Here is a 72089-nt window from a genome sequence, read left to right on the forward strand (position 1 = left end):
CGACTGGGTGAAGTGTTGGGTGAGGTAGCAGGAGCAGTCCTAGAGTATAAAAGTAACTTTCTGTTTTAATTGTCGTCTCCAATGCTTACAGCCTCTGTTTACTGATATCGGCCTAGTGTTAGGGACTGGGAACCACCACACAAACCTCTCAGACACCAATATCAGACAAATAGGGATGGTTTATTGAACACCACAACTTAAATAGCTCTTCTTCCCAGTCAGCTTACCTTCGAGGGGGAACCCAGAAAGAAGAACAGCCAGGGTATGGCCCCCAGCATCAGTGCTTTCAGAAGTGACTCTCTTTCCCTCAGTGAACACTGTAAAGTCAGCAATGCCTCCCTGTTTTGTACTTTACCAGCCTTGGGCTTTGAAATGGCACAGCAACACCCTTCTTCATGTGCATCCTAATCGACCGCAAGTTTCATCAAGCAGAGTTGCACCAATCACCCCTGTGGAGGAGGTGACTGCAAGCTCTCACACTCCCCTTTTTCATTTCTATCTCTGGCATGAAGACTTGGCTAAGGCACAGGACAGACTTCCACTTCCTTCAGTCAGCAAGTACCCTGTGGGGGGTCCAAGAGGACATACCAATCAAGCCCCGCATATAAGAATGTCCCAGAGAAGAAGGTATGGACCAGGTGAAGCAGAGCATGACATTTACATGCTTGGAGAAAAAGAGATCTAGTTTTAATGCTTGGGTTAAAAAATCAATGAAATTGTCAAATAAGAAATGGTGTCTTGTTTATTCCAGGGTCCTTGTTTGGCTTTATCATCTGTAGATCACTCTGTTCTTTAAAATCTTACTGGCCATTCCAGTAAACAAATGGATGGATGGATGGATGGATGGATGGATGGATGGATGGATGGATGGATGGATACAGATGGCCACAGACTCCCAGGCAAAAGTAAGATTATGCTCTCAGGGACCAGCCAACTGAGAGGGGAACACTGGCAGGTGACCATGTCTAACCAGAGCCAATTGGCCAGTGAGACTTTTAAAATGTAATTGAAAAATATTTTTTTGTTCACTGATGCTTTGCCTGCATGCATGTGTGTCCGTGTGAGAGTGTCAGAACCCCTAAAACTGGAGTTACACACATGTGTGAGCTTCCATGTAGGTGCTGGGAATTGAACCCAGGTCCTTTGGAAGAGCAGCCAGTGCTCTTAACCACTAAGCCATCTCTCCAGTCATGTTGGGCTCTATAGGGGATATTAGCACATAGGCAAGTGCTGGGTTTTCTACACCAAGAAACACTTCAGGCAACAAAGACAGCTCTCATGTGACTGGAAAGACTCTGTTGGTTAAAGAAATGAATGGAAACAGCTTAACATAGTATCAAGCTGAATCTATGCATCTGGAGACCTGGTACTAACTAGTCTATCATTCTCTAGGGAGACAGTTCCACATACACGCTCCAGCAAGAGCCGACTTTCGTGGGGGAATTTTACAATGTTCCTGGCACCCATTGAAGCCAGATGCCACATATGGAAGGGCTTGAGGCCAAGCAATGAGGTCAGGATGAAGCACTGAGATGGAAACTGTGGCTAGGGAAAGAAGCAGCATGCCTCCAGCAACAGTCACAGCTTACAACTAAGTCCCAGCATTTCAACAGCCTCCTAGAGAACTTGCAGTACCTCTGGTCCTACAAGGGTCCAACCTGCTGCTGTCTCTGCCTCTCAGATGAGCCTGCTCACAGCCTCTGGTGCAACCCAAGGAAGACATTTTACCTTCCGTGGACTCTACCAGGGAAAGGCAAAGGGAGAGGCCGGGGGTAGTGAGCAGGGTGGAGAAGCCTAGTGACACAGGTCACTAAACATTAGCACTCCTACATTCATCTACTGCCTAGGGTCAAACCCCTGCCTCTGCTGGAGACCATGTCCATGTCTTTGGCAGCCTTGCCTCCCTCTCCAGACCAGGTGGGACCTGGGTGCAGTAATCTTGGGCCAGCTGGTTTGGGAGCTCTTCAGAGATGAAGGCAGATGAGACCCAGTGAGATGTGAAACCTGAGCCTGGGGAGATGATGGATGGCCAAAGTCCAGTTTCAGGGGTTCTGACACCCTCAGGCAGACATGCATGCATGCAGTCTCTAAGTGCCAATAAACACCAACAGCCAGCAGGTGGCACTGCAGAAGCGTGAGAAATAGTGCTCAGGTCCTCATCAAATTTCTTTCTCTTCCTGCGCAGCTGGAGGCCACTAAGGTTGTCCCTTAATCTTCCTCATAGCTGGAAAATTTGGACTTGGGCCAGGGTCAGAGAAAGGTTTGTGGCCATGGGAGAGTGTCAGAGGATGCTGGAACTTCAGGCACCCTCCATCATCACTTCAATGGTATGCTTTCTCTTCCTTCATGCCTGTGAAGATCGGTGCTTCTCATAGAAAAGGCACTAAACAGCCTGGCCACCCTCTAGCACCTGCTTCATAAAGGCAGATGTGGAGGTAGGAGTTGGTCCAGGGAACTCCAGTTGCTGCTGGAAGCCACATCTGGAGTCAATGTCCACCAGACCTCTGTAAGTGAGGATGTGTGTGATGTGGTATGTCTTTAGTATGTGAGCATGTGCACATGATATGATATGTTTTGTGTATAAACACATGCGCCAGACTTCTTTGCATGTATTTCTTATGTGTCACGTATGATCTGTCTGTGTCCTGTGGTTGGGTGTATTCCATCACTCCTGTATTCTCGAATATTGAAGTTTGTCTTGAGAGACAAACTTCCTCTCATCTGTACAAAGTAGCTGCAAGTGACACTTTATCTTCTCATGAGGAGCAACACTGTCTGCTCACTGAAGTGCCCCAAACCCTGATATGCCTGCAGAGCTTCCCTCGGTGAAGTTTCCATCCAATAGTGCTGGAAAATGATCTAAACAATAGGTCCTGGCTGGCACCTAGCCCTTCTCTGGACGTTTTTCTTTGTTTTTTTTTTTTTTTTTTTTTTTTTAGCATTTATTATGTGTGCATGCATATGCATACTTCATAGTGTGCATGTTGAAGTCAGAGGACAACATGTGGGAATCTGTTCTCCCCTTTTACCATGTGGTCCAGGGATCAAATTCAAGTTGTCAGGCTCGGCATTGAATACATATCTTTACCCACAGAACCACCTCCTAGCACCACCTCCTCCACTATTCTTCTTCATTCCTCAGACACACCCCAGCCTGGCAGGAAGCATAGGTGCCATCAAGAATTCCAATGAGATATTAGGGGGAAATCAACACCTGAAGTGGCTCCTGGAGCCGGTTACTTGCTGACAACTTGGATAAAGTATTCTCATCTCTGATTCAATTGGAAACTATTCTGCCCAAAAGGTCCACTCAAAGCAAGACCAGCCCTTTGGAAGCCTCTTATGAAGAAAAAGGAGCCACCTATTTGTCTCTTGCTTCCTAAGAGTCTTCAAGAGGGTGAAGGAGATGGTCTAGAGCCCGTATCTTAGTGTTTGCAGAGCAGGTGGTGGTATGCACTTCAGAGGCTTTCGGAAGACTATAAGTGAAAATGGACTGGACAAGAAGTTGGCCCAGCATGGGTCAAACAAGGCAGAGAAGAGTCCTAAGCCTGATCAGGGCTGAGGTGGTGCCTCTCTACCTTCACTCCTTGAAGCCCCTCTGTCCTATGACTTTATACCCCAGGACTTCAGCGCCATTCCTAATGACCCAGAAATTCTGACTTCCAAATGTTCCTTTGCTTCCACAACTACAGAGAAGGTCACACTTGGCAAGAAATTCCTCAGTGGAAATCATATGGATGTTTTTCCTGGAGCCCAAAGGTGATTCATCACAAGAAAGACCCCAGCTGCACTCCACCCATCCAGTCCCTCAGAGGTCGGCCATGCTCAGGTCGCATTGTAGTCCCTATGACTGAGACTCATGCTACAAGTGATTTTGTGTTCATATCTAGGGCTTTCTGCTTCTTGGTATCTGATAAGTACTTGGGCTGGCATTGGGAGGCAGGACATTAAGACACTCAATGACCTCATTTAGGAGAATTTTGAGGGCTTTTTGAAGTAGAGGTGATTTATACAAATTATACCACCTGGCTTCAGTGATCAACTCAGTTTTCTTCCCTTCCCAAAGGTGGAGTTGAGACTAACCTTCTAAGGAAGGCTTGGTCTTTTCTGTCAGACCTATCCTAAACTTTCAAGAGCCCAAGACCCAACTGACCATCTAATTAGCATCTAAAAGATACTAGTCACTGTAGAGTTCAAGAACTGTGATTGTGGTGTGCCAAGCACCAGAAACAAAGATCAAATATATGTTTATTTTGTCTCATAGCAAAGGAGTATAGAAAAGGCCAGAGTCCAAGAATATACTGTGGAGGCTCAGGTCAAGAGATGATGCTTAGGCAGGCTTGAAGGAGAGTGGAGTAAGGATCTAGGAGTGGCGGGGAGATCCACAGAGCAGAAGGAAGAAGAGCAGAGAGTGAGGGAGTAGATAGGAGGGGCCATAGAGGGTAGAACCACAGATCGGGAAAAACACACTGGTAGATAAGGCAGTGAGTGGTGGGTGGAGCCACAAAACAAGCTGCAATGGAAAGAAGTGCTGGAGACCTCATCCTAATAAATCTCTTAATATCATCTAAGGAATGGGGACAATAATGCCCATCCCACGCTTTGTTAGGAGAATGTCTAACAAGGACTCTGGCACAAAGAATGGACTTGGGAACCATTACCAAGCCCAAGCTCCACTGAGCCCACACTTCTAGCTCCAGCCATGCTGGTTCAGCCCTCACACTACCAAGTACAGAGCTGGGGCCTGCCCTCGGACTATGCTCTGAATTTACTTAGCCGTGGTCCATGCACACTTCCTGGTGCCTAAAGCCAGGTTAGAGAGATTGGAAGAGAATGAAAAAAACAACCTTCTGGTGTTATCTAGTCGTAGATGGACATGAACATGGATGGGGTCATGCATAGTCAAATGTATGGGACATTCCTGTCTGAGCAGGTATGCACATACAGGTGGATAGAGGGTATATGAGCAAGTGGATGCACGTGGACCTGGAGGCAAGCCTCATGGTGCTCATAGGTGGGGTAAGCAAGCAATTCTCTCTTCTGAAAAATGCCAGCCAACTAGAGGGCCTGACAACTTGAATAAAGTTCTTTTAGGTTCTTTTGACAATCAGAACCTAAAGCTCAGGGTCCATAAGCTTCTAGGAACCTACAGAAATACTGAACCTAGGGAGAAATAACTTCCACTGGCTCAAAATATAAAAGAACATTGATTTTCATCTCTATGACCACACCAAGATTTTGTTTGTGGGATTCACTATAAAAGTATGCATTCCTAAAAGCCCCTCCTCCATTTACTAACTATTCACATCAGCATCTATCCAGCCTAGAGAACCAGGAAAGAAGAGCCAGTCCAGGGTGAGCAATCTCCAGCCCAGCCTACCTCAGCAGGGGCTGGCAGTTTTACATGTCCTCTTAGGAACAGAACTGCAGTTTTTCTAACACTTCACATTCAAGCCAGTTTTCTAGCAAACGGGCTATCTTGGACTATCCTTTCCTGGATTCTTTGCTGACCCTTCTACCCCATCCTAGAAATGGAAACCCAAGATCAGAAAGTTCTAAGGGTTCTCAGTTCCAGGTGGATGAATGAGCTAGCTCTGCCCACAGAACCCAAGCCCAGAGTCACTAGAAGTCACAGGCTCACTTTCCTCAGAACATACAGTAATCTAGTAGTCTGAGCTTCTAAGAGGTACTGAAGTCTCAATACCTGTTCTGCTAAGCTAGCACAAACCAAGCAAGCTCTGACACAGTAAAATGTGGCAGCAGTCTTGGGTGACTGTATGGGACATTGTGAGACATCAGTGACGACACAGGCTTTGCTTCTTCACATGTTAAGCAGAAACCAGATCATCAACTGCCCAAGCTGTACAGGCAATACCCACAACTTCCCAGGTAAGGGTGAACATGGGCCCAGAGGAAGCTTGAAGGCCGTGGAGTATCCACACACACACACAAAAGTGCCCCCCTTCCCAGACCAGCTCTGGTTAGTCTGAATTCAGGAAGTTATCTCAGCCTTCAAAAGTTATGGAAGCCAGGGTGTTAGTTGCTTCCTTGGACCTGGGTATAAGGTAAGGTGAAGAACTTCCAAACAGCCCAGAAAGAGCCCAAAACCCGTGGACTGCCCCCATCTTCCTGTGACTGATTCATGTGCTTCTCGCTGACAGCCACAGCAACATCACATCCGTTCTGAGGACTATTTTTAACTGACTTATGTATTTCGTATATGAGGAAGGTATCAGCTCATTTCTGCAAGACTTTTGCAATGTGTTCGTATCAGCAATATTGACACCATGAGCAGGATGGAGCCAGTCAGGCCTTCAAAAGTCATGCAGAATTTATGAAGTTAGAAGTGTGAGCCAGGCTTGCAGACCACTCATTTTGAAAAAGAAACTCAGTTATCAGGGCCTTCTGACTAATGAACACATTGATTTGGAGAGAGAATGCACTGTTTCTTTCATTCCTTTCAGTGGTGCCGTGGAAGAGAGTTTATGGCTGGATACTGGCTCTGCCCACTAACAGTCGATGACCTTGTATAGGTAGGTAGGCGGGGCTTCTGAACAAGAAAGGAACTAATAGTTATTTTTCTGGGCCTTTCTTTTAGAGAGCCTCCTTGAGGCCAGAATATCTTGAGGGCAGTATCTCCCGTTCAAACAAATGCGCACTCAGGCCTGCATGAACATCTAGGTCCAAGTCTAGCCTGGGGACTTGTAGGGAACATCTGTCAGTACCCTGGGTGGCAGTGGCCCGAGGGCATCAGGACTGTCCCACTGGCCTGTACTCTTATCACCAACTCTAAGCCAGCTCCAGACAGACTCCCCTCTCTTCTCTTGTCTTCATGCATGCTCTCAGCAGGCATACCAGTCTTTGAACAATTAGCAAACAGCTTACAACAGGCTAGGCAAAAAGGAAAAAGGAGATCCAGAGGCTCACAGATGCCTCCTAAGGCTTTTTAAAGTTCGGCTTGAGATTGTGCAAGTTCAGGCAGCCCTGGTAGGCCTGAATGAGGGCAAGAAAAAGTGCTACAGAGCAGCAGTCCAACTAGAGGAGCGTCTCTTTTCAGAAGGGTGCCCCTCAATGCCTAGTCAGCAAGGGAGACCATCAACCATCATGTGCCTCCAGAGCCCAGAGGTAGTCACAGGACTAGAAAGGCCTGTGAAGTAAACACAGATTCCTCTTCATCTGGATGCTATTATATACAGTGGAATAATAAGGAAGATCTTGGGGACTCTGCTTAGCAAATGAGAAAGCTGAGACTCTGGGCTACACATCTCCAAACCTGCTCCTTGAGCCCCCAGCAAACATGGTAGTTTCCATCTTGGAAGTCCCTGGGCTGGCCAAAGTCTGAGTCTCTTAAAACCCTTGGCAGCTTGAGGCTTATGTCTGTCCCAGGACACTAGGATGGGAGGGCCACGGGTGTTACAGGGACCAAATTAAATTCTATGTTGTTCTCACCAAGTTACCTAGAGGCTTTGAGAGATCAGTTTCTTCCCTTGATTTCCTCTCTGCTGAAAGAATTAAGATGGCAAACCTAGTAAATGGTTGGAGGCAGGACCTGAGACACTAAAGCTGAGACACCATCTAAAATATTCACCGGAGGGTACTGTTTTGTTCTGTACAACCATGTACTTGGAGAAGAAGGAACTAGAGGTTCAGCCACCAGCCAGCACCCAGCCTTAATGCAGGCTGGACTCCAGCCCAGGAAGTTGGCCCCAGTCTCTCCAGCCCTCTAGGCTATAATTTGTGTCCTCCAGGGCTCAAGATAGCTAAGGTTTAATGTGGAAAAATGGTTCCACTCTGTCTCACCCCATACCCCAAAATAAACTTAGATTAGGGACAAAAAGCATAATTATAAAAGTTTTGGAAGAAAACACTAAATGAAGTCTTTGCCCTCCCAGGAAAGCAGGCAAGAGGCAAGCTCCGAAGACTGTAGGAAACAACTGGCTAATTTGGCTTTATTAAAAAAAACCCCAAAACTTCTATGTGGAAAAAATGGCACCATTAGAAAGGTAAATTGACAATGTCAGTAATGTAAGCACAAACTCTTGATACTCATTGTACACATAGAGTTCCCACAGATCAACAGAAAGAAAGGAGATTCCTAACAGAAACAGTGAAGGATAAACACGGCAGACATTAGAACGGATAGGAAAAAAATGTAAGACTTCTTTATTCCTCATAACAAAACTTGAAAAATCTTTAAGGACAAAAGGCTAGGATGGATACAAATGGCCCTGGAGAAGCAAACTGGAGCCTTATCAGGGATCTGGAGGTTGCGCCGGTTCTATAGAATGATACCTTTCCAGAGTGTGTGTGACATGAAGACCTGAGAAGACCTTTCCTTTCCCCCTAAACCAGGCCTTGGGGCATGGAGGTGAGAAGGGTAGTGGCAGTACATGATACTGGGGTGGCCATCTTAGACTGCAGGCCGGTCCTTGTCCAGTTGTGCTAGAAGACATGGGCAGAGAGCTTGGTGAGGCAATCTTCCCTAAACTCCAAGGAGCCCTGTCTGCCTGCTGGAGACACAAGCTGATCAGCTCCGAATAGGGGATGGTAGCTGGGCCTGGGGTGTTGTGTGGCCGCTGCACTCTCCAGGAAGCAGCCTCCCACACCCCAGCCAACTCACTTCTACTGTTTCAGGCTCTCCCACCACATCATTCCAGGCTAGACCTCCATACCCAAGACTTTCGCCCCCTTTGGGGGGGGGGGTCAGCCTTCCTGTCCAGCAGTGTCATCTCTCCCTTCCCCTACTGCACCTGGTGAGCTGAGGGTGGTGGCGTATGCAACACATTGGAATGAGTAGGGAGGGGTAGCTTCTGCCTTCCGGAGAGTTCCTGCCTCTAACGTTTTTTCCAACATAATATTTTTATTGTTTCTGTGGGGATTTAGCAAAATACACCCAATCACATTTGTTTCTCAGTCCTTCCTTGACCTCCTCCCACCCTTGTTACTGCCTCCTCTCTCTCTCTCTCTCTCTCTCTCTCTCTCTCTCTATATATATATATATATATATATATATATATATATATATATATACATATATATATTCACTGGGCATGGTCAAACTCTCAGTGGCCTGCCCCTAAATGAAACTGTGTCTTTTCCCTCCCTCATCCCTGCTAAAGTCCTTTGACACCCCAGTATCCTATCATAGTTTTGAAGAGTTCTCTCCAATGGCTTCCTGTTTAGGCTGTTACTATTGGAGCCGAGGGGCTTATAGAGGTAAGGTTCCTCACAGAAATCTTCATTGTTCATCTATCTCAACTGTGTGTCTGAAGTCATCAATATCACTGAGAAAGTAGCTTGTTTCCTCTTTACAGACAGTGGGAGAATAGATTAAGGGCTTCTACATAGTTTCTGGAGTCAGCACAGACTTTGAGCAGAGCTCCCAGGTACAGTAGGACCACAGACTAGATAAGACACCTCCGATGAAGCTGGAATCACAGACATCAAGATGGCTTCTGGCTACAGCATAAACCACAGACATGTGTGGGGCATTCTGTAGCAACACTGGCCACAGACATCAATGCAGACCCAGCTGCAAAGGACCACAAACCCAAACTTGGCTCTCACAAGCCCAAGAATCACCATTGACCCAGGTGGCAGCACAGGCTACCCACATCCATGCCCGCCCCAACACCAATCTGGCTTCAAGCTGTAACACAGACCACCATCACTCCAGTAGCCTTCGGTGGTAGCATGGACCATTGATTTTAACATAGGCCCAGACATGGCCCTCAGCAGCAACCCAGACCTGGTCACCACTATCGTCTCAGGAGGCAACGCAGGCCACTCGCATCAGTATAGGGCAGCATGGCCTATGGACATGAACAGGGATTCAGGCCGCGGCACTAGCCACAAACATCTGCATGTAGCCAGGTGACAACATGATTCTCAGACCTAGGCCACATTAGGGTCACTAACACCCATACATAGCCCTTAGCATCACAGGACACAGTGGTGCTTTGGGAGGTCTAATCTAGACAGTGAACCATACATCTCAGGTGACCCAGCGTGCAGCTTGTTTGGGGGCTGGGACTGCATCTGTTTAAGCCCCAAGCTCACCAGTTTGGCCTCTCCACACAGTGCATGCGTGTGCACCTCTCCACTCCTCCATCACCCATTCTTTCCTCACTGTAATGCAGCCAGGTGGTGTGTACCTAGTCCAGCTGACTTCTGGCTTCTGCCAGGGCAGGCCCCTGCCCCTAATTTATTTGTGACATGAACCAGTAATTTGATACAGATGCCTGTGAATAGCACAGCTGGATGCATTGGGTGGATGGTGGTTGGCCACCAAGGGCTCCTCCCTTTGCTACGGGGACTACATGCTGTCGCCAACATGGCATCGCAATAGGAGAAGGAAGGAGTGGTAGGGGGACAAGTCTCACTCACATTAAAGCTATCTCCCAGCTTGGGGCTACTGCTCTTCCTCACTATACCACCAAATACTGCAAATTTCCACTGCCAAAGAGGACCCTGGGGTCACCTGATTGCTCCATGACATTGGATCATCATCCTCTCCCTCCTCAGTTCCCACCTGAGCTTAGAGCACTCCTGGAAGTCTCCTTCTCACATAGATCTGTACACCTCTACCTGCCATAACTGCCAGCAGTTGCACGCCAAGGCTTGGGCACAGAGGACCAAGGATCACATAAAAGCATTGGCACTGAGCCCACCCAGTGGACGCTGTACCCTCCTGAACCCAGTCTTCACTTACCCTGCTCTGTTTTCTTACAAAGCATTCTTTTCTTTTACACTACTCAAACAAGACATGATTCACTGGCATGTGTTTGCTTGTTCTCTGCAGAGTTCCCAGCAGTGAGCACTAAAGATGTCTAGCTCTCCTGCCTCAGAGCTGAACACCAGAAGGCACTCACTCACTGGAGAAGCTGGCCCTGAATTCCAGAGTGTCCAAAAGCAGATAGGATCCAAGCCTAGCCTCAAATTTAAAGCCTGAAAATTAAAGAACAGAATACTACTTGGCAAATGTCGACTGAGCACATGTCTCACCCCAAACCAAGGCCCAGGGAGACCTCTCTTCCCCAGCTGAGAGTATGTCTACCAAGAACAACCACAAACTGGGGTCATTTCCAAAAGATGCGGTCCCTAGTTCCCTACAGGGGTCAAGGCTGAGGGGATTGACTGAGAAAGCTGGGAAGGGCCCATGAGGTTGGAGAGCACACTAGGCAACACTGCCTGAAAAGGAGGGTTGCTAGGAGAGAGACATGGATGTCAGGCTCCTGGTTCTGTTTCTAGGCATCCACCAGTAAGAGAGCCTTCATTCTGTGCCAGGTAAAGAAGTCATCCTAGGTCCTCCCAGGCCCAGGTCACTGTTCTTCATGAGGAGCTTGCTAGCATACCTACCTCACAGCCATAGTGCTGAAGTCCAACAAACTGCAATTCCCAACTGTTCCCAAATATCTCTACATTTCCACATGGAGAACATCTCAGATTCCCTGTCCCAGGAATACTACTTCCTGCCCCATGGGACAGGGTAAAGCAGCAGTTCCTCTTAGCCATCATACACTGAATGAGGAAAACTCGGCCGGGCTAATAGATAGCCCAATCTGGCTACCTTTTTCTCCCTAACTGGCCTGAATATGCTTCCTGGCTCCTGGGGCTTGGCAAACCTCACTTAAAATACTTGCCGCAATACCCAGCTTACGCTGGGACTGTCTCCATATAGCCATAGCCCTGGCGGCAGGTCCTCTTCTAACTAACCGTCTTTGACCCTTACCAGGAAATGACTCCTGGGAAGACTCTCTATATCTGGACCTTGGTCCAGCCCCTAGCCATAGAACTCCCAGGCCAGTGGTTAAGGGCTCCTGACACACCCAAGCCTCTCCCAAAGGATCTGTTATGCTAACAACTCAGAGCTCAGAGCTATGCAGCTCTGTGTTGGAGGGGGGGAGGGTCAGTAAACAGTAGTGGTCAGTAGACAGTGACACTACAAAAAGAGGACCAAGAGTGTATGGTCCTTATAGGACATTAGAGCCACCCCAGTGAGCTGTTCACCCTCTAACATGGACACATGAAGGAATCTGGCCAGTTATAGGACTTTGCCTCTGTGCATAATGTAAGTCTGTTCGGGACACTATAAGGACATTCACTTACTGTTCTTAGGGGGGCATCTTCTACACACACACACACACACACACAGCAACTCTGCAAGGGCCTGAGAAAAAGTGATTGTTGTTATGATCTAGGTGATGGATGCCATAAAGTCACACCACGAGACAGACTTCACATTAGGTCTATTAGGGAGGGGGTATAGAAAGGCTGCCTCTGGGCCAGGCTGGAGGTAAAAAGAGGGGGAGAGAAGGGACTTTCATAAGGGGATGTGGCAAATGTGCAGGGGGAGGTTAAGTGATTCACAGCAACAGTGGGAATGTGTTCCATCTTGGCGCTAGTAATAATGTATCCTTTCGTAGGCTGGGTCCCTGGGGCAGCCAGTGGAGATGCTTGGTTGCTAACAACTGTAGGCCAAAAGCCTTGCGAGGGACAGACAAGCCTGACCTTTGCTCTAAACTTACTCTAATCAAGGGTCTACCTAGCCTTGAAGAGTTGATAAAACATAAGGTCATCAACTTGTCAGAAGATTATCTGCTGTAACCTAAAGAGACACTGTGAATGTTCAGTATCTTGTTCTGCTTGCTGGGACCAGAACCTGAGTGCCTGGGGCCCCAGACTCCTACCATGTAGAGAAGACAGTCACCGGGAAGGGTTTCATATCTCCCAAAACAGGCAGTGAGGTAGAGTTCTGACCTTAGCCAAAACTGCATGAGAAGTCTTATAGTTTTTATTTCAGGACACCCACAGAAGTTAAAGTAGGAATCTGAGTGAGAAATGGCATCCCCATAGCTGCGTGGGAGGCTCTTCTTCTGGTCTTGTGTCTTATCTGCTCTCATACAGCAATAGAAGGGATCCTCCAGGCAGTGCACTGCATGCCTCTGCCTTCACTTCTGGGCTTTCTCTCTGAAGCTGTTTAAGGAGAACATGTATGCATATGCAAGCATGTACCTGTGTGCTAACAATGTGTGACCTCCAGCTCCTTACTCCATGCTCAGCTGCAGAGCCAGGGCTCTCTCTCTCTCTCTCTCTCTCTCTCTCTCTCTCTCTCTCTGTGTGTGTGTGTGTGTGTATGTGTGTCTATGAGAGAGGCAGAATATATACTAAGAGAGAGAGAGAGAGAGAGAGAGAGAGAGAGAGAGAGAGAGAGAGAGAGAGAGAGAGAGAGAATATGCTGTGAATTAGTCCCACTTTGCGGGCTGATAGAGTGAACACAGAATACTGGCCTTCACTCCCAACAGCAGAGCATGTTAGGCTATATCTAGATACCAAAATGCCAGGATCAGGTCAGGATCTGAGCATCACAGAAGAATCCTAATATAACTTCATCAGTGGGTGGTTAAGGATGGAGACAGATGTATGTGTTTGCAGGGGTATGAGATTACATCACAGAGGCCAGCACTAAGCAAGCTAGGAAACGCTGTTAAAGGAGAGGCGTTTGAATCAAAATCTTCTGACATGGTCCTAGGTATGGATACTAACTACATCTTAGCCATAGCTGCTCAACTATTTATAGATGGGACCAAGGCAGAGAGAGTAGTTAGCTGCCCAGTGCCCTACAGCTAGTGATTCCTTGTCTTTCTACACTCAAACCAAGTACTAGTCTGGCACATTCTTTCTAAGTAAAGCCACTAATTCTGGTATGACTGTAGAATCCACATCTATCATCAGTATTCAGAGGAATATGTCATCATGCCACCAACTCGTCTCTTTTCTTGGAGTCTGTCAATAGAACCAGACTTTCTTTTCTGAGATCAGGTTCTCAGAGTGGACAAGTATGTTTGGCCCTTTGTCCAAAGTCTCCATTGACTCTATGGCACAAAGCCATCCTCCCCAAGTTACCCAGGTAGATGCCTTGAAAGGTCTTTGGTCTCAGCTTCATCCCACTGATCCCACATACCTATCCATTGGTACTGTCCACAGAGAGGCGGGCACTAAATCAGGAATACGAGGACAGACATTGCCCAGGAATGAGGTTGACTCAGGAGTTTATAACCTACAAGTGTCACTCTCACTATGTGGCTGTGTCCTAATCTATCTACTGTTCCCACCAGGGTGACCTTTGGTCTTATGGGTGGGGGCCCCCTTCTAGCATCTTGGTCCTTCCTCTTCTGAGCCTCTAACATTATCCTGGGTGTGGACATTGAAACCAGGGTTTCCTCCTTTGCCTCACAGAGCTCTACTTCACCATCTGCAGAATGGCCTCCATTGAAGGTTGTCGTTTGAGTTTCTTGTGTGGCTCATGGATTGGGGGTGTGATAGGAGAGCAGGAAATGATGAGCTTAGCCTTTGACAGAGGCTGTGGTTATAGAAGACAGATGGTCAGTGGGCAGTACTGTGGGGTTGAGGGTGAACAACTCACTGCATTGTTCATAGATAGGCAGGAGAAAAGGAATCATGCACAACAGGGCTGATAGACTTTAGAAAGACAGGAAGACAGATGAGTGTGTCAATAGTCTGTAAAAACTAGAGAACTGCTGTGTAGTGAATGAAGACATGGGATTTGTCCAACTAATGTTAGCCATGTGACTGTAAACACATATCCAGACCCCAGCTTCCTGATTTTCAGAGTGATCTATTTATACAGTGCTATAGTAATCACAAAAAACCTTTCTTTAGGTGATCTACAGTCACTTAAGGGGCCAAAGCTTACTCTCATTATTCCCCATCCATATACTGCACACTATAGGGTAAAGGCACTGTTCCATAGGGTACCCCAGTCAGCATAGGGGACATATATAGAGAAGGGCAGCTCTTGAAGCTCAGTACCCAGTACCTAGGAGTCCAACAGCAAGTCTGGACAATAGCTTTGGATAGAAGAATACTTGAGGAGGCCAGGGAAAGAGAGGACCCTAACATTAGAAAAGTAGGAGGCCAGGGCAGAGGAGATACAGGGTCTAGATGGTCCTTCTAGATCAGGGTAAGGTGGCCTGCAATGACTGAGTTTAATATTTTCATCATCATAGGGAAAATGGGACTCCAATCTGGTTTCAACTTGACTCAAAATAATAAAGTAAAATGCTATACTTATATGTCTGGCCCATTGGAGATATGAAGTGAGATTTAAGATTGCTTTGATGTGTGCTTAGGACATCAGTAAGATATGAAACAGCTCACTCTAACACTCTACAAAAGTAGACAGAAGAGGAAGCAGGGAAGCACTGAGCATGTAACTGAAGCAGTCTGAGTGCGGAAAGTGTCAGCCAAAAGCCAGTACAAGCTCACCTCGGGGAACCCCATTGATTCCTATATGGTTCAGTCCTTGCATAAGCTTGGGAACAGCTGAATTGGACCAACAAACAGGTGGGACCCTGCTGCCTGCTCAGGGCCAAGCTGCTTAGCTCCAGCCAAAGTGTATAGCATCTATCATCAGCTTTGCAAACAGTTTCCAGGGCTGTGAGCAAAACAATCCCAACCTTATTTTCCACAAGCACCAACAGATGTTTAAAATTGGGGAGGAATCTCTAGACTAAAACATTCTCAAGCAGGGCCTCTGGAAGAGCTCCAGGGAGCTGCACGCCCATGGCTTGTGCTGTTGTTCTAAGCCGCCCTTCACACATCAGGAATGTCAAACAGAGCTGACCTCAGAACCCTGAGAGCCCCACTCCAAACAGAGCCCTGGGCTGTGCTCTCCAGCAGCAAGCAGACTCTGGAGTGTTTGTCTAATTTAAAACAAGCTAGTTGGATGGTGTATTATTTCTCCAACCAAATAATATTGAAACTGCATGCGCAACCATCTCTGTGGCTCCTGTACTGCATACATTCCTCAAGCCTGCTCAGCATAATTACCAAGTGGAAAAGAGATGATTGTTTCTCATTTCACTGAGAAATTAGAAGGAATAAAAAAAAAAAAAAGATTTCCATGTGTTTCCTCCAGGCATCTCCTTACCCCTAGTCAACTTTGTGAACACACCCAGACTAGCACTTCCTTTACTCAGGAGCTTAACAGTAATCCTCTCCCAAGCTGAGTCCCTTACCAGTTGTGACTGGATGGGGGTCACCGTATAAAGCCTGCAGGCTTGGCCACTGCCTGTCCCTGTCCTTTGGAAGTCAAGAAGATAATATTGTCATCTTCACATATTCTACACTTTTCTTGATCCTTTCCCTAAGACTTTATCTCCTCTGTTACACACACACACACACACACACACACACACACACACACACACATTTTTTTTTCTGGGCTCTTAAGTGGCCCACCAGTTGCCAAGTCTGGGTATCAAATCTTAGTGCTCTTTTAGCTTATCAGCAACATCCCGCACAGGGCACCATGCCCTATAGAAAATGAGTTCTTCCTCAGCTTCATTTCCAGGCCCATTCTTTAGCTGTTCTCCTCACCAAGGCCCTGCATTGTTTTCTTACTTCTGCTGAAACAAGTCATCGAAAAGTTAGTGGCTTCAAACGACTTTCAAAAAACTGTAAGTGATCTTATGGTTTTGAATAACAGAACTCCAAAATCAGCTTCTCTGGGTAAAAATCAGGATTTAGCAAGATCATCCTCCTCCTAAAAGGTTCAAGTGAAACCGTAATTCTGGACTTTCCCAGCTGCCCATGCTTCACACTTCGTGGTCCGTCCCTCCCTTTGCAAGCCAACCTCGTCCATCTGACCTCTGCCTCTGTCCTTAGATCTTCTCCGGTGCCGACATTATTGTTCCCTTTTTAAAAGATGTTGTAACTCTTTCAGAACCGTCTTATTGTCTTTTCTCATTTGCATCTGCAAAACCTCTTTCGACATATAACACAGCATAGTGACAGGTTTGGGGATTAGGATGTTGGTTTCTTTGGAGATATTTGTTACGCTGATCACAACCCAACCTCTATAATTTTATACACAAAATTCACTCACATTGTCCCACTGTAATATTAAGTCAAAGTTCGCAAAAAGTCTAAACATAAACCAGTTTTAAACTCCCAAACTTTAACGGTCTGGAGCAAAGGCCTCTAATCCCAGCACTTGGAATGTTGAGATAGGTGACTTTTGAGATCAAGGTCAGCCTGGGCTACATAATCAACCAAAAAACTATGAAGTGTATGCATTAGTACATAAATCTCCTAAGTCTCATCATCTCATTCCGGAGTAATGGAGGTTCTAGGTATAGTCTATCCAGATGTACAATATTCTCCATTCACGAGCCTATGAGGGACAGTTACTGGCTCAAGTATGACAATTTGGCAGACACATGTCAATCTTCCCATCATGAAGCAAGAAAATAAGAGAAAAGACACCCATGAGAGTCCAGATGCAGCAGATGTTTGAGCATTCCTATCTTATTTTCTTTCATGGCTAGACACAGAAATTTGGGCTTTTTACTCCCCAGGCAGGTCCTCTTGTCTCCCTAGTTCCAACAAGTCTCCAATATCCCCACTCGACATGCTCAGGTTCAATTCCCAGTACCTACATGGCAGCTCACAACTGTCTATAACTCCAGTTCCATGTGACCTGACACCTTCACATAGGCACACATGCAGGCAAGACACCAGTGTACATAAAATAAAGATAAACAAACATACACACTCCAGCTGTAAGGAGAGATCAGAACTTTGGAGCTCCTTGACCAGAACAGTAACGATCCCTGTTTCACTGATACTGAATGGTGGGACATTCCAACTGTCTCTGTAAAGAGGGTTAGGGTGGGCCAAGCATGCGGATGCTGGGCTCTGAGGGCCTGCTTCTCTGAGGACAAGCATGCCAAATGAGGCAGATTCTATTTGTTCTAACAGTCGCTTATGTGTTAGTTTGTTCAGGCTCACCACTACTTCTCCAGCTCCCGTTTTTTACTTATGGTCGGTCTCAGAGCAATGCATGTGTGCTGGCAGCAGGCTGGATTTTGCCAGAATCAAATTAACTAGATACTAAACCTGGGTTTGTCCACCTGTAAAATAGGTATCAAACACCTACCACATGGGCTTTCCTAGTAAATATTATAGCATGTTAATTTCCTACAGATACCACACAAATCACCACAAACTGACTGACTTAGAACTACATAAATGAATTCTCTAATAGTCCAGGAGGGCAAAGGGGCAATACCAAGGTAGGAAGACTCTTTCCTGTCCCTTCCAGCTTCTGACGGCTCCAAATGTCCCTTGGCTAGCACACTCACCCAACGTGATGCTAACAGATGAGACAACACATACAAGGAGCCGTGCAGGACTGTCAGTCCTCTACCTTTCCAGATGAAGTATGGGTGATAGCCAAGAGTGGGTGCCTATCAGTCCTACAACTAGCTCTTGTCTGGACAAGATGATCTTCATTTCAGCTGCCACTCAAGGAAAGTTAATGAGTGGCTGTAGATCATAGAGCATGTAAGGAGCAGCCTAGCTGGCCTTGGTTGAAGATCTGTCCTTTCTACAAGAAGGGGCAGGACGCTTATCTTGTTTTGACCTCGCCTTAATCCTTTATTCACTCCCAGAACAGGATATTGTTTTCCTCCCATCCTCAGTACCACAGATGGCCAGGGGACCTGGTGTAAATATTGGAATGTGGTCAGCGGGACAAGGAGTTGTTCTGAGCAGAGGTTTCAGAGGCCAAACATATCCTGCTCACCCTCTCGCAGTTTCTGTCTGGGACTTGCCCTATCATGTTTCTGCTCCTTGCACAGGATCTTAGAGGGATGAAAAGTGACTCTAATATGAGATGTTGGGGCAGAAGCAGAAATGTAGAGAAGTCCTAAACCAGTGGGATCAGCGGGGCAGTTAGTTTATAGCACTGTTGTAGCAATAGCTGACTAGAAAAGAATCTGGTACCAAAAGTAGGGAAACAGCAGTTCGTGTTATGTAATTTTTGTTTTGTTTTGTTTAAAAATCACAAAACTGCCTTCAATAACCTAGAAAACAGGAAATGTACCTAGTGTAGCCCTGGCTTTGCAAAGAGCTTTCCAAGCAAAACATCGCCAGAATGAATTAGTTGTTTCTACTGCGCTCAGTAATATACCTTGAAGGGGAGGAAAGTTAATCCACAAAAGAATAAGCAAATTGGCAGAAGAACTGAGAGAAAATATAGGAGTCCCAGGAGTATAGCTTTTGTAAGACGAAAAACTGTGATTGTTTCTTCAGCTGATAATTGAGGAATATGTGATCAAGGACCAAAAACTAGAAAAGGCTTCCAGAATGTAAGAAGGCATCAGGGATGCTTCCTCAATACTGCCAGAGCCAGTTCAGGGGCAGAGAGAGAGGGGAAGGGAACGCACAGACAGACAAACAAACACAGTTCTCAAAAAGCAAGGTCAGGGAGTGGACACTTTGCAGTCATAGGGATTTCTGCCTTGAGGGGCTTATCTCAGTGTTTTCAGTAGCTGAACAGCCCAGGGCAGCAGCTTTGTCTGCCATCCTGTTATGAAGGAAGGGAGTGTGACTGACACAGACATAACAGAAGTGAGCCAAGAAAGAACAGGACACCCAGGAGGCTAACTCTCGGCTGATGACACCACTACCCTGCCCCGAGCTAACCTTCATGGTATCTGAGCCTCTGCCAGCATGGGTTTGATTTCAGACCAAACCAGACAGGTCACCCCAAAGCAGGGTTGGCTCTAGTCCTGGGCCCAAACCCTTACCCTTGTCAGGAGACTTGCATAGCCTCCGCCCCCAGGACCCTGCCAAAAACCTGCCAGTGAGGATGTTTGTGTGGCTGCTCCAGTGAACCAGGGTTACACTGGGAAGGGAGGTACTTTTTGAAGCTGTAGTCAGTGCGTTTGGTGTACAGAGCGTGACAGCAAGGAGGAGAAGGTCTGGGATTTAGAGCCAGACCCGGTCCAAATCCTGACTCTGTTTTGTCATAATCATGTGGCTATGAGCAAGTTGTTTGTGCTCTTGGAGTCTCAACATCCATTCATTCGTGTGAATCAAAAACACCACCACTACCAACTGTGGGATGTGATAGGAAAGTATCATCCTAAGCGAGGTGACCCAATCACAAAGGAACACACATGGTATGCACTCACTGATAAGTGGATATTAGCCCAGAAGCTCAGAATACCTAAGACACAATTCACATATCAAATGATGCCCAAGAAGAAGGAAGGAGAGGCCCCCAGTCCTGGAAAGGCTCGATGCAGCAGTGTAGGGGAATACCAGGACAGGGAAGCAGGGCGGTGTTGATTGGGGAACATGGGGAGGAGAGAGGGCTTACGGGACTTTTGGGGAGGGGGGAAACCAGGAAAGGGGAAATCATTTGAAATGTAAATAAAGAATATATCTAATAAAAAAAAAAGATGCCTGTAGTCGTCGTCGGGCAGGCTGCCTGTGATGTTCAGTGTTAACTGTCAACTTAGCAGAATCATCCGGGAGATGGGACTCTGGGTGTGCCCGTGGAGGAATTATACTGATTATATTAATTTGTTTGGGAAGACTCAGTGGTGGGTGGGACCATTCCCTGGGGAAGGCATTTGGACTGTATAAAATGGAAAAGGGAAATGGAGTGTGCATTCATTGCTCTCTTATGATTGTGGACAGAACTTGACATCTTCAAGATCCTCTTCATTGACTTCCCTGCCATGATGCCTTGAACTGTGAGCTAAAGTAAGCCCTTTATCTGGTAAGTTGTTCTTGTCAGGGTATCATGGCAACGGAAAAAATTTAAAAGACAACAATAGTATGTTCCTTAAAAACAGCTCATGAATGGAGTCAGTACAAGATAAGGAGGCTGAGGAGGCCTGTGACCCCGACAGCGTTATAAAGAGGCTTCTGAAGCCAGTGCCCACAGAATCTGTGCCCATAAAAATGTGTATTATGCATGGATGAAAAAAATGTCATCAACATTTCTGGTCAGAACCATACAACAAGGTAGGATCCAAATATGGCAATAGCACCTACCATAGGATCCAATTTATCTTCTTAGGAAAATAAAAAGGCAATGAAAGGCCGGCGGTCCCAGGAGTGACTAAAAGAGAAAGCAAAGCCCAGCAACCAAACTGTGAAGTGTACAGAAACAGAGGGGAGCCAATGCCTGGGAATGTAGTGGAGGATACCACTTGTGTTGCCTCCAGAAGAGAAATGGTGGCCATTACACCTGTGAGAGGAAACCCAAATACAGCTTTTCTTGAGCATCAAAAGTTGCATAGCCTCTACCACAGTATGCTTCTGCTTGGAAACAAAATCTAAGGTTGGTTTTGATGTCAGCAACAAAATCTTCTCATGTTTAATCTGTACAGCTTCTCGCAGCTCTGCTTCTCGTAGCTGATACAGAAGACAACTCTGAGCCACTCTTCTTCTGAATTGTAACAAATTCAAAAGAGAGTAAGACTGAGGCCAGAATGACTTGTCCCTCCTTCCTGCCTTCAGTGTCACTATCTCAAACAGTGAAAAGACTTCTTTTTGGACCTCAGACTTTCTTGGAGATCCAGAAACTGAACCCTTCAACACAGAAGTTGGTCTAGCCCTGACTAGAAAATTTCATTATTGCTTTTCTATGGATGGGGCCAGACTTTAAAGACACCACCTGTCAAGATGCTCCCTGCTCCAAGATCATTTCACCTGAGGACCCAAGACATCCTCCAAAGCTTTCTAGCATGCTCCATAAATTTGCTTAGGGTGAACTTATCCCTTCCAAACTGACTAGAACCTACAGGCTCTGTGAATTCCGGCTGGATGTCTTTTTTGCCATCAGCAATAATATGGGCCAGGTCAATCACCCTCCCTTGGAAACCTTAAACTCTTATACAGTGCTGTTCCAAGCGGCCATGTCCTGTCTAGCTCTTTGTACCCAAGCTGTCTCTAGCAGGTTCTCACCAGCCATCACAGCTCCTCTGGCAGGGACAATGGTCTTACTGTTATTTTAATTTGAATTTCACTGATAAAACCATGGATGAGGAACCACATGCATACTTCCTGTTTGTCTCAGTTACACATCTTTCCCTTGAAGATGGTCCTTTTTTATATATAGAAGGAATAACTTGTATATCCTAAACATTAAACTGCTGAGATTTAGAGGTTGGAAATATTCTGCCCTACATGCCATGTATAGTAATACAAGCCCATGTATTATGAAAGGGCTTCCACACCACCTTCTTAGTCACGGTGAATAAACAAAGTAATTGCCTTCACTAAGCCCAATTTTCAGAAAAATAAACTTGAGTTCAGGATGCTGCCTCTCTGGACACTCTCGGACAGAGGTGAGAATCAAACTCAGGTCACACACTCTGACTTGTGGAATTTGTGCTATGATGGTACTCGTCAATACTAAACTATGTGAAGCCTTGATAAATGGTGGTGACCTGAGTCCAAGGCCATACAGTCATTCTTGATCTGGTCCCAGCAATATTAAATCTGAATTTAGGATTGTGAAAGGAAGGAGACTCATTAAACTTGGCCTTATAAGGTCAAATTCAGAAGGAAAAAAATGTCAAGGTTTTGCTCAATCTCATGTAATCATCTGTACAAGAGTCTCTCTTTTTTCCATCCTGTTACTACAGCCTGAATTGCTTGCCCAGAACACCTGAGGTCACCTTGTGGCCTATGCCACAGTACACACCCCTTCTATATCTTCCTGGAAAGTTTGGAAACATGTGGCATCAAGGAGACCCAGGCCCTGCTTTGCTTGTCTTGCAGAAACTATATGAAAAAAAAAAAAACCACTGGGAGGGCTTGGAGAGAGATCTCAGCTAGTAAAGTACTTAATTTGCAAGCATGAGAACCTGAGTTCAATTCCCAACACCCAAGGGCTGTGGAAATCCAGTTATGGACGTATACACCTATAAATCCTACCATAGGGATCTCTGTCATTTTCTGGCTAGTCAATTTACTAGGGTCTAGGTTCAATGAGACCCTGTCTTAAAAAATAATAAGGTGTAGAGCAATTGAAAACATGTCCTTGGCCTCTGGTTTCCATGTATATACATGTACACATATGTATACACATGAACACATACGTGAACATACGTGGGGAACCTAGAGCTCAAATCCAGTCTTTACTAGCAGTGACTAACTGGGGATGAAGAAACATAGGATATCTAACCCATCACCCAGCTCAAAGCTACCATACACATGGTAAGGCCCTACTGGACAGCTGCCGACTTCCTGAGAATCCTCTGGAAAGGACAGTTGGTTTTCCCTATCTGACCTGCATAAGTGAGTAAAATCTCACAACCAAAGCCAGCTACCGTAGTTTCCCCAAATCATGGATCTTAAAGGCACAGTCACCCTCACCACCCACCATGACCATCCCTTGGGCCCAACCATGAGCACACAGAGATTATGTGAGACACTTATCAGATTGCTCTTAAAATATTTAGAATGACAACAAAAGTAACAAGCCTTCAAAGATAGAAAAGAACCTCTCTAAAAGGGTGTGGGGAGACCATCAACCTCTCCTAGCATGTGATATTATTTGAAGAACTAAATAAAAAATGAGGATGATACTTGAGAGACACAGATCTCTTTCAGCATTTTTACTTATGTTATTTTGTCAAACCACAGTGCGCACCCTTGCAGCTGGCCGCTTAGAAGGCCTACTCAGGGTACCCTAAAACAGCACAAAGATTTCAACTCTTGAGCTTCCTACCAAACGGGAGAGAGGTCTTCAAACGATAGTACTTCTGCACAATGGATTTCTCTTTCTACCACATCTGTAGGAAGCATGATCCACGGCAGAGAAGGCAAGGACAGGAGTCTAGGAATCTCACTTCCCTCATCGTGTATAAACAGGCTGCAGCCAGCATCTGTAATACATGCACCCAAACCACACTCTCAGCCTCGTTATGAGAGAGCCCCTAGCATGCTGCTGGGGTGAAGGTCACAAATATCTGTCTTGAGCTGCAGTCAGTGTTGCCTTCTGTACTCTCTCTATTTCCTGCTAGAGAAACATCTCCTTTTATCTGTAGGCCTGTCCCAGAACATAGACTATAATCACCACAGAAATAAAAAACAACCTAAAAAGCACCAACCAAAAGCCCCTCCCAAATCTCCACTGAGCATGAACAGGTACAAGACCGCCTAAAATCTGCTCCCTACTCAGTCCCCAGGCCTGTTGACAGAGTTATGCCTACCCTGTCTCTAGCTGTAACTATAACTATGAAATCTGCACTTTAAAAGATAGTTACCAAGACCAAGTTTGCCACAGAAGATTGGCTTATTGTGAAATAAATGAATGGTATCTTCCAGACAGTGAAGGCATACCCTTGTTGTCTGTTGCAGCTTTGTTCCTGTATGCACAATCTGGTTCTGGGAGCCCAACCCCATCCCACACATAAAGTATTTCACTCTGCACAGTGTACATTACACAAAGAGTATAGGACACACAAACCTACCCAGAACACACAACCTGTACAGTGTTTGCCACCCCATGTAAGGCTCTAGTAGGTCCTGGTGCAAAGAAGATATGGGCTGGAGCCACTCAAAAGAACACTGGTATAGCATGCTAGGAGTTCTCTCATACTCTCTACTCAACTCTAGCCCACTAATAAAGTGGAGTGTGGATATGTACAACATGGCAATTTTCAAGAGTCCAAATATGCCTCAAGCACCCCAGATGCAGCTCTGAAACTAGCTATGTCAGGAACTTCCACTTCTGTGCATAAGCCTTGCCCTGGTCATGTCATAAAGGGCCAGGAAAGAGGATGGAAGAGACTTCCTATCTTAGCAAACACATGTCCAGTCATAACAAAACATTATCAACTGAACCACTGATAAATGATCATAATTTATTTATCAAGCTCTGCAAGGTGGATGTCTGGAGCTATGAACCAATGTGTGTGGGTTCTGGAGTGGTCTGCCTTCCTAGATTATAGGCACTGCCATTTCACAGTATCCTAACTTGGTCAAGGAAGCAAAGGAATTCTCTGGAGCTTCCTCACAAGGACACTATTCCACTCGTAAGGCCCTACTACCTATCAAAAGCTCTGGGATTCAACATGCTTTGCATTGCTACTGGGCATGCCCTGCAAATGACAACTGTAGAGGACAAGCATCTGCTTCTGTAGTTAATTTCTGATGTCCACATGCCCCATGAAACCCATTTTCCTGAAGCTATACCCTTATAATTGGCTTCTGGAGCCCCACCTGTCTCTGCAGTCTTACAATGTCTCTGACATAGATCTTGCTGCTTCCTTCCTGCATCATAAACATCACATCCAGACAGGGCCTGACCTGCATGATTCATAGAAAGAAAATGGTTTTCTGGAGCTGAGGAGCACCACAACACTGCTGGACACAAGCACCTGAGAGCCTATAGAGAATATAAAGGGTAGAAAGTTAACTGAAGAAGGCCTCAACCTATGCAGCCATAGAGATGATGCCATCAATGCTGGGGTTAAACATTTTGGTAATGTAGCTATTACTCCTGTAAATACACCCTTACCCATGCTTCTGTAAAAACAAAGAGATGCACTGATTCACTAAGATAGATTCAGTTTGGATTGTAGATGGCCTATAATTGTTATTCTATATAGGTTGAAGAGCCATGTGTTCACATGTATTCAGGAAAAAATAACACAACAGAAAGCAAGCCAGAAACCACGACTTAAAACTGCCCTATTAGTGTAGAATTCTATCTTCAAAGAAGACCTAATAACAATGCTTCTCAAACTATCTCACAAAATAGAAACAGAAGGAATGCTACCTAAATCATTCTATGAAGCCACAGTTATGCTGATACCTAAGCCACACAAAGACTCAACAGAGAAAGAGAACTTCAGACCAATTTTCCTTATGAATATCAATGCAAAAATACTCAATAAAATTCTTGCCAACTGAATCCAAGAACACATCAAAACCATCATTCACCACAATCAAGTAGGCTTCATCACAAAGATGAGGGATATTTCAATATAAAGAAATCCATCAATGTAATCCACTATATAAACAAACTAAATGTGTATGTGTTGGGGCCTCATATCAACTGGTGTATGCTGCCCGGTTGGTGGCTCAGTGTCTGAGAGATTCCAAGGGTCCAGGTTAGTTGAGACTGCTGGTCTTCCTATAGGGTCACCCTCCTCCTCAGCTTCTTCCAGCTTTTCCCTAATTCAACCACCGGGGTCACCAAAAATGAAAGTCATACTATGTACAACAGGCAGCAATCCCTTCCAATCACCGTAAATGAGACTCCACTGATGTGCCAGTCATCTCTGTAGATTAGCTGCATACAAACCTAAAAGGTCTTGGAAGGTTGTCCCAATTTAGCTCACCTATTCCTGACTCCAGTCAAATCTAGATCATGTGTGCTGAAACCTCTTTAAAAACACAAAACTCACATGACTCTGAGTCATTTCCCATGACTCTCCTGGAGCTGCCATCAAGTTTCCTCACCCATGTAGCTTAGCCCCTCTCTGAACCGTAGAAGTTCCTGTTTGTTCCATGCACTGAACTCCAGGCTTGAGATGTTCAAGTAGGGTCAGAAGTATACTAGGTCCTAAATGTACGATCACGGATTTGGGCATCAAGAACCCTGAGACCTGCTGGACTAGCACGGTGATTGGGATCAGGGCCCACACTGGATCACAGGGAAGCTGCTCCTTCCTTGAGCACAGTAATCACAGGGTTACCTCTGCTGCCAGGCACAAGGTGAATCATCTCCCTTCTAGACTCCACCAATCTCACTGAGCATTCTGGGAACACTTTTTGCTCAAGATGGTCCACACCCTGGCTCCAAGTACCCACCCAGCTCTCTGTAGATCAGGCCTCACAATGGGTTTCAAAGATGGGGAGCTCTAAGGCTTCTGGAAAAACAGGAGGTCTCTGGCTTACTGCAGTAGGCAAGGTGAGACCCATAGGGGAGTGGAGAGGACACAGATGGCTCAGGCCCAGGCATAAGTGTATACAACTCAGCATGTGCTGGGGTTGAATAGCTATAAAAAGATCACTTGAAGATGGTTGGATGTGTGACCTAGTCTTAGGGGAACATTTTTGTCTAACATCCCAGCAGCTCGGTGGCTCAGAACACAGCCTGGTTACCCCAGTCCTCACTTCTCTACAAACTACTTTCTCTTTAAAACAAACAAACAAACAAAACCTATTCTAGCTTCATTTTACAAAGAATCTATAGGCTGTGTCAACCCATTTGGAATGATGAAAATTAATCTTATGAATAAATATCATACACTGAGGCAAGTTTTGGTGTGTAGCCCTTAGAGCTAGAACGGAATCCCACCTGGAATTATCTATGCTCTCATCTCGGGTGGGCACCTTCCAAGTGGGTCATGGAAGGGCAGATGAACTCAGCCTCTAGATCAAGAAGTAGAAAGGTGGAGGAAAAAAAACAATGGAAAGGGCCTTCATTAAGTAATTTCTTCTTTTGCCAGCTTGCAGTGGGTCACTAGTATTTCCTATTCTGTAAAGGTGTCTGGATGAGGAGCACACCACTGTATTGTCAAGCACGAGTCACTTTGTTTGGGCAATAACATACCTTGGAGAAGGAGCCAAGTGCTGTGACAGCAGTGTCCTATCAAGTGAGAGGTTGTCCAACATTAAATACAACAGCTGGGAAGATGGTAAAAGCAGACATCGATAAGTTAGTGATGGGGACATTCCCAGATAGTAAGGTACCAGAGAGGGGCCTGAGCCAACTATAGTCTGCCCAGGCAGGAGAGATGGACTGACTTAGTCTTTCTTCTGACAGTGTGATCAATGCAACTTAGAGAAGAAAGGGCTTATTTGATATCATGATTCCAGAGAAATAAGAGTCCCTCATGGAATGTGGGCATGGCAGAAGGAGCAAGGAGCTGAGAACCTTCATCTCAACCACAGGCACAGAGGGGGGTAAGGAGGGGGAAGAGGGGGAGGGAGAGGGAGAGGGAGGAAAAGGGGGAGAGGAAGAGGGAGAGGTGGGGAGGGGGAGAGGAAGAGGAAGAGGGGGGGAGAGGGAAAGGGAGGGGAGGGGGAGGGGGAGAGGGAGGGGGAGGGGGAGGGGAGGGGGAGAAGGAGGACTGGAAGTGGTGCTGAGTTTTTAATTTTAAAACCTGCTACCACTGACATACTCCTCCCTCCAGCAAAGCTGCACTGCCTAACCCTCCCCAACAGTGCCACCAACTGAAGAACAACGTGCTCAAATGTCTGAGATTAGGAGGAACATTTCCCATCTAAACTGCAACCTTGCCTTTACCTTTACAGGCTCACGTCCATATCTTAATGTAAAATTTCCCATTTCCTTTTATACTCTCAACAAGAAGTTGACAATTCCAAAATCCAAAGTCTTTTCTGAAACTCAAGGAAATCTCTTAATTATAACCCTTGTAAAATCAAATCGGCAAATTATACATTTTCAACGTTTAATGGTACAGAATATACATAACCACTCCAGAAGGGAGGGAGCATAGAGAGGAAATACTGCGTCAAGGTTAAACCAGAACCCAGCAGGGAAGACAAATGTATTTATTCGTTCACTTTACATCCCAATATTGGCCCCCTCCTCCTTCCAGTACTTCCCTTTCAAAGTTCCTTCCCCCATTCCTCCCACCCCTTCTCCTCTGAGAAGGGGGAACACCCCATCACATCTTACCCCTCCCCCCCACATTAGTCACTGAAGGGCTAGGTGCTTCCTCTCTCTCTAAGACCTGACAAGGAAGTCCAGTTAGGGGAACCGGATCCACAGGCAGATTACAAATTCAGGGACAGCCCCACTCAAGTTGTTGGGGGATCCAAATGAAGACCAAGCTGCACATCTGCTACATATATAGAGGGAGTGGCTAGGTCCAGTCCATGCTCTTTGTTGGTAGTTCAGTCTTTGGAAACCCGCAAAAGTCCAGGTTAGTTGGCCATGTTGATTTTTCTGTGGAGTTCTTATTCCTTTTAGGTCCCTCAGTCTATCCAACACCTTCAACAAGACTCTCTGAGCTCCGTCTAATGTTTGGCTATGCGTCTCTGTATTTGTCTCAGTCAGCTGTTGGGTGGAGCCTCTCAGAGGACAGTTATGCTAGGGTCCTGTCTGCATGCTTAACAGAGTTATCATTAATAGTGTCAGGGATTGGTTCTTACCCAAGAGATGGGTCTCAATTTGGGGCATCCCCTCTGTCTCTGTTCTGTCTTTGTCCCTGCACATCTTGTAGGCAGGACACATCTTTAGGTCAAAGATTTTGTGGGTGAGTTGCTATCCTTCTTTCTCCACTAGGAGTCCTGTCTGACTACAGGAAGTGGTCACTTCAGGATTCATAACTTCACTGCTAAGATTTTACAGAGATCTGGGACAGGGCTGGGACAGGGAGCTCCAGAGTGGCTGTGGGGTCACTTTAACTGACATCAAATCTTATAGCTCCATGTCCAGTATCAAAAGGCTTATTTGGCTCTGTTCCTCCCCAACTTGTTGCTGCAACAGATGCCTCTCTCCTTGCAAATAGGAGTTCTATTCCCTATACGCAGACTTTCTTTGTCAGATGTTTCATAGTTCTGGCATCTTAAGACCTCTATAGCTTCATGTAATGACTTTTTCTGGCCTCTAACCCCCCACAACATATAAGAGAGATCCCAGCCCAGAATTGGTTATACCATTTGCATCTCAATCCAACATTCAAAGGAAGTCTTTCTGATCAAGGGGACATTGTCCAACTGAGTATCAGAGTTCAGGGTGGGAGTCCTTTATACAGTCGCACCCCATGGAGCCCAATTTGGCCTTGAAGCCAGAGTGGGTTCCCCAATATATATCTGACACTGACCTAGACCATGAGTAACACACTCATAGACTCCTTGTCAGCACTGTTGCTCCACAAGAAACAGTACATATCCAGCATCATTCTAAACTCTGAAGTTGGTCTGTTTCAAACCACACATGATTGTTTGTTCATCCAACAGTAAAAGACTCTACCTAGCTCCAGGCATAAGGAAAGGGGAGCATGGTATCTCATCACCCTCACTCCATGCCTGACCTCATAGAGACTGCAGTCAGCAAATGTTTTGGAGTCCTTATCCAAGCCCACCTGTGAGGTAGTGGCTTGGGGCACACAGGCCTATCTCATTCCACTCCAACCACGATTTCTTCCATCCTCTCTGCTGCTCTACTCTGGACACCACCAAGACAAACATCTGCCTCAGGACACCACTGGATATACCATTTTAGAAAATGTAATGCAACACACTTTAGTATTAAAACACACAAAGCAAAATCTTTGCTCTATGCTACTGCCTGCTGTCCATGAATAATGAGGGACTTTGGGTACAGCTGATGGCTCAACTCATCTTTACACAATGCCTGAGTGTGAGTTTATCTGCATTCTGAATTGGGTGTGACAGTGAAATGACTTAAGCTAGTTCCCCAGACAAAAGAAGAAACCAAATAGCACCTTCTCTCCTTCTGAGTCAGAGCCACAAGCTGCAGTTGTGCCAGTCTGACCTGGAGGAGTAATGCTTCCATGTGAACTGGTGTGACAGTATCTGACCACCTTGTATTGCACAGCTGGGGAATCTGAGTCAGTACCATGCCCGAGGACATTCTGAGCTGTAATAGCCTCTGCCTGAACGAACAGGCCTGACAGGACCTCAGGTATCTTTCTCAATGGGTGCTGAAGTTCTGGCTAGAACAGATATTGCCCTCCTTTCTCTCTACATTATCCAGACCCTTTAGAACCTCCATTTTGAAAAAAGACAGAATATCTCTTCCCCTCGGGCTTTCCAAACATTCATTTAGAAGTTTGTATTGTTCCCATCAATGTCAAATAATAGCATCTATTTAACAAACATTAAATCTTCGGGGCTTTCCTATCTCACCTTACCATAACCTTATTATTAAAGGCAACTCACTGCAGCTCCTTTGTCTGATACTATCAATTCTTGTCTCTCACCAGAAGATCATCAAGCAGACATAAAGGCAAATGGATCCAACAAATTGAAACTGCTTCAGAGCCAGAACTGATCTTGACATGTGGTTTGAAACAATCAGAACAGGAGCTAAAAGAACAGATCTAAGCAACCAGATAACAGAAAAGTTCAGAAGTAATCAAAATGATCCCAAAGGTCAGAGCAGACCCTACTCTGGTATCTCCCAAAGGCCCTCCCCTTCATGTAGACAGCAAACATGTGGCTGGTGAATATCTTAAGAGGGCATCCTTAGTTTTCCATACCTGGCTTCCCTCAGTGGTTCATAACATCAAACTAGTCCACTGATTGCTCAGTCACTCCTACTATCACTTTCCCATCCTAGCGGGAGGTTTGAGGGATGGTCATGCTGCTTTTTGAGATCTCAGGCAGACATCTGCTGGTGGGTGGCCCAGTTCACAGGAGAAATGTGCAGCTCCGAGGCCATAGTGCCAATAGACAGTAATCTGCTTTAACACTGTATCACAAACCACCACAACATGGTAACACGTGTGATCAAACTACTGAGATCAAAATACTATAAGGGAAATGAAGACTTACTTCCTTCAGTGACTTCATTAGTCCGTAAGACAACACCGATAGAAGAATACTTGGATTTATGTATATGACATTAGAAACTATCAAAATTGAAAAGCAAAGAGGAAAAAGACTGAAACAAAAAAAATAATAGGGCTGAATACCCAAGATTTGTGAGACATCTGCAGAAGGTAACTCACCCAGTGAAGTCACAGTTGCTGAGACTGAGTGTCGACATCAAATTAGCATCTTTGCATTCTAAGAGAATGAAGTCCAAGAGCAAACTGAAACAATTTTAAAGATGTTGCCTAGGCCTACCATGTTCAAACTTAAGAAAGAAAGACAGGCAGAAAGAAAGAAAGAAAGAAAGAGAGAGAGAGAGAGAGAGAGAGAGAGAGAGAGAGAGAGAGAGAGAGAGAGAGAGAGAGAGAGAGAGGAAGGAAGGAAGGAAGGAAGGAAGGAAGGAAGGAAGGAAGGAAGGAAGGAAGGAAGGAAGGAAGGAAGGTTTCTTTGATTTTGTTTTTTCGATACAGGGTTTCTCTGTGTAGCCCTGGCTGTCCTGGAACTCACTCTGTAGACCAGGCTGGCCTCGAACTCAGAAATCTGCCGCCCAGAGTGCTGGGATTACAGGCGTGCGCCACCACTGCCCGGCAGGAAGGAAGGAAGAAAGAGAGAGAGAGAGAGAGAGAGAGAGAGAGAGATAAGGAGGGAAAACTATGAAAGAATCTGGAAGAAAAGAACTGATCTTCAGAAGATGACCGTATACGTTACTCTCTTTCTGAGATGAATGCTTTTCAAAATCATCACAGCCAATGAACCAGAATCTTACCCTCACCTAATGTCTGGGCCACACTCCAAGCAGAATCATTGTTCATTGAAACAGTTGATGAATGACTTCATGGATAGACCATCTTAATACACACACCATTTTTTAAATGAATGTAACCTGTTCCCTGTGGGCTGAGAATGATGAGAATCACTCAAGCTTTGACCATAGCAGGAAATCTGTATTCAAATAACTGTGCCTACAATTCATTCCTTGGTGCAGCAGAACTGTCAACTCTTAGCTTACTTACCTTGGAGATAAAATCCACTGGTGATGTGAGGAACATTGAAGTACAGCCTTATTACAATGAACTTATTGTTCTTATTTTGGGTTTGTACCACAGTAAGAGCCAAGATTGTAAGCTCTACTAAAAACAAAACAAAACAAACAAACAAATAAAAAGATTTTATCTTTTTATGCTCATTTAATAACATGTCCATCATTTTATAATTGGTATAAAAATACATATTGTGTTGAATATAATAAAAAATAAAAATAAAAATAATAAACTTATAATGAACTTATGGAACTAATAACAGATGTTTAGTCAGATACTAGTCTTAATGGAAAGACATGCAAACAATTCGGCTGTAACTCCTTATCAATCTATGACATGAACTATTGCCTTAAACTTACAATGAACTTGTGAAATGTAAAAGTGCTTAGAAAACCATATGATCAATTATCCCGAGAAAGTATAAATACTAAGAACAACAATAAAGAGATAATTTAGCCTTAAAAATTCAACAATAAAATATGAAAATAAAACTGTAAAAAATAAAAAAGAATTGCTCTTCAGAGGAGCAAGAAAAAGAACTGCATCCCATATCCCAGAGATTATGCAGAGCAAAGGGTAGTGGTTAAATGTACTAGAAGAGGAATTGCCATGGGCTGCAGAGATGGCCTGGCAGTCAGGAGCTTGCTGCTCTCCCAGAGGACGCAACTTCAATTCCCAGAGCCCATCTCACTACCACCTGTAACTCCAGTACCCACACAAACAGGCTCACACAAAAATGCACAACTACTAATAAAAATAAGTAAATACATTTTGAAGAAATAGCCAACCTTGAGTCTGTACCCTGTAATATTGTCCTTTGGAGGTAAAGCAAGATCTGTCTTTCATGTAATGTTAAAACTCTTCAGAAAGAAAGGATTCAAAAACTCAGGTACAAAAGGAAAAAAAAAACACTAAAGAGATTAAAGTAAAACAAAAAGTGTCTTTCCTTTTTATCCTTATTTATTTACTTTTAAATAGGTCTCTCTACATAGCCCTGGCTATGTAAACCAGACTGGCCTTGAACTCAAAGAGCTCCACCTGCCTCTGCCTCCCTCGTTTTGAGATTAAAGGCATGCATCACATCTATTTTTGGACCATAAAGGTATGTGCTCTACTACTGAGCTATACCTCCAGTTCTCTTTCTTTCTTATTATTGATTTATCCAGTAAATATGTCTGTCTAAAGTAATGGCAGCTATGGTATGCTTGCTCATGCATACATTAAACATATACAGATCTATATATGACACCTATATACATGATGTAATGCGCAGCAGCAGCGGCCCAGGATTGAGAGATGGAGAGGAGGAAACCTGTTGTGTTGACAGCTTGTTGAAAGATACTTTATAGACAGTGAGGAACAATCACCAAAATCTAAAAAAATAAATACAACTGATACAGTATGAATGAAGTGTAACTGTAATGGTACTAAAAAAATCACAAAAGGGAGAAAATATTAAGAGAAAAGTTGGGAACAAAGAACAAGGATATCAAACAGAAGCAGTCACAAGCATCACTAGCTATATTAATTATCCTGTGAGAACCAATGATCTAAAAATCAATTAAAAAACAGAGATAGTGAGAAAATATTTTTTTAATAAAGAAGGCAACTACATATTTTATGCATCCTTCCTTAAATATAGACATGCATAAATTAAAATAATTGGGCAGAAGAATATATGCCATACAACAAAAACTAACAAAAAGGGCGTGCCCACTAATTCCAAATAGAGCCAATTTCAAATATAGAAAAGACGTAAGCATATAATGTAAACTACAAACTCCTAGCAAGTAGCATAGAAAACCCACATGACCTTGGTTGGGGTTTTTAGTGATATTTTTAGATCCAACACCAATGACACAACCCATAAAAGAAATAATTAAGAAGCTGATTCACTGGAAATCACTACTCTGTAACAGACATTTTCAAGAAAATAATAGAGTAAGTCACAGGCATATCCGATGAAAGGTCCCTCACCAAAACATACAAAAACATTTTGACACTTAAAAATAAGAACATATACAGCAGATTTTAAAATGGGAAAAAGATCCAAGTACACATGTATCCCATCAGAAAAGATACTCAGATGGCAAGCAGGCAAACATATAATCATATCTTCAGCATCGTATATCATTAAGGAATTGAGAATTAAAATGAAATACCACTACATACCTTTCTAAATGGCCTCAACCCAAACCTCTGAGAATGCCAAATATGACATACCTTAAACTCTCCTTCACTTCTCTTAGGGATGAGATGGTACAGCTATGTTAGAAAATAGCTTGGTGGCTTCTTGTAAGGCATGACACGCTTCTTACCAATATAACGCAGCAATCTATCTCCTTGGTATATTTCTAAATAAATCCAAAATACATTGCACACGTGAAAACCAGAATAGATTTTATAGCAGCTTTTTATTCGTGACTGCTAAAAACTGAAAGTAGCCAAGACACCCTTTAGTAGGTAACTGGATACATTTTGGTTCAGATGTTTTAGACTCTAAAGAGAAATGAGACAGACTGTGAAAAAATAAAGGGAAATCTCTGGTGCTTATCACTTAAAAAAAAAAAAAAAAGAAACCAATCTGGAAAGGCTGCATGTTGTACAATTCCAATCTATAACATTCTGGAAAAGGCAACAAACAAAGAACCACACATGGTAAAAGATCCATGATTGTTAGGGATAAGAGAAAAGAAGTACCAAGCAGAGCCAGAGACACGAAGGTACTGACACTGCAGTGGATCCCTATCACTGCGAATTTATCCAATGGAATATCCAGGATGAGAAAACTCTGTTATAACCACAGACTCCCGAAGGATAACACTGAAAAGCTGTGGATGTATGAACTGCAACATTGGTTGTTCTGACAAGAAATTGATAAGGAGAAAGGAGAGAAAGCAAGGGAAGGTGAAAGTAGATGAGAATCTGTGATCAGCTTCTTACTCTGCAAGATACTGGTCTCATGACTTCAAGGGTGTTTGCAATAATAGGTCATGGTAACTATGGATTAACACTATCATCAGAATTTAACTTTTTGTTTGTTTTGTTTTTAGAGACAGAGTTTCTCTGTGTAGCCCTGGCTGTCTTAGAACTCACTGGGTAGACCAGTCTCTTAGAGATCCACCTGCCTCTGCCTCCTAAGTTCTGGGATTAAAGGCATGCGCCACTACTGCCCAGCCAGAATTTAACTTTTAAACTGTAGCATGTGCTGGATTTGTGATTTATATGCTTATCAAATTAAAAAGGATGGCTAAACAAAATGCTTTATGGCCTTATTAACAAATTCTGCCTACTCCCTTGATTGGAGTTCCTATTCCTGTGATAAATCACCACGGCCAAAGTAAGGTAGGGAGGAAAGAGTTTATTTCACCTTACAATTCTCAGATTGTCAGGGCAGGAACTCAAGGCAGGAACCTGGAGATAGGAAGCAGAAGCCATGGAGAAATGTTGCTTATTGGTGGGCTCCCTCTGCCATGTTCAGTTTGCTTTCTTATACACCCCAAAACCACCTTCCTTGGGGTAACACCTCTCATAGAAATCTGGGTCCTCCCATGTCAATCATTAATAAAGAAAATATCCCTACAGAGTTACCTACAGATTATTCTGATGGAGGCATATCTTCAATTGAGATTCCTTCTTCTTGGATATGTCTAGATTTAGATCAAACAGACAAAAGAACTAACCAGCACATCCACTATAAAAATAGAATTCCTAGGTAGCATTTTTAACACAAGGCAACACCGGGTCCCAACTCTTACCTGTTTGCTGTATATACTCTCCATAGACAAAATACCAGGAACACGCATGTGAAGGACAAGTCTCATGTAGGCACACATTTTTTTTTGCATCCTACATTTAATAAGGGTTCAACCTCTCCTCTAGCCCACCACCCAGCAGACGTAGTGGAAGAGAAAAGTTATTAGGATACAGGGGATGTAGACCTGTTTAGCAAAAGCTTGTTGGGGGTGAGCTCAATCTTTGGCAGCAGTTCAGTCCAGTAGCAAACACCAATTACAACTCAGTAGCTGTAGCTCAATCCTGAAGGAACCCATTAGGCTCGCCAGCTGGCCTGAGATGAGGCTTTGGAAATAGATGGCAAGCTGCCACAAGAACCTCACAAACAGTTCTTGGGAGCGCTTCTCTCAATGGCAGCACTACTGCGAGTTGAACTCAACAACACTATGTAAGGCGAACCAATACATGTGTGTCGTTAGTGAAGAACAGTGAGGAGCAAACCAAACCAGCGCTCAGTGCTCATCTCCTACTGTCTGTGGGGTCATATTTACATTCCTTCATCAAGTGTCCTTTCACGTGTTTGCTGTATCAAAATATCCTTTGACCTGTGTATGCCTCAGGAAGACATTCTCTCATGTGTCTGCTTTAGCAAGACATCATCTGACATACTGACTTTCCAAAGACACTAGAAGTTTCCATTTCATATTCCCCTTTCTGTTTAAGAATTGTCCTTGTCTCTATCATTAGCAATCTACACACAATAGAAATAATTGTAAAAACCGTCACATTTTCAATAAATGGCATATGTACTACATAGTCAAATAATCTAATGAAACAACCTTAAATTTCTATCAATATACAATACTTCAAACAAAACAATTTTAAATTTCTATAAATATACAATAATTAAGCAAAAAACTTAAATTCCTCTCAATATTCAATACTTAAATGAAAAACCTTAAATTTCCATCAATATACAATAAAGACAACTTTGTATTTCTATTAATATACAATAATTCAAACAAAAACCTTAAAGTTCTATCAATATATAATAATTAAACAAAAAACTTAAATTTCAATTAATATACAATAATTCTAACAAAAAGACTTTAAATTTTTATCACTACCTGATCATAACCAATAACAACCTTCCATTCTAAATGATAACAACTATAACATTGAATGACCGAACCTATCCACCCCAACTTAAGGAACGAGGGCAATGATTTTTGTAAAATTGCTTCCTGCTGAATTGGGGTGAAGAATTCCTGCATGGGCCTCCAAGGAGGAAAAAGGTGAGATTGAGGGGGGAAAAGCTGAAGCATTTGTTGCCCAATCTCTGTGGTTTTCTATCCTCTGTATGATGCACCAGTAGGGCTAGCCCTTTTGAAGCTGATTCGCAAGCATATTTTGGAGAAATCAGTATCTGAGACAGTCTGTGAATCACCTGGGCTATTTACTTTGTGAAGACTTTCATGTATCAGCTAACAGAGTTTTTCCCTGGTCAGACCTAACCTTTATACATTTTGTTGGTAGTCATAATTTTTTTTTAATTCCCAGTAGACACATACACATAACCACGTCCCCATTTTAATACGACTGCAGGACCAGGAACATGAATATGAAGAACAGGTGAGAAACAAGCCCACATCAAAAATGGCTACAAGCATTCCTGAAGAGCCCACCAGAACCTTCAAGAGCCCTGCTGAGAGAGCTGGCCCTAAGGAATTGGTCCCACCAGGGGAATTTGCCTTGCAGACTTACACACATTGTTCCTTAATCCCTCAAAACTCAGAATAAAAATGCCAAAAAGATAGATTGTAGCTTGGTGCAACAAGGCTAGGGCCCTAGCTACCCTTGTTGACGTCTGATGGGCCAACCTTTGTCTTCCCAGGGAATTTGTGGCTTGCTCTTCCAAACTACACACAGAGCCTTGTCTTCTGGCACCCATTCAGCAGCTCCAGTCAGTTCCTCCTAGCTTTCAGTCGCCATTGCCCACTACACTACATTCACTGTCTGCTATGGAGGGCCAGATTGCCCCAGAGCCTTGCGTGGTGTATCTAAGACCTGACTCTCATATATTGCAATAGTAGCTCTGGGTGTCTCAGTGGTCTAAGAAGCTCCAGGAGACACATAAAGCAACTCATCCTATGCAAGGCAGGATGATACCAATGTGTGCATGAGCTATCACCATGGCAATACTCTGGAGGAAAAATGAATAAACAGCTCTACCTTTGAGTATGACCCCTGCCCCACCATGCTCTGCTTCAGTTTTGGTATAACTCATGACCTTGAGATGCACTTGTGACTGAGTATATAATCTCTCCCTAGGAGTGCCACAAGTGTGGAGACTGTCATTAGCTGAGCAAATGTTGGGGACAAGAGACCCACAACCAAGCCTTCTCCTGCTATGGAGCAATTCCTGAGAATGGCTAAGAACACAATTGGCAGTCAGCTAGAGTGCAGAAGAACAGAAAATGACAAGAAGATCACTTGACCCACATGTAAAACAGGAGAGGCTTAGAGAAATGGCTCGTTGTGTAAGAGTGGTTGCAACACAAGCATGAAGACTTGAGCCTGAATCCCCAATGCCCAGGTAAAAGGTGAGCATAGCCATGCTTGTATCTATAGCCCCAGCACTGAATCCCCAGTGCCCAGGTAAAAGGTGAGGGTAGCCATGCTTGTATCTATATAGCCCCAGCACTACTGGGGAAAAATGGGTGAGATGGGAGGACTACTAGGACTTGCACACTGTCAGTCTAGCTTCAGGTTCATTGAGAGACTCTGTCTTAAGGAAGTAAGGTGGAGAGTGATAGGTCAGGACATAATATTCTCCATAGGCACAAGAAAATACATACTTGTACACGTGAGGGCATATACCACACACATATACAGTATACACACACACACACACAAGAAGTAATACTAGAAGTAGGCTCAACCCTGTGCTTGCCATGTTTCAATGAACATAAACATGAGATCCCAGAGAGAAAACACCACTGTGACAATGATCAGACTTAGGACCCATTTGGGGATAGTAAATAACCCAGGGGAAACATTCAAGGAGGAATACAGCAGGGGCTGGGTGTGTGTTGATTAGCGCTGTCTGTCTGCACAGGTCTTAGAGAGAAAGGCCACTGAGGGAAGGACGAAGGCAAAGCAGGAGGTGCTGAGATTTTGCTTAAGTTGCCCATTATGGAGCTTGGAGAATTTGGGGGAAAGTTGATGGGTAGTTGGCTGAAGTCATCAAGATGTAGGAGCCGCTTCACTTATTCAGGTTAAGAGACAACTTCAGGTCTCTGCAAATCTTTGCACAGGGTGACTGTCACACTGCTCAGGCAAGGCCAGGGCTGAATGAGGCTGACAGGTGAGGATGAGACAGAGGGCAGGGTCATCCCAGACGTGTGTCTTGGGCTAAGCCACAGTCTCAGCAAACTGAGAAGGGAATGTATTGGATTTTCAGAGGAAGATGGTCCCCTTACTACTTAGGCCACAGAAACTGGGGCTCAAATGAAAGCACTAGGAACATTCCAGGTTTCCGGGGATTCCGGGGCCCACTCTGGAGTGTTGTGGGCAGGTACAAAAGTTGAGCCAAAGCTGTCACCATTTCCATAGCAAGGGGATGATGTGCCTGGGACTGTCTGGAATATATTCAGAGTATGGAGGACAGATAAGTTCTTACACTTCATGTAGGTGAGAAGTCAAACATTATTTGGGAGTTAGGTGTGGGCTGTGGAAACTCACGTAATAGGATAAAGGCTAAGCATTGGAGATAGCTGAATAGATTGCTGCCTGAAAGGAAGTTGCTCAAGACAGGCTTTTGACTAGACAGATGTCCGGTAAGGAGGCTGATAAGAGGTGAAGGTGCTAGTGAGTGGGAGGCACCCAGCACAGCCTGGGGAAAAGCAGGTCACAGACTGACAGCAGTGAAGAAAAGGGATATGTCAAAGCAATTAAAACCGAGGCAAGGAAGGTAAATCCGATTCACTAGGGATTAAGTACATTTAAATCTACAAGTTTAGTTTTTAGTTTGTTTAGATTTTTATTGGCTACATTTATTCATAAGAGTTTTTTACCAATTAAAGCTATTGTAAGTGGAATTGCATTTTTTATTTCCCTTTTAGATAGTTCATCATGAACACGTGGACTATCTTAATTATAATAGTGACTTTGTAAAGCAAATCGAGTAGGGAGAATGTGTAGATTTCCATCATTGTGGAGATGTGAATGCTGAGGATGTAGCCTCTTTTGAACTGGAAGACCCATGTCTGGGCACTGCAGTTCTTATTCTCAGAGCAAACGGCGTGACCAGTACACAGAGGCTACGCTGGACAGTAGGTTGTAAACAGCTGGTGACAACAGGCCCACACAGCCCCCAAAGTGCAAATCAAAAATTCACATGTTTAATAAACAGATGAATCAGAACATGGAGGTTGCCCCTGTGTGGTGTTGCGTTGGCAGGATGCAGCAGGCATGGGCCTCTCCCCTGGGAGAAACACAGACAGAGCACTCTACCTTACAAGGCTATTATATTACTCCTGGTTCAGTGCACAGCACATGCCCAGTGGGGCCTAGTGGTCACAAGTCCAAACTCAACAACATGAATCTGGTGTATGGCCCTCCATGGAGGCAACAATCTTGGAGGGCTGGGTTTTAAAGACACAATATGGTGGTCCCTGAGGGGTGTTAAAAGCAGCACTAGCATACTAGTTTAAATAAGAGGGGTTTAATAAGCACTCATCCTTTGAAGGGAAGCTTGTCATCTTAGAATCAGGATGAAGATGGCTTAGAGGAGACAGGAGTTCCCGAATGACTGTGCTAATGGAGGCCATGCCCTGAATGTGAAATCCACCAAAGTTCATCTGGATCAACGACTTAAGCTGAGTCTGAGTCCTTGCCAGCTGAGAGCCACAGCCTTGTAAGCTGTGCCCTAGTGGCATAAGCTGCCTCAGATGCTCTGACTGCAGCTGGTTTGAGCCTGTAGAGAGGCACACCCACCACCACATCATGGATGGCCAGTGTTCCCATTTAGGAGTCTCTATTTCTTCCATAATGCCCTCTGCCCTCTGTACCACCCTCCCCAACCCAACACTATGTAGCCTCCTCCTCAAACCCTACATCTTTACCTACAGATCCTGCCATTCCAGGAACTGTACATCTGTCTTCCTTAGAGGGAAACCATCTCTTCCCTCCAAGCCAACACTTCACCTGCCTAGGCAGTATCTCCACGACTTAGAAACTTCAAAGCACATTGAGGTGGGAAAGGTCTCAGCAAAGGCCACTGGGAGCTGAGAGTCAACCAGTGTAAGGGGTAGGGAAAGATGACAGACATCATCGGTAAGAAACCACAGAGAGTAACTGGGGAGATCCCAGCTTCGAGGGCTGAACAGCTGAAGGACTGACTGGAGTGATGCTGAGCGCACAAAGCAAGACCATAACCACATCAGAGACTAAGGCACTGAGGACAGTGAGGGCATGGAGGCTCTGAGTACAGGCACATGGATGGAAGCTGTCAGAGGGTAGTAGAGAAAAGTCCAATGATAGGCCACAGCTTTCTAGGATGTCAAAAGTCTGGGAGGTTCTTGTTCAGGGAGATGGACAGATGAGATGCAAAAGACTCAAGGATTTAAAAATTCACTACCAGGGCCAGACAATGGCCAATGACTCAAGAGTAATTGAGTTTTGGCGAGCCGCACAAAACCAGACTCTTAGGTAAGACAAGCAGCAAATTAGACAAAGCTGAAAAGAGAATTAATGACCTTGAAGATAGATCTGAAGACATTGGCCAGGATATAGAACAAAGAAACAGAGAAAGGAAAAATATAAAATGAGGTTAAGAAATACGAAGAGACACTTGCAGCAGGGATGAGTATATATGTCCTATCTCCATCTGAAAAATTGAAACATAAAAAACATTTATTTTCCTTCCTTCCTTCCTTCCTTCCTTCCTTCCTTCCTTCCTTCCTTCCTTCCTTTTTCTCTCTCTCTCTCTGAAAAAGGACCTTGCCTTGTTGATCATGCTCACATCAAATTCTTGAGCTCAACTGATTCTAAGCTTTCTGGTTAGTGTCATGCCACTGTACCAGGTCAGAAACACAATTTTTTAAGACAACAGATGGCAGACACTGCAAAACAGTAGTCTGAGACCAGGGTAACCCACCAGGAAACCACAGACCTTAGCTTTCTCCCAGACACGTTTTCTGTATCTACATAGGTAGAGAAGTACCACAGGTCAGTTGAGCCAAGCAGACTATGGAGATGCCAAGGCAGCATAGCCGAAACATGAGAACTCTGCAGACAAAGAGTTCAGCGTCTCCAGGCCTCTGCTGACACTAACTTCACACATATGTAACTGAGAGACCAGGAGAAGGTCAGCTGGAAGGAACTTGGTCTGGACTCCACTGCGCACGAGCCTAAGCATTTTGTCTATGCTACATCACACGATTTCAGTTCAGCTTCAGTTCTGAGCATGCGTGTCCACACTCAATCACGGAGAATGCTGTCAAGCTACTCAAAGGCCAGCAAACACTGCCCAACGTTTAGATTAGAGACTTGTGTGTTGAGAGTGAGAGGTTTTTGTTTTTTTAACCTACATGCAAAGTTTTCTACTTTTCCATAAGCATATGAATTAATTATAGAAAGCAAACACTTTCAATATTTCTGCACCCTCTTCTCTTAGCATTTAGATGTCAGAGTGGTCTATTTCTGGATTGTATTATGCTAGATGTTTGTTCCTAAGTATTGAGTTGTCGGCTTTACTTTCATTTAAAAATTATTGAGCAAATTTGTCTTGAAATCAGAACAGTTTATGAAGTCATCCTAAACATCCTTCTGTTATTTTGTGTTATATGTTTATGTGACACAGCACTCTTAGTATTTATAGTAATAAAATAAAAATATTGATTAAACTGAAAAATATTGAAGATGTTCTAAATATTCAGACAAGATTTAATTTTTTCTTTTCTTTCTCCGCTTTTTTTTCCTACTGGGTACTGTGCTGATCTTTATTATGTCCATTTTCTAGTCCAGTCTTTTATTTTTATTCGATATATTTTTTATTCACATTTCAAATGATTTCCCCTTTTCTAGCCCCCCACTCCCTGAAAGTCCCGTAAGCCCCCTTCTCTCCCCCTGTCCTCCCACCCACCCCTTCCCACTTCCCCGTTCTGGTTTTGCCCTATACTGCTTCACTGAGTCTTTCCAGAACAAGGGGCCACTCCTCCTTTCTTCTTGTACCTCATTTGATGTGTGGATTATGTTTTGGGTATTCCAGTTTTCTAGGTTAATATCCACTTATTAGTGAGTGCATACCATGATTCACCTTTTGAGTCTGGGTTACCTCACTTAGTATGATGTTCTCTAGCTCCATCCATTTGCCTAAGAATTTCATGAATTCATTGTTTCTAATGGCTGAATAGTACTCCATTGTGTAGATATACCACATTTTTTGCATCCACTCTTCTGTTGAGGGATACCTGGGTTCTTTCCAGCATCTGGCAATTATAAATAGGGCTGCTATGAACATAGTAGAGCATGTATCCTTATTACATGCTGGGGAATCCTCTGGGTATATGCCCAGGAGTGGTATAGCAGGAGCTTCTGGAAGTGAGGTGCCCAGTTTTCGGAGGAACCGCCAGACTGATTTCCAGAGTGGTTGTACCAATTTGCAACCCCACCAGCAGTGGAGGAGTGTTCCTCTTTCTCCACACCCTCTCCAACACCTGCTGTCTCCTGAATTTATAAATTTAGCCACTCTGACTGGTGTAAGGTGAAATCTCAGGGTTGTTTTGATTTGCATTTCCCTAATGACTAATGAAGTTGAGCTTTCTCCGCCTTTTAAAGGGGGTTTCACTATGTAGTTCTTCAGGGGCCTGGAACTTGTTATATAAACAAGGTGGCCTTGAACCCATACAGAGCTACCTGCTTCTGCCTCTGCCTCCTGAGTGCTGGGAATAAAGATGTATTCCACCATACCTGGCTGAAAATTAATTCTTTATGCAAAGTTAAACAGGCACATCCATCTCGTTAATATTGAGATTTGCTTTGTCTTTAATAAATAGTAAACTTTTATGTATACCAAAAAATTGCAAAATAATTTTCTTTATGACATTTTTATTGGTTATTTTATTTATTTACATTTCAAATGTTATCCCCCTTCCTGGTTTCCTCTCTGCAATCCCTCTATCCCACCCCTCCCCCCTGCTTCTATGAGGGTGCTCCCCCACCCACCCACCCACTCCTGCCTCACCGCCCTAGCATTCCTCTACACTGGGGTATCAAGCCTCCACAGAACCAAGGGCCTCCCCTTCCATTGATGCCAGATAAGGTCATCCTCTGCTACATATGCAGCTGGAGTCATGGGTCCCTCCATGTGTACTCTTTGGTTGGTGGTTTAGTCCCTGGGAGCTCAGGAGGTGGGGTCTGGTTGGTTGATATTGTTGTTCTTCCTATGGTGTTGCAAACCCCTTCTGCTCTTCAGTCCTTCCCCTAACTCCTCTATTGGGGTCCCTATGCTCAGTCCAATGGTTGGCTGCAAGCATTTGCATCTGTATTGGTCAGGCTCTGGCAGAACTTCACATGAGACAGCTATATCAGGTTCCTGTCAGCAAGAGCTTCTTGGCATCAGCAATAGTGTTCAGGTTTGGTGTCTGTAGATGGGATGAATCTCTAGGTGGGGCAGTCTCTGGATGGCTTTTCCTTCAGTCTCTGCTCTGCTCTTTGTCCCTGCCTTTCCTTTAGACAGGAACAATTCTGGGTTAATATTTTTGAGATGGGTAGGTGGTCCCGTTCCTCAACTGGATGGCCATGCCTAACCTTTGGATATGGTCTCTACAAGTTCTCTCTCCCCTGTTTTGGGTATTTCAGATAATGTCATCCCTGTTATATCCTGGGAGCCTCTTGCTTTCCTGGCATCTGGGACTTTCTGTTGGCTACCCCCATTTCCCCATCCCCCTCTGCCCAATTTCCTGACCCTCTGTACATCTCCCCTGTCTCCTCCCACACCTGATTGTTTCCCGCTTTTTCTCCCCACTCCATCCCAGGTTCTTCCCTCTCTCTATTTCCCATGATTATTTTGTTCCCCCTTCTAAGTAGGACTGAAGCACCCATACTTTGGTCTTCCTTCTTCTTGAGCTTCATAAGGTCTGTGAGTTGTATTGTGGATATTTCAAGATTTTTGCCTAATACCCACTTATCAGTGAGTACATACCATGTGTGTTCTTTTGTGACTGGGTTACCACACTCAGGATGATGTTTTTCTAGTTCTATCCTTTTGCCTGCGAATTTCGTTAAGTCATTGTTTTAGTAGCTGAGTAGTACTCCGTTGTGTAAATGAACCACATTCCCTGTATCCATTCCTCTGTTGAGGGACATCTGGGTTGTTTTTAGCTTCTGGCTATTATAAATAAGGCTGCTATGAACATAGTGGAACATGTGTCCTTGTTATTTGTTAGAGTATCTTTTGAGTATACACCCAAACCTTTTATCAGTAAAGGTTTTATTTGTATGTCTACTTTATATACTTAAATATGCAGTCACACTAAGGAGGGGGGTGGTAGGGCATGCCTTTAAGCCCAGCACTTGGGAGGCAGAGGCAGGCTGATTTCTGAGTTCGAGGCCAGCCTGGTCTACAGAGTGGGTTCCAGGACAGCCAAGGCTACACAGAGAAACCCTGTCTCGAAAAAAAAAATGCAGTCACACAAAAATGTCTCAGGTGGAAAGGAGTTATAACTGAAAAATATTTAAGAAATTCTGGTATAAAGAATCCTTACCTGCTGCACTCAGTTCTGTAGAACCTTCTAGCATTACATTTAACTTTCACTCTCTCCTATGTGTGCAATTCCATTTAGAGATCTGCTCCAGGGAAGCAGATGTTGTTTAGGACACCTCCCCTGACACATCATACATACTCATAAATGCTTGAGTGTGTAGATAGAGAATCAGGACTTGCCTCCATAGAAATACAAGAAGTCAGGAGAATGTTGGTGCAGGATAGACTGACTGGTAGAACAGAAAAGAGCCCAGAAATTGTCCTGCATGTAATCTGGTACACAGACTAGCTGAGGTGCAGACCCATAAGGGACACCAGGATCTGGTTACACACATAAGGAAAGTGATTTTGGACACAATCTCAACAAACTTGAAAAGACACGATTACTTCCAGATGAATGAGCATTTGCCTGCAGAGGGCAAACCTTTAGTTTAAGATTCATAGGAGAGTATCGCTGTATTCCCAAGGCTGGTAAAGACTAGTTAACATACAAAAGAAAAGCATCATGAAAGAAAAAGCTAACACGATCCCTAGTGGAAATTAAACATGAAAGACAAAAGATAGAGAGAAGGCAAGTTATGAGATGAGAAGCTATCAGCTCATATAGCTGGCAAAGGATCATGTGGAGTAAGTACTCGGGAAGGAAGGGAGGAAAAGACACCTATCTCAGGAGTTCTCAGGACACTCAAGGAAGACATCAATGCAAGGTACTTAGTGGCACCAGATTCAGCACCCATGACAATGCAGAGCAGTTGGGGAGAAAGAGGGCACTGAGGTATGTAGTATGTGACCCTTTAAGCTGGAATATATTATCTTTCTGCACATGTGACAATTTTCCAAGAATATATCCAATCCTTCTGACCAAAGAAGAGTGAGTTGTAAACTGTGATTGAAATCTGACTTCCCCTTGCTTTGCTGTCTTACAGGACTAAGTTTATATGTTGCTGATATCTTTGCTCTCACCACTCTCATTGGTGGCACTTGCCACAATATAAACAATTAGATGCTGTAAACCTGTGATTCCAGAGAGGAGTCTGGTGACTGAACAGTTCCAGATGCATGGACAGGACCAGTGAGAAAGCTAGGAATCCCAACATGGATTTGCATCTCAGGGCTTCCTAATAATACACAACATTCTTTATCATTAAAAAATGTATTAAGTAATGGTCTCAGGGATGTTAGTTTTCATATTTAATAAGAGGATTGGGTTTATCTGAATCTAAGGTGAATTGTGAACAGGGAGATGACCTTGTTTTCTCCTATTCCCTTTGAGGATCATGTCACCATCCAGGATCTGACAGGTGGTCCCAAGAACTGACTGAGGACACCTGACAAAGATCTGAGCCCAGGGACTCACCACTAACTTAGCTAAAGCATGGGATTCCTGACATTCCTCCCTGGTAGGGATCGCACCTCTCTACAAAGTTTCTGGTCAGTGCTCTAGTAAATCTACTCTTCCTACGCCTGGTTCAGACCTTAGGAGCCCTGATGTTATGTTTCTTGAAGTAGGAAAGTGTTTCTTTTTAAATAACTGAAGGATTAACAGAGGAAAACATCAACAAGACCTGGGGACTACAAAGGATGTGAACTGGGAATCCACTTTGCAAACAAAAGGGGTAGTGGGATTTTTTAACTGTGTCCCATGCTGTCCAATCTAAGGGGTTGATAGCCAGGGAACCCTGAGAGGAGTCAGGAAACATTAGAAGCTTTTGTTGAGATTCTCTGAAGACAAACCTTGGATTGGGCACAAAGATCCTAGCAGACTGCCCCATGCCTAGGGACTAGGATGTTGTCAGTGTACAGGAACTTTATAATTAGGGTCTTTCCCAACTCTGCACCCACATTGCCCAGGAAACAGCTTGAGTCATAACTGCTGAGCATGGCTGGGACCTTGGAGTAGCATGTAGAGTACCTAAGGAGACCCAGAATGAGGACTCTTCTTAAGGGATAGGGTCCATGATACAGGTGGGGATACAAGGTTAGCACTGCTTCTCCTTCCATGAACTCTGCCTTGACCTTGACTCCTCAGTTGTGTGGAAAGAGAGCGGTTCTGAGTTGCCTTGACTGACCCTGACCATTTGAAGATAAGGTCACTAACTCCTCCTTGTGTCTGCAGGATCTTCTCATTGCCTTTACAGCCAACAATTCTCATGGCTTCAAAATTCAGCTAAGTCAGAGTTCAAGAATGTAGCAAGACCTGTGTTCCCCAGGAATCATGGAAACCTAGAGGTCTAAAGGATGAAACAATGCATAGGGGGAACCCAGAGCAGTGTGGCTAGTTGGCCCTTCCAGGTGCAGTACCTGTCACATAGGCAAAGTTGTCCTTGTACTCCCCCAGGCCACAGAGGAATAGAGAAACACTGCCCTCGCCTCAGCGGTAGGGACCACATCCTGTGCCAGCTGCTCTCACACAGGCTTTTCAAAATGGCCAACAGGATACAGATAGAAATCTATGCATGGAAGTGATTTTTACAAGGAAACAGCAAACCCTGGTTACATGGAAAACAGGGGCCTGAACACAAGATGGGGCTGAGGCATTCAGTGATCCCTGATGGCATACCGGAAAGGTGATTAGGTCAAAAGACATAACAGCTGAGAAGGCTCTCAGATTTAGTTTTCATATCAAGTCACAATGGTAAAACCTTTTCAGTGAAATGTGTTGATGCTGAAGTGGGTCCAGGGAGTAAATGTTATCCTCAGACAGGTCGGATAACTGAAGGTAGCTTCCTTAGGCATCTTCTGCCTAGCTACCCTCAGTCTTGAATTGGACAAGATATCAGGTGTTCTTTGTGATGTCAGTTCCTGATGATACCCTAGTGTGACCCCAAGACCGTGATCCTACCCCTTCTACTCTCCCTAGGCCCTGTGGCCTCTGAATGATAGGATCCAAGGCATGTGGTCTTCCTAGCACAGAAAGTGTGCTGACAGCCTAGAGCTGTCCACAGGGGATCCCACAGGACTGCTTTGCAGAAACTCTTTTCAACCTGCCAGGACCCAGCCTCCTCGGTACCAAGAAAGACCTATTGTCCCTGGGGTTATTCAGTCTCTGTCACCACCGCCAACTTGTTCTGTCCACTGTTATTTACCCAGGAAAGCCTCACACAGCTGTTCACATAGAGCCCCCAGAGTCTGTGCCTATGTGGAGAAGTTTGAATCTTTTCTGATCTCTGCCCATTTCCTAACAATTTGAGGAATGTTGGAGGTCTCCCATCAGAATGTAAACAATACTTTATCCCAGCTTCAAGCAAGGTCAGTGACCCTCACAGAGAACTACAGCCATTCCTGTGTCTTGGTTCTCATAATAGTACACAGCCAGCTTTTATACACAGACAGCTTCAATCTTCAATTTCAATATCTAGAAAGACTGCTACTTCTAGACTTTTCCTGTGGTGTTTTCCTCCTCTTCCCCTTGAGTCTGGGTGAGTCTTGCTAACCATCTAAGCATTTGACTTGGTTGTGTGACAGTCAATGACATATGATGACTTCCTGAACCCAAAGGAATCTTGATACTTATCTGTCCTGAAGAGAATTGTACGGATGCCAAGGGATGAATATGCTGTAGAGCATAATACAAAGGCTACAAGGAAAGGTTTTTAGGAAGACATTCTTAGGGAAGAAAGCAAGGTAATCTGGAGATTCAACTCCATCATAACAATAAAAGTTTTGGTAGAGATATCTATGTGAGGGGCACAAAACCCACTGAGAAAGTGGCTGGTGAGAGGAGGAAGATCCGCTCTCTGTATTGTTATAAGTGTTTACAGAAAAAATAACTTCCTAAAGAAGCAAAGTCATGGGTATCTTCACTACTTACTTTAAAGGACTGCTCTGATCCAGGGTAACTCCATTGCTGGTCAGAAGCTCAGCTGCCCCAGTCTTGCTGAAGAAATAACCATGATCTTAAGGAGGAAATCTCTATTCACACAGACTTGGAGTTTGATAGGAGATAGAAAAATGGATTCCAGAGAAAAACTTAAGGAGAAATGAAGTTGAATCTATACCCTCACAATCTCAAGATTCATTGTTGTCTACAAAGGGCTGATCTATACCAACGGGATTCCATCTACTCTGTGATAAGAAAGTGACTGGCTACTGGAGGCCAGATGCTACCCTACTCAATCCAAACAGAGGTAGATTAGGAGCTTGAGATGACCCTGGAGCCTCTGCCTGAATTTCTGAGTCTCAGGAGTTCAGCCACCTTCAAGAAGAAAGAGGTCTTGAAAGAGAAGTGAGTAGCTAATAGGAACAAATGGCTAAAGGAGTGCATAACTGGAAGCAATCCCTTAAACCTTGGCTGTTCCTCACAGGTCCATGAGGAAGTTTAACTCAACTGTAGAGAATACAAGAAGACCTACAATTGTCCCAAGGCTTAAGAGGGGGCTTAGGAAACCAGACTTTCCTATAGACCCCATCTTGGAGTAGAGCAAGAAGCTCCCTTGTAACATGGACTTCAAGAACAGGCCTAGATAGACCTGGACAGGTGGAAATCCTGGAGGTTACCTTAGCTTTGTTAGTCTCTAATAAAATTTCTAGAGGGATTTTTCACGAAACCAGTAGGATTCCCTCTACATAGACTCTCATATCTACATAGACTCTCAAAACTTGGATCATGTGAAAAGTCCAGCACCTAGATGTTGGATCAGGCATACATCTCAGATTTTATGTCAAAACATTTTGAGCAAACAGACGAGCTCTACAAGCAAGACTTCCAACAGGCCATTAGATTCTCCCACATCTATGGATCCTTGTCCTTCCAGCCATGCCTTATCAATTAGCTAGAAATAATGTTAAGAAGCCATACCTAAAGCCACATGATTCCAACCATTCAGCAAGCACAGGTGGATCTATTTTACACTAGAGTATATACACAAGATTATGTTTGGTTCAAATAATACTTTTCCTTGGCACTTTTTAAGGGACAGAGAAAATGGAAAATCAGAAACTTTAGGATCAGTCTGAGTGATCCTCATTGGGAAATAATTCTCAGGCTTGACTTGGACTTCCACTATGGCCATCCCATATTTAATCTTTGACCCAATAAAGATTAAGAGGATTGCAAAATAAATACTATTCATGCCAATAAACTACATAGCCTAAATGAAGTAAACAAGTTCCTAGAAAAATACAAATTACCAAAACTGACTCAAGAATAAATGTAAGTGGAGTACACTTGTGAGTAAAGTACAGGAGCAATAATTTAAATTACCCTGTAAGAAACAGTTAGATGGCTTACCTTCTAGCAAATATTAAAAGACTCTTTCAGAAACTAGTCAAGAAAATAGTCACTAACAAAAAGGAAAACCAGAGTCCAGTATCTCTCATAAATATAATCATATCAACAAACAGTGTCAGCAAGATACCTCAGTAGGTAAAGGCTTATTACCACACTAACAGCCCAAGATCTATCTCCAGGACCCACAAGATGGAAGGGAAGAATCGATTCCTACAAGTTGTCCTCTGATCCACATGTGCACTATAGTACACACATGCCTACATGGATTTTTGCGTGCACACACACACACACACACACACACACAAATCAATAAATAAAAATGTAAGAAAACCCAACAAATTAAACCCAATGACACATAAAAATATCCCAAGGAGGACTTATATCCTAGCATCCAAATATTGGCTTAACATTCAATACTTACTTAATGGAAAGTGTCACTTATAAAGTAAAAAAGAAAGGAGAGAGAGAGAGAGAGAGAGAGAGAGAGAGAGAGAGAGAGAGAGAGAGAGAGAACCAAAGCAAAAAAAAAATCCAAACAAACAAAAAACACCCTAAAGCATGCACAATTATCTAAATAGACTCAGGGGATTTAAAAAACATTAAATACTCTTTCAAAATAAAACAGCTCTATAAAATAAGAATAAAAAGAGGCCTGAATAGAACACCAATAGCTTACGCTCTAAGATCAAGAATTGACAAATGGGAACTCATAAAACTACAAAGTTTCTGTAAGGCAAAGGACACTGTCAAAAGGACAAAACGTCAACCAACAGATTGGGAAAGGATCTTCACCAACCCTAAATCTGACAGAGGGCTAATATCTAATATATACAAAGAACTCAAGAAGGAAGGTCTTCTTCTAGAACCCAGAGAACCAAATAACCCCTTTAAAAGTGGGGTACAGAGCTAAACAAAGAATTTTCACATGAAGAACTTCGGAGGGCTGAGAAACACCTTAAGAAATGTTCAACATCATTAACCATTAGGGAAATGCAAATCAAAACAACCCTGAGATTTCACCTCACACCAGTCAGAATGGCTAAGGTCAAAAACTCAGGAGACAGTAGGTGTTGGCGAGGATGTGGAGAAAGAGGAACACTCCTCCACTGCTGGTGGGATTGCAAGATGGTGCAACCACTTTGGAAATCAGTCTGGTGGTTCCTCAGAAAACTGGGCATGACACTTCCTGAGGACCCTGTTATACCACTCCTGGGCATATATCCAGAGGATTCTTCAGCATGCAATAAGGACACATGCTCCATTATGTTCATAGCAGCCCTATTTGTAGTAGCCAGAAGCTGGAAAGAACCCAGGTGTCCTTCAATGGAGGAATGGATACAAAAAATGTGGTATATTTACACAATGGAGTACTATTCAGCCATTGGAAACAATGAACTCATGAAATTCTTAGACAAATGGATGGAGCTGGAGAACATCATACTAAGTGAGGTAACCCAGTCTCAAAAGATCAATCATGGTATGCACTCACTGATAAGTGAATATTAGCCTAGAAACTTTGAATACCCAAGACATAATCCACAAATTACATGATGTCCAAAAAGAATGGAGGAGTGGCCCCTGGTTCTGGAAAGACTCAGTGCAAGAGTATAGGGGAATTCCAGAACAGGGAAGTGGGAAGGGGTAGATGGAGGAACAGGGGAAGGGAAGAGGGCTTATGGGACTTGCAGGGAGTGGGGACCCAGAAAAGGGGAAATCATTTGAAATGTAAATAAAAAATATATCAATTAAAAAAAAGAAAAAAAAGAATGAAAAGAGGATTTTTGTCAATTTTGTCAATTGTCAATATAAAGCCAATATCTCACAAAACACTCCTGAAGAACTTCGGATGGCGGAAAAGCATCTTAAAAAATGCTCAACTTCATTAGTCATTAAGGAAATGCAAATCAAAACAACCCTGAGATCTCACCTTACACCAGTCAGAATGGCTAAGATTAAAAATTCAGGAGACAGCAGATGTTGGCGAGGATGTGGAGAAAGAGGAACACTCCTCCACTGCTGGTGGGGTTGCAAATTAGTCTGGCGGTTCCTCCAAAAACTGGGCACCTCACTGCCAGAAGATCCTACTATACCACTCCTGGGCATATACCCAAAGATTCCCCAGCATGTAATAAGGATACATGTTCCACTATGTCCATAGCATCCCTATTTATAATTGCCAGAAGCTGGAAAGAACCCAGGTATCCCTCAACAGAAGAGTGGATGCAAAAAATGTGGTATATATGCACAATGGGGTACTATTCAGCCATTAGAAAAAATGAATTCATGAAATTCTTAGGCAAATGGATGGAGCTGGAGAACATCATACTAAGTGAGGTAACCCAGACTCAAAAGATGAATCATGGTATGCACTCACTAATAAGTGGATATTAACCTAGAAAACTGGAATACCAAAAACATAATCCACACATCAAATGAGGTACAAGAAGAACGAAGGAGTGGCCCCTTGTTCTGGAAAGACTCAGTGAAGCAGTATAGGGCAAAACCAGAACAGGGAAGTGGGAAGGGTTGGGTGGGAAAGCAGGGGGTGGGAAGGGCACTGATGGGACTTTCGGGGAGTGGGGGTCTAGAAAAGGGGAAATCATTTGAAATGTAAATAAAAATATATCGAATAAAAAAAAAAGAAAAAAATCCAAAGTCCAAAAAAAAAAAAAAAAAAAAGATTGATGGAAGATTTTCCTTCTAAACCTAGAGCTAAAGTGATACAATTCACACGTTTATTAATCTCTGTGCTGGAGTTTCTAGCCACTACAATACAACAAAACATGTAAAGCTATTTTTGTTTGAAAAGAATTAAAACTGTATTTTCAGATTATCTTCACATACAAAATTCTAATAAATCTACCAAAAATACTCCTGAAATGAATTATCTAGATCAGCAAGATCACAAGACTTACATTTTAGAATCATACATATTTTCATATAGTATGGACAATAAAAATTATGAAAATCACAAATATCTTTAGAAGAAAAATCTTTGTTACTTTGTATTAGGTAAATGTTTTATGAAATGTCAAAATTACCACTTCATTTTTTTAATATTTTTATTCAATATATTCTTTATTTACATTTCAAATGATTTCCCCTTTCCTGGCTCCCCACTCCCCAAAAGTCCCATAAGCCCTCTTCCCTCTCCCTGTTTCCCCATCCACCCCTTCCCACTTCCCTGTTCTGGTATTCCCCTACACTGCTGCACTGAGCCTTTCCAGAACCAGGGGCCACTCCTTCCTTCTTCTTGGACATCATTTGATATGTGGATTGTGTCTTGGGTATTCCAAGCTTCTAGGCTAATATCGGCTTATCAGTGAGTGCATACTATGAGTGTTGTTTTGAGACTGGGTGGGTTAAAATCGCCACTTTAAAAACAACAAATTGACAAACTGGATTTAATCAAAACTAAAAACTCTTACACTTTGAAGTTGCAGGTGGGGAAAAATGAAAAGATAATATAAAGACTAGATTTTGTCCTTAGAATGCATAAAGAATTTTTTAAACTTGACTGGAAGTCAAATCAACCATTATGAAAATGGGTTATGAGATTGGGCAGCACAGAGCTTAGGTTCCAGTCCTGAGGCCTCTGGCAGGAGCCCTCAGATCTCTGCTTCCGGATCCAGAACAGCCTGGGCTGCAACGCCACATCTCTAGGTCCTGCAAGAGGCAAGAGGGGCATCCGGGAGGCCGGCTGGGAGGAGTCAGTGTGCTCTGGCAAGTCCAGCAGGCCCCTGCGGGAGCCTTCAGGTGTCTGCTTCGGGATCTGAACAGCCTGGGCCACAGCACCCTGTCTCCAGGCAGTGCAGGAGGTCAGCTGTGCACCAGAGGCCACCTGGGAAGAGGCAGCTTGCACTGGTGAGTCCAGCATTGACAAGACCAACTAACACCAGTGAGAACTAGATGGCAAAAGGCAAATGCAGGAACGTCACTAACAGAAATCAAGGCAATATAGCAGCATCTGAACCCAATTCTCCTTTAACAGCATGTCCTGGATACCACATCACACCAGTAAAACCAGATTTGGATTTAAAATCACTGGTGATGATGCTGGTACAGGAACACATGAAGGACATACTTAAAGAAATTCAGGAGAAAATGGATCAAAAGTTAGAAGCCCTTACAAGGGAAACACAAAAATGATTGAAAGAAATTCAGGAGAATACAAAAGCCAATAAAAAGGAAACGCAAAAATCACTTAAAGAAATACAGGAAAGCACAAACAAGCAAGTGAAGGAGCTAAACAAAACCATCCAGGATCTAAAATTAGAAGTAGAAACAACTAAGAAAACTCAAAGGGAGACAACTTTGGAAATAGAAAACCTTGGGAAGAAATCAAGGGACATAGAAGCAAATATCAACAACAGAATACAAGAGATAGAAGAAAGAATCTCAGATGCTGAATATACAATAGAAACCCTGGATTCAACAGTTAAAGAAAATGCAAAATGCAAAAAGCTTGTAACCCAAAATATCCAAGAAATCCAGGACACAATGAGAAGACCAAACGTAAGGATTATAGGCATAGATGAGAGTGAAGATTCACAACTTAAAGGGCCAGCAAATATCTTCAATAAAATTATGGAAGAAAACTTCCCTAACCTAAAGAGAGAGATGCCCATGAATATACAAGAAGCCTACAGAACTCCAAACAGACTGGACAGGAACAGAAATACCTCCCGTCACAAAATAATCAAAACACCAAATGTACTAAACAAAGAAAGAATATTAAAGGCAGTAAGAGAAAAAGGCCAAGTAACATATAAAGGAAGACCTATCAGAATCACACCAGACTTTTCACCTGAGACTATGAAAGCTAGAAGATCCTGGGCAGATCTCATGCAGACTCTAAGAGAACACAAATGCCAGCCAAAACTACTATACCCAGCAAAACTCTCAATCGCCATGGAGGGAGAAACTAAGATATTCCATGACAAAACCAAGTTTACCCAATATCTATCCACAAACCCAGCCCTACAAAGGATAATAGGAGGAAAACAGCAATACAAGGAGGGAATCTTCACCCTGGAAAAAGCAAGATAGTAACCTTCACTCATCAAACCCAAAAGAAGTTAACCAATCAAATTTTAAAAATAACATCAAAAATGACAGGAAGTAACAATCACTATTCCTTAATATCTCTTAACATCAATGGACTCAATGCCCCAATAAAAAGACATAGACTAACTGACTGGATATGTAAACAGGACCCTACATTTTGCTGCATACAGGAAACACGCCTCAGGGTCAAAGACAAACACTACCTTAGAGTAAAAGGCTGGAAGACAATTTTACAAGCAAATGGTCTCAGGAAACAAGCTGGAGTAGCCATTCTAATATCAGATAAAATTGACTTTCAACCCAAAGTCATCAAAAGAGACTCTAAGGGACACTTCTTGCTGGTCAAAGGAAAAATACAACAAGAAGAACTCTCAATCCTGAACATCTATGCTCCAAATGCAAGGGCACCCTCATTCATAAAAGAAACTTTATTAAAGCTCAAAGCACACATTGCACCTAACACAGTAATTGTGGGTGACTTCAACACTGCACTTTCCTCAATGGACCGATCAGGAAAACACAAACTAAACAGGGACACAATGAAACTAATTGAAGCTTTGGACGAATTAGATTTAATATATATATATATATATAGAACATTCTATCCTAAAGCAAAAGAACATACCTTTTTCTTAGCACCTCATGGTACCTTCTCCAAAATGGACCATATAATTGGTCACAAGACAGACCTCAACAAATATAAGAAGATCGAACTAATCCCATGCCTCCTATCAGATCACTATGGAGTAAAAGTGGTCTTCAATAGCAACAAAACAACAGAAAACCCACATACACATGGAAACTGAACAATATTCTACTCAATGATACCTTGGTCAAGGAAGAAATAAAGAAAGAAATTAAAGACTTTTTAGAACTTAATGAAAATGAAGACACAACATACCCAAATCTATGGGACACAATGAAAGCAGTGCTAAGAGGAAAACTCATAGCCCTGAGTGCCTCCACAAAGAAAATGGAGAGAGCATACACTAACAGCTTAATGACACACCTGAAAGCCCTGGAACAAAAAGAAGCTATTTCACCCAGGAGGAGTAGAAGGCAGGAAATCATCAAACTCAGGGCTGAAATCAATCAAGTAGAAACAAAGAGAACCATACAAAGAATCAACAAAACCAGGAGCTGGTTCTTTGAGAAAGTCAACAAGATAGATAAACCCTTAGCCAGACTAACCAAAGGGCACAAAGACAGTATCCAGATTAACAAACTTAGAAATAAAAAGGGAGATATAACAACAGAAACTGGGGAAATTCAAAAAAATCATTAGATCCTACTACAAAAGCCTATACTCAACACAACTGGAGAATCTGGAGGAAATGGACAGTTTCAAAGACAGATATCCGACACCAAAACTAAATCAGGATCAAATAGATCAACTAATCAGTCCCATAACACCTGAAGAAATAAAAAGGGTCATAGAGAGTCTCCCAACCAAAAAAAGCACGGGACCAGATAGCTTCAGTGCATAATTCTATCAGACCTTCATAGAAGACCTAACATCAATACTCTTCAAACAAAATAGAAACAGAAGGAACTCTACCCAACTCGTTCTATGATACCAAAACCACACAAAGATCCAACAAAGAAAGAGAACTTCAGGCCAGTTTCTCTTACGAATATTGATGCAAAAATACTTAATAAAATTCTTGCCAACCGAATCCAAGAACACATCAAAACGATCATCCACCATGATCAGGTAGGCTTCATGCCCGGGATGCAGGGATGGTTCAATATAAGGAAATCCATCAATGCTATCCACTACATCAACAAACTCAAAGAAAAAACCATATGATCATCTCATTAGATGCAGAAAAAGCATTTGACAAAATTCAGCATCCTTTCATGCTAAAAGTCTTGGAAAGAACAGGAATTCAAGACCCATACCTAAACTTAGTTAAAGCAATATACAGCAAACCGGTAGCCAACATCAAACTAAATGGAGAGAAACTTGAAGCAATCCCACTAAAATCAGGGACTAGACATGGCTGTCCTCTCTCTCCATATCTTTTCAATATAGTACTTGAAGTTCTAGCTAGAGCAATTAGACAACATAAGGAGGTCAAGGGGATACAAATTGGAAAGGAAGAAGTCAAATTATCACTATTTGCAGATGACATGATAGTCTACTTAAGTGACCCAAAAACCTCCACCAGAGAACTCCTACAGCTGATAAACAACTTCAGCAAAGTGGCTGGTTATAAAATCAACTCAAGCAAATCAGTTGCCTTCCTATACTCAAAGGATAAGCAGGCTGAGAAAGAAGTTAGGGAAATGACACCCTTCACAATAGCCACAAACAATATAAAGTATATTGGTGTGACTCTAACCAAACAAGTGAAAGATCTTTATGACAAGAACTTCAGGTCTCTGAAGAAGGAAATCGAAGAAGACCTCAGAAAATGGAAAAATCTGCCATGCTCGTGGATCGGCAGGATTAATATAGTTAAAATGGCCATCTTGCCAAAAGCGATCTACAGATTCAATGCAATACCCATCAAAGTCCCAACTCAGTTCTTCACAGAGTTAGAAAAAACAATTCTCAAATTCATCTGGAATAACAAAAAAACCCAGGATAGCTAAAACTATTCTCAACAACAAAAGAAATTCTGGGGGAATCAGTATCCCTGACTTCAAGCAATACTACAGAGCAATAGTATTAAAAACTGCATGATATTGGCTCAGTGACAGACAAGTGGACCAATGGAATAGAATTGAAGATCCAGAAATGAACCCACATACCTACGATCACTTGATCTTTGACAAAGGAGCCAAAAACATCTAGTGGAAAAAAGATAGCCTTTTCAACAAATGGTGCTGGTTCAATTGGAGGTCAGCATGCAGAAGAATACGAATTGATCCATTCTTATCTCCATGTACTAAACTTTACTCCAAGTGGATCAAGGACCTCCATGTAAAACCAGACACACTGAAACTAATAGAAAAGAAACTGGGGAAGACCCTAGAGGACATGGGCACGGGGAAAAGTTCCTGAACAGATCACCAATAGCTTGTGCTCTAAGATCAAGAATTGTGGATATTAACCTAGAAGACTGGAATACCCAAAACATAATCCACACATCAAATGAGGTACAAGAAGAAAGGAGGAGTGGCCCCTTGTTCTGGAAAGACTCAGTGAAGCAGTATTCAGCAAAACCAGAACAGGGAAGTGGGAAGGGGTGGGTGGGAGGACATGGGGAGAAAAGGGGGCTTACGGGACTTTCGGGGAGTGGGGAAATCATTTGAAATGTAAATAAAAAATATATCGAATAAAAAAAAGAATTGTCAAATGGGACCTCATAAAATTACAAAGTTTCTGTAAGGCAAAGGATACTGTTAAAAGGACAAAACGGCAACCATCAAATTGGGAAAGGACATTCACCAACCCTACATCTGATAGAGGGCTAATATCCAATATATACAAAGAACTCAAGAAGTTAGACCCCAGGGAACCAAATAACCCTATTAAAAATGGGGTACAGGTCTAAACAAAGATTTTTCACCTGAAGAAATTCGGATGGCCGAGAGGCACCTTAAGAAGTGCTCAACATCATTAGTCATTAGGGAAATGACAATCAAAACAACCCTGAGATTTCACCTTACACCAGTCAGAATGGCTAAGGTCAAAAACTCAGGAGACAGCAGGTGTTGGCGAGGATGTGGAGAAAGAGGAACACTCCTCCACTGCTGGTGGGGCTGTAAGATGGTACAACCACTTTGGAAATCAGTCTGGCGGTTCCTCAGAAAACTGGACATGACACTTCCTGAGGACCCTGCTATACCTCTCCTGGGCATATACCCAAAGGATTCCCTGACATGTAATAAAGACACATGCTCCATTATGTTCATAGCAGCCTTATTTATAATAGCCAGAAGCTGGAAAGAACCCAGATGCCCCTCAAAGGAGGAATGGATACAGAAAATGTGGTATATTTACACAATGGAATACTACTCAGCAATTAGAAACAATGAATTCACAAAATTTTTAGGCAAATGGTTTGATCTGGAAAATATCATCCTAAGTGATGTAACCCAGTCACAAAAGAATACACATGGAATGCAATCTCTGATTAGTGGATATTAATTAGCCCTGAAGCCCTGAATACCTAAGGCACAAATCGCATAACAAATGCCCATGAAGAAGTATGGAGAGGGTCCTGATCCTGGAAAGGATTGATCTAGCATTGGAGGGGAATATAAGGACAGAGAAAAAAAGGAGGGAGGTGATTGGAGAATGGATGGAGAGAAGAAGGTTTATGGGACATATGGGGAGGGGGGATCTGGGAAAGGGGAAATCATTTGGAATGTAAACAAAGAATATAGAAAATAAAAATATTTAAAAAAGGACAGAAAATGGTCTGACTAGATCTGTAGATAGGCCAGAAAAAGGTGCTCAGCATCCCACAGTTACAGAGCTGTCAACTACAAAACATGTGGTTCCATGTCATACCCACTAAAATGAGCACAGTAAAAAACCGAGACAGTGACAAGCCCTAGCAAAGACAGAGAGAAATTTAAACCCTCATACATTGCCAATGGAAATACAAATTGGAACAACCATGTGCAGATAAGGGTTCGTAGTTTCTCATAAAGGTAAACCAGGGAGACTGGAGAGATGGCTCAGTGATTAAGAGCACTTACTTCTGAAAAAAAACACCCAGGTTCAGTTCCCAGTAACCACACAGCAGCTCACAACCATCCATGACTCCAGTTCCAAGGTTTCAGTGCCCTCTTGTAGCCTTCAAGGACACCAGGCACACATGGGTGCACCTAGCCACCTGCAGGAAACATGCTCTCTTACCTTTGAGTCCTTCTTTAACTTCATGTCCTCATCAATTCTGGAAGTAATGAGGTACACTACCCATGTGATAGTTTGTCCATGAAACCTTGGATAGGCTTGTACCCTGGCTGGCTAGGGTCAGGAGCATCTTGTCACTGTCTCCATTCACAAGTCCTCCCTTGGGACCCAGCAATACTTCATGCAAGTTTCTCTAGTGTGACACCTAAAAGCTACCCTCCTCCAGCTCTGAGGAACATGTTCTTTGCAATCTCACCTGGAGCAGGCAAGGTAGATGTAGAGCTCGAGCCAAACATGTAGAGCAAGAGCCTTTGTACCATCTTCAACCTCACCTGACTCTGCGGAGAACTGGCTCTCAGTCCCTTATTCACTCTGTAGCAGAGCTTAGCTGTCCCTGGCCCAAGCCAGTGTTTAAAAGTGAACAAGCTGAGATTCTAGCTAGGAGACCATGTCAGTCCATGACCTCTGTTTTACTTACCTGCTGTGCTGCAGAAGGCAACTTGTTCTTCTATAGGTGGATAGTACCCAGAGTTTCTGTGTATAGTATGGAACCCATAGGTGCTATAGGCAGATTCACTGGGTATTGGGCATAGCATGTACTACCTTCCTAGTCCCCAAGCTGAAGAAAGGCTGATGTTCACAAAGGCTGGTCCCCACATTAGTCCAGCACCAGCCATGACTTCTGCCACCGCGTGCATCTGAGGTCCATACTGCCATGGTATCTAATCAAGAGTTACCAGGCCACACTGTAAAGATGCAGGCCTGAGGCATTTGGCCTTCACAGCAACTCACAGTTTGCTGACAGCCAAGGTCAGAAACCAGTCATCTGCTGAGATTGCCAGGCCCCCCTCTGAGGAGGGAAGAAACTGAAATTCAAAACATATCAGGGCGTGGACACTCCTGCCTCCTCCTCAGCTTGACTCACGCAGCCCTGCATTCATCCCCCATAGAGCCATGAGGTCCAAAAGGTCGTAGAGCCACCCAGGGCCAGGAATGGCTACCTCCAGAACCTTGGATATCAAATATTCTGGAGCTGCTCTCCCACAAAGTAGAGCTACAGCCAGCAAGGGCAACAGGAATGTCCTAAAAACATTCCTTGGCTTTCCAGGGTGCCAGTTTGGCATTCATGATGTAAAGTAAATAAGGGCACATAGAGAGGTCACATGAGCCTGAGTGTCATAGGGAAGCTTAGAAGATATATATATATATATATATATATATATATATGTTGCATATAGGAGCAGTTACAGATGTGGGCTAAAGAAAAGGAAAAACAAAGGTAGAAAAAAATGGCCAGGGGCCAGGAAGGGTGACAACAGCAGAGAGAGGACATCAGGAATAAAGATGATTTGCCTCAGGTGTCACCAGAGCTTCCGGGAGTGCTGCAGGAGTCTTGTCCTGACAACCAATCACAGAAGGCTTTCCTTCGCTGAGGCATTGCATTTGCAGTTTGCTGGTTCTTAACAGACGCTCAGTGCTGGAATTATCAAACTGAAGTCAAATTTATACCCAGTAATTTTCATCAGGCACCTATCTATGAAGTTTTTATTTACATTCTGCTGGTCCATGCTTGGCAGTTCTAGCTGATGAGAGTGGAGAGATGTCATTCTTAGAACCCAGTTGTCTTAGTCTGGTTTCTATTATTGTAATAAACACCATGCCCAAAAGAAACTTGGGGAGGAAATAATTTATTGCACTTTGCTGGTTACAGTCCATCGTAGAAGGAAGTCAGGACAGGAACTCAATACAGAAGCAGAGGAGACAAGAACTGAAGCAGAGACCATGGAGGAACCATGGCTTGCTCTCCAGACCCCACCCTACCCGGGGATGGCTCCACCCACAGTGTGCTGGGCTCTACTTCATCAATCTTGAACTAAGAAAACGCCCCCCATAGACTTACCTACAGACCAATCTAATGGAGGCATGTTCTCAGCTGAGACTCCTTCTTTCCAGATGACTCTAGTCTGTATCAAACTGATGAAAACAAACAAACAAATAACAAAACCACAGCACAATTAACCAGCACACTAGCCCAGGAACACAATCACCACACAGATCGAGAGCCCCCTGGTGAAAAATCTTCACAGAAGTTCTGCTAATCAAGTAAAAGGGAGCTAAGGTAGACCTGTAGTGAAATACCTTCAGATTAAGGAGCCCACCAATGTCATAGATAAGGAGGAGCAAAGACCAGATTCCAGAAAAATCTTGACCTATCTAAGTATCCCAACTGCTCAGTGCAAGGAGCAAAAGAACCAAGCCATAATCAGAGTGGCCCTGTGCTGCAGTCGTTTCTGACCTCAGGGTGGGGGTGGGGGACACTCAAGGGCCAGGAAGACGGCCAGGCCCCATGAAGTCAATATAAAACCAGGAAGATGTTTTCCTTTAAGTCCCCTCTCTAAACTTCTTTTACTATGTGCTCATGTTACCATGTGTGCCCTTGCTCATGTTACCACGTGTGCCCTTGCTCATGTTACCATGTGTGCCATTGCTCATGTTACTACATGTGCCATTGCTGAGGGTTCTCCATTGCAGTTTGTTTTGTCTTCTGTTCTGTTACTTTCAGACCCTGTTCCTATCCTCTGTGCCACCTCATCCCTTCCCTAGTTAACTCAATAACTTACCTACAGTCAAACAGAGGCATTGTTGACGACTGATGGTGTATGGGGACAATGGCATGCACACCTACTTCTAGACACTCATTACTTTTAGTTCCACACCAGACAATGTGACCAACTATGTTCTACATCTGAAGCAGTCTGGAATCTCTCCCTCCTTGGCACACTGTACAAATGGAGAAAAATATATTGATAGTTTCTCTCTCTCTCTCTCTTTCTCTCTCTCTCTCAAAAATTGTTTTTCACTCTATTTCTGTTGAATAACATAGTTTTAATTCATGTTTTTAAGCCATTGTATTATTGTACCCATTACAGGTAGGCTACTTTTTTAATCATGTACTCACTAATAGTGTTATAACTTATAAAAGAAAGCAGGTTCATAGAAGGATGTTGAAAAAAACTACTCTTCAGAAAGGCTTTTATTAGGGAGAATTATAGATAGGCTGGTGGTTATAGTTGGCCATGCTGAGGCCCTGATGTGGGAGGGCATTAGGAAAGATAGTCACCAGTATAATGTGGCATGTGCCCTGAAGGGAAGAAGCAATCTCAGTTCCTTTCAGTCCCGAAGAGTTATAGCATTGGGCTATAGATAGCACAATGACGTCCAGAAGAAGAGACAGGCTGTCACTTCAGCAGTACTTGCTCTTTTTTCCAGATCTGTGAGGGAGTTTAGGTCCTATGCTTTGTAACCTAGACTATGCACTGTAAGTCATAGGAATTGATAAAAGTAGAATTATAATTCAAGGCCAACTTATGTCTGGGCAGTAGGAAAGGGGAGTTATAGTAGCAATGGGGAAGAAGAAGCTCTGAGAGCCACAAGGTTACAACAGGCTTGTGAGCTCTCTGGAGAGAATGTTAAGGAATGTGTCCTGCTTTTGAGATCTCACAGATAGGATTCATATTGTTTTCATTTTTTTATTGTCTCCAATGCTGAAGTACATTTTCTCTGAATATAGAATATTGGGTTCACAGACTAAGCTAGAGGGTTTCATCAGATGTCTTTCTCAATTTCTACTTTATTTTTGGCTTAGACATTTTCACCAAACCTAGTATGCATTAAGTTGGCTAGGCTTGATGGCTGAGGAGCTCCAGAGATCTACTAGACTTTCCCCTGACCCTTAGCACTGGGGTTACAGACACACCACTGTGCTAGCTTTTATATGGTACCAGGATCCAAACTCAAGGATTCATGCATGCTACGTGGAAGGTGCTTTACGCATTGTGCCATCTCCTCAGCCCAGCAGGTGTTTTTCTTTCTTTCTTTAGAATGTCATCACTTTTTCCTGTGCTGCATTGCTGAGAAATTAGAAATCATCTTATTGCTGTTTCTCTGTAGATAATGTGTTATTTTCCCTGGTTCCTTTAAAGAGTTTCTCTTAATATTTTGTGTTATGTAGTTTCATTGTGGTGTACCTAAGTGTGACTTGTCCATAGTTGTCCTAATCAGCAATTCAATTTGTCTATTCAAATTCTATAGGCTTTGTGAATCCTTAAGTTTCTATTTTTACCAGATTGAACAATCTTAAAGCAGCTTTTCTTCAAATTTTTCTGAGGCTCAAACTCAAACTTTTCATGCTGGTAGGGCGAGTGGTTTCCTGATTCATTTTTATCTGGCCGCTAACCAGTTCACTTTAATGTCTGGCTCTCTTTGCTGGTAAGTGATAGCAACAGCTCAAACTGAAACTGCCCTTCTATAGAAAGAAGGGAGGTGTTTAAGGCTCAGGAAGCTCATAAAACTTACCCAATTCAGGAAGCTCAGAAACTTACAAGACTCTTAAGGCCTTTCCCCAAGGTTGTATATGCAGTAAACTATTGCTGGGGAGAGGAGTCTATCTTTGGTGGGGCTGAAATCTACCCTGAAAGACACACAACACAGAAATCCCAAGGCAAGCAGACCAACAGGATACCCATATCCACCTAATCTCTGCTTATTTATGTCTACATTTACATGTATAGATGCATTATTATAAAGACTCCAGGAAGTCCAAAGTCTTCTGGGCTAGACAGGAGTCAAAAGTCAAAGAGGAACTGAGGCTGCAGCTCCAATCCGCTAGCATTACCTGGCAGAACACCTTCATTTCTGGCAAACCCTTTTTTGTCCTTTAGACTTTCAGTTGATAGAACAAAGCCCATTCACACTATGGATAGTCCTCTGCTCTACTCAGTCCAGAGTTTAAATTTTAACCCTATATAAGACATATTTTCACAAAGTATCTAGAATAGAGTTTGACCAGACAATGAACACTGTAGCCCAGGTAAAATATGGTCACATGTAATTGGCCACCACAGATTGACCTTCAAGAATACATCCTGCTGTGATCAAGTCAGTAGTCAGTTGGGGTGTTGGATGGGCCATCTTGGGAGATCCTGCCCACAGATATTCCTTTACTTTCCAAGTCCTACAAATATTCTGAACTATTTTCTCTGGTTCTTCAAATTAGTAGAATTGTTTGGGTGTTTTGTTTTGTAGTTTCGGGTCTGGTCCACAAATAAAAAGCCACAAAAAAAAGCAAGATATCCACTTAGCACAATGCTTTTTACAAGAGTGGACTTCCCTTGGCTCCTTCTCCTTCCAACACTCTTAAGATTTTGAATAGTGGGTCTTCACACTTTGTGCTGAGCTGTGCTGAAACCTCAGCTCCTTTCTTTAGAGGGGGGAGGTAAACTGTACACCATTGTGAACAGCTGAGCAGTAAGACCTGTGCATGTACCTTAAACAGTTTGGTCTCTGTAATGTTGATGAGCAGATTCACAGAGATGAGAGTGGTAAATCAACATAATGTGTGGCCACCTCCATTTTGGATGGTGTGTTCAGATTGGTTCCCCAAGAAATGTCCCAGTGTTTGCTCCAATCTCCCACTAGGAGTTGACATGTATTTTTAGTTTCCTGCAGCCCTTTGGAAATTCCATTGTGACTATAACTTTTCTCCTGGAAATGTGAAACAATTTCATGGGTATTTTTATACATGATTTTTTAATTGTGTGACTTTTTTCTTATATTGAAAATATGTTCTTTTCTTATACAATATATTCTGATTACAGTGTTCACTCTCTCTAATCCTCCTAGCTCTCCCTCACCTCTTCCACCCTCTGGATCCACTCTCTTTCTATCTCTCATTAGAAGAGAAACAACCTTCCAAGAGATAACAGCAAAACAGGAAAAAAATAAGGTATAATAAGATAACACAAAAACAATTACATTAAGGCTGGACAAGCCAACCCAACAGAAGGGAAAGGCCCCTAAGAGCAGGCACAAGAATCAGAGACCTACTTGTTCACACACTGGAGTCCCATAAAAATACTAAGCTGAACGCTGTAACACAAATGCAGAGGACCTGCTGAAGACCCTCGTAGGCCAAGAGCTTGCTGCTTCAGGCTTTGTAGTTCATTTAGTCTTGATCCTTCCATTCAGAGGACCTTGTTCTCCTAGTGTCAACCACCCTCTCTGACTCTTACACTCTTTCTGCCTCTTCTTCCATGGAGCTCTAAAGGAAGGAATTTGTTAGAGACATCCACTGAGAGCTGTGTTCCAAGAACTTTCTCTTAGCACAATGTCTGGCTGTGGGTCTCTGCATCTTCTCCCATCTGCTGCAGGAGGAAGATTCTCTGATGATGACTACGAATCTGATCTATGGGGATAGCAGAATGTCATTAGGAGTCATTTTATTGTTTTTTTGTTTGTTTGTTTGTTTTACACTAGGTTTCTTGGCTGTTTGTAGTCTTTGGTTCTTGGTCACCCAAGCAATGTTGGGTGTGGGTTCTGTCCCCCTGGAATGGGTCTTCAGTCAAATCATACATTGGTTGGCCACTCGCACAACTTCTGGGCTACCATTGCTCTAGGCAGAACAGATTTTAGGTCAAAGGTTTTGTGGCTGGGTTGGTCTTTATATTTCTCTTTGGTAGCCTGCAGAGTACCTTCCCACACCAAAGACACTAAAGTGTAGAGGTGAAGACTCCCAAGTAGGTGCCAGCTTAACTTCTCCATACTCAGTGAGTAGTGTGGGTGTTGTCCTCAGTAATGGGGCCCCACTGTCATTTTTCATAGAGCAACCCATTGTATTAGCAACAGCCTGGGTTGTTTGGGGATTTTCATGAGACTCCCTTGGCCAACAACTAAATTGAATGCAACCCAGTCCTGGTATTGGAAGCCTTGTTTGGTGACAAGAGATAGCCAGGTGGGATTCCTTCTCCGTTTTTTAGGAGACCCCATTAGAATAGCCTTCATATATTTAGGAACTTTGCACTGCACTAGGTTTACATACCATCCCTCGAATACCCCACAGTTCCATTGCTCTCTTCCCACATTCCCTCAACCTTATCTTCCCCCTCAATCCCTGCTCCCATCTGATCCTCCCACTGCCATCCCCACCTTCCCCCAGTCCACCCATAAAATCTATTCTATTCCCCACTCCCAGGGAGAGCCATATGCGCCCCTTCTTCCTTTTTGCCTAACCTCTTTGGGTCTATGAATTGTAACTTAGTTATCGTTTATTTAATGGCTAATGTCCACATATAGTTTTATGTAGTGTGGTAAATATGGATCTGCTTGCATTATGCTACATGCAGACATCCAGTTTGACAAGCACTATTTGTTGAAGATGCTGTCTTTTTTTTAGAATATATTTCTGGCTTCTTTATAAAAAAAAATCAGCTATCTATAGTTGTGTAAATTTATGTCTGGATCTTCAATTTTATTCCATTGATCAATGTATCTATTTTTATACCAATACCATGGAGTTTTTATTACTACTGATCAGTAGTACAACTTGAAATAGGAAATAGTGATCCCTCTAGAAGTTCTTTTAGTGTTTGGGATTGTTTTAGCTATTTTTTCCAATTTGTACACCCTTCAGTTGACTTATTGCTCTGGCTAAAACTTGAAGTATTTACTGAATTGGTACGGAGAAAGTGGACAACTTTGTGTCGTTGCTGATTTAAGTGGAACTGATGCGTGCTGGTAGAGACTTTACCTTATGAGAAAACATGACTGGAATGCAATTTGTCCTTAGGTATGTTTAAAAGAGAGAAATGCGAACAACTTGGCAGCCAGTGAAGGTCCTCACTGTGCAGCAGCTGGTCTTTGCCCGTGACAGTTCAGTCCTGGTCCTTTTATGCAGGAATGCTCTTGCTGCTTAGGGAAGTATTGCCTTTGCCTTTACTGCCAGAGTGAGAGCAGCCACGTTCACAAGCAGCACACACTGAGTCCGTTAGTGGCTTCCATCAGCGTCCACTAATCATTAAGTTCAAGGGTACATGTAGTCAACGTGCAGACCAGAAATGAGGAAGGAAACCCAGCCTAGACACACCCTCTCCAGTGGCATTCGGGAGCCTGCAGCAGCAGACATTAGGGGTCCTCTTTGATGCTTAATCTTCATAGCATACAAGGCTGGATAGAGAGCAAAGATGGAAACACACCTCTGACTGTGTCTTTGAAGATGTTTGGAGGTTTAATGGAGAAGAGAAGACCTATTCTGGGTATTAACTTTGCCACCTCATAAACTGAGGTCCTGGACTAAGTAAAAAGGAACTAGCAAGCTGAGCCCCAACATTCGGGTCTCTGACCTTTCTGATTGTGGCTGCCCTGTAACCAGTTGCCTCATGCTCCTGCCTCCGTACTTTCCCCACCATGATGTAATATACTCTGAAGCCCTTCCTTGCTTAAGTTGCCTTTGTCCAACATTTTGTCAAAAAATGTGAAAATTACTTCATACACAGCCCAACACACCTGCTGCTCACCCCCACATCCAATAGCCCCTATCCATCATCCCTGTCCCTAGAGAACTGGCACTGTGTTCAAAGTGAAGCAACTTTCTCTGGCTCAGCCCCTGGTGTTTCCCAAAACCAGGGGACTCCAGACACCTCCTGCTCTGTTTTGCACTACCCCTGCTTGTTGTCTCTCTACCCTATAGGATGCAGGCACCTAAGGATGCAATATTCCTTGTGAGGTCCTTGCAGGACGAGAAGGGAATCCCTGAGCAATCTCAGAGACTGAAACAGGATTTTTTTTTCCTCTCCAATAGTAAAAACAGACTTAATTTTCTAAACAGTGTAAATATTCTACAAAGTGCATGTGACAGCCAGGAGGAAGGCCTGGGTTGCATCCTTAAAGACACCTCTCAAGTTTTGCTTTGTGGTTTTATTTCAGATTAGACACATTCACTGGTTCAAGAACAAGCGGAGCTTGTGCCAGTGCCCTCAGCAGTCTCTATAGTCTGCCCTCTTATAGATGTTTTCCCTACCCCCGAGGGTCTATTTAAAACTCAGTCCTCTCTCCAGTGACACCCTGCCCATCCACTCTCAAAGGTATCATTTGTCCTTGGGCTGAAGTGGAAGGAACAAAGCTCTGAAGCACCGTGAGCTCCAGAGGAGAAAGTGGTTTCAGAATGAGCTCCATATGCGTCTGTGGAGATGAGGCATCAGGGGTCCCCTAATATCCCAGACTAATTTCTTCCATTTGTCTGGATCTGACTCAGGCATTCTTATGGAATAAGTCATCCAACAAAGCGTCATTCACCAGAAAAAAAAGTGCATCCGTTCATGTTTAACCGCTTCTACCCTCTGATTCTCTTTTAATTCCCTGACATTTGAATCATGCAAATAACAGAGAATGAAGTGAATGAGAGACAGTGGCTGCTGACCCCAGGGAGCCAACCCATCCTGGTCAGTGCAGCTCAGTGACCCTAGCCTGCTCAAAACAGACGCCCACCCTGTCTTCATAGCCAATTGTAGCCCATAGATGGACACTTTAAGGCTCCGAAGGGCCTGTGGTTTTTCCCTTTGAAGGAATTTATCATTGATTATTCACACACGTGGTATTTTGAATATGAAGAACATGTAACTCCCTAATGAGATAAAACTGAGCAGAAACATGCTGTTTGCTAAATAGCAGATAACTGCCTTGCAAACTTTTGTTTGGCTGCACAGCACTGCTGACCTTCATATTCTGGGCATGTGGCGATGTGAGAGGCTGAAAAACAGTCTAAGGGCATTGCTGTTTTGATAGGGAAGGAACAGAGGTCCCAGATGATGACATTAACTTCCACAGATGGGGTGCATAAGGCCCTCTACATATCCACACGAGAACTGAAGTAGGACAGTTGTGGCCACAGATTGGGACCACACAGCCCCTGGGTATGTAGATTGGGTGGATGATCTATGAATATTAAGATTTTACCCATTAACTGAAGCAGAACCCTTTAGGGAGAAATGTCCATGTTAAAACACCTTTAAAGTTCCCTTTTCTTTTGGAGAAAATTGAGCATACTCAGAGGTGTTTCTTTCAAATATCCAACTCCATAATTTGTGTGAAGCATACTAAAAAGTGTGTCATCTTTCTTCCTTGAACTATGATCTTAAACCAAGCATTGTTTTTCTACCTAAATATGAGTAAAACCCAATGCTTCCTTTGTGTAGGGGGCCACAGCTTTGAAAATAATTCCACCCTCTCCTTACCTATTGCAGACAATCTTTCTCTAGTCTTTTGCATCTTAGCTATGCCTTTTTTTTTTAAGCTTCGCACTCACCAAGATATGAACTTACGGAGCTGAATTAACCAGAAGGATGCCATGCCACGTAAACTTCAGGTTCACTTTCACCACTTGTAGGGCTCCATTCTTTCTGCCCATGCTTCAGCCTCTAACAAAAGACTAGGGGCTGCTCGCAGGTATGCCTCTGCTCTCTACACCCAGACCACCAAGGACATGGCTTCTTCCTTGAGTGTCTCTGTGGATATGCCAGAAGAAGCAAAGTGAGGGGATATATACTCTATAGATGTAAGAAATCTTTTTAATTCCACAGCAGGGTCATCAAGATCCCAGATCAAGAAACACAAAACATACCTTTGATATATCGGGTTCAAGTGGAATTGTAACACTGCAGTCACCTTTTACTGGAAGTAAAAAGTTTACTGGAAGTAGAAACAATTGTGTAATGAATTGTGAACCCAAATGAGTATTTCTGATAACACAAACTAGCCTAGGAGCCAGTCATCTTCCTGCTCCTTCTGTGACATCATTTCCTGAACCTGAGGACCCTGAGGAACTTTAAGTCACTACCTTTTAGTATGCAGCCATCACTCAGTGGGTACTGTGGATGTCACCATGTGCCTCTCACCAGCAACAGCAGTCCAATTGCCTGGCAAGGTCAGGGCTATCTCAGATAGCAGTTAAAGCAAGAGTGTTTCCTTACAGGCGACAACAGAAGGACAACACTTGAGGACAGAGCAGAGAGCACACCCTTACACAAAGTGTGGGTGCTGTGAAGATCCTGTACTTCAGGGGATGGCAGCTCTAAGTTTCAGCCTCTGATTGGAACCACCTAGAAGACAGGGGACTATGAAATGGTGCACAAAGCAGGAAGATATTTCATAATAAAACTACAAATACACAAAACTATGATCCAGCCATACTGTTTCTAAGAGTTCAACAAATTAACATTAAGTAATGTT

The sequence above is a fragment of the Apodemus sylvaticus genome, chromosome 10 (genome assembly GCF_947179515.1).
Source record: "Apodemus sylvaticus chromosome 10, mApoSyl1.1, whole genome shotgun sequence".
Taxonomy (NCBI): Eukaryota; Metazoa; Chordata; class Mammalia; order Rodentia; family Muridae; genus Apodemus; species Apodemus sylvaticus.